This window comes from Pelobates fuscus, chromosome 13 (genome assembly GCF_036172605.1).
Source record: "Pelobates fuscus isolate aPelFus1 chromosome 13, aPelFus1.pri, whole genome shotgun sequence".
In the NCBI taxonomy this organism is placed as follows: domain Eukaryota; kingdom Metazoa; phylum Chordata; class Amphibia; order Anura; family Pelobatidae; genus Pelobates; species Pelobates fuscus.
Genome location: NC_086329.1, coordinates 74679074 through 74751162, shown reverse-complemented (window position 1 = coordinate 74751162; position 72089 = coordinate 74679074). Strand labels below are relative to the sequence as shown.

The window sequence follows — 72089 nt, the reverse complement described above, 5'->3', positions numbered from 1 at the left end:
TTTATACATTTAATAAGTGGTGACAGATGAGACCAGAACATCGTACTATATCATAAAACAAGCTAGATCTATGTCGACATTCATTCCTTTAGGTTCTAGAGAATCCAAATGGTAGATCCAATAGGTTTCTCTTTGAGATAATTTAAGGTCTATATCCCCTCCCCTCCAGTGTGGGGACACTTGTTCAATACCTACACCCCTAAAATCTCTCCAATTAAAAGAGGGACACGAATACAGAGTACAGAGTGCGTGGTCATACCTTTTCTAATATTATTTATGTGCTCCATAAGATGAATCTTAAGGGGTCTTTTCGGTTTTCCATGCACTGTTTGCCACACGGACATTGCAATACATATACAACATAGTCCGTGTGGCAGCCAATACCAGATCTAATAGGGAAACTAATTTAACTAATGAAACTAGTAAAATTCAGGGATTCACCTAAATTCATCCTGTAACATGCTTTACACATTGAGCATCCTTTAAATCCCTTGTGTTTGCAAAGGGTATCTTTTTTCCTATTGTCTTTCTTTGGATAACTGGGTGCTACAAGGTTTTTTAGGTTCTGACTTCTCTTGTAGATAATAGGGGGGCGGTTCAGTATGACACTACCTATAACAGGATCCTGCAATAATATGGGCCAAAATTTGTTTAAACATTCTCCAATGGTCAGTATTAAACTTTGTGATAAATGGGCGTTTAAATTTCTCTTTGTGTTGTACCCTCGGTCGATCTAAAAGGAGATAATTTCTACTGTGTGATATGTGTGATATGACTCTAATCTCTTTTTCAATAGCGTTTTTATCATATCCTTTGTTCATCAATTGTTTCTTTATATATCCTGCCTGGGTTTTAAAATCTCGTAAGTTGGAACAATTACGTCTTACCCTAGTGAATTGGCTTTTAGCAATGCCTCTCAGCCATGGTTTATGGTGGCAACTCTTTGTATGTACATAGCTGTTGCCATCTGTTTTTTTTTTTTTTAAACATTTTGATTGTACTCGATCTCCCTTATAACAAAGAAAAAAGGTCCAGGAAACTAATGTTCTGTTGATTCCATTCTGGCGTGAATTTCAAATTGAACGCATTGGTATTGAGATACCCTACAAAGGACATAAAGGATTCCTGTGTTCCTTTCCATACTATGATTACATCATCGATGTATCTCCACCATAGGACCAGGCTCGACCTCTAGTCATGTCCACACCAAACAAAAAGGTCTTCCCACCTTCTCATATAGATGTTGGCATAACTGGGGGCGAACCTGGTTGAATCTAAAAATGCCGATAGATTTGCTGGACATCCAGGGGGAAAAAAATCTTTTTTATTACGTTTTGGTAAAAAGTAAAAAATGTGAATAACGGGATGTGTATTAAATAAAAACTTAATTTTTTTTTCAGTAATTATTTGCTCATTCAATGCTTCGGAGAGCATAACCTTTAATTTTAGATTAAATGATCTTGTAGGGTCATTAGCTAATACAATGTAGGTGTCTGATTTTTTGTAGTTATCACTAGACAAGAAGAAGCTGAAAACCTAATCTGAAGACATTTCTAATGGGATTTAAACTTGGGAAAAAATTATTCTTGACTACAAAATGGCAATCAGATATCTAATTGCATAAAGCAACTGTTAGTCCATTCATTAAACATCATGGCCTTAATTTAATATGTTAGATGCACTTTTCAAATGTTTTAATATTTTTGGATAAACTTTTATTATTTAAAATTGTTTAATTTTTTAATATTTTTGATATATTTATTTTTTTTAATATATGATATAGTTTTCATATATAAAAAAATTCAAACGTTTATGCAAAAATATTGTAGTCAAGGCCTATATCCTTCAAAATTCTGTTTTTCAAAAAAATGGTTGAGAACTAGTTTTTTGTATAGTATTATATAACCTTCATATTATCTTAAAATGTGTTAAGAACCTTTATGGCCTACTGCCTAATTTATCCCAGCCCTTCTGTTCAGATATTCTTAATAGCAGTGACATTGAAGATAGTGTGTTGATTTGTAAACATATTTATTCAATGTAGTGTAAAGACACATAGCCTGGGCTAAGGAATATATTATCTGAATTCAAGGAAAGAATCTATAATACTGCCCAGGAGAACAGATTCACAGAATATTTGAATCGGGGCCAAGGATAGAGATCCAGGTGTGAACATGGTGATGGAAAATAAATTCAAAGTTATAAAGTATTACAGCAAGATATACAAACTGAAAAAGAATGTTTTAAGTGGGAACAAGATTATATTAGATCTAGAAAAGCTGAACAGTTACGCTTGATTGTTTAATTTTCACTGTACATAATACTATGTTTTATGATAACCCATGAGGATATTGCCAAGAAACTTGCTGCTTAATCCTGGATTCTGGCATGGCTACTCAGAGATTAGTTGATAGCTAGATACCCACGGAAAAAAAGTGAGAGGAAGAACTATCCTATTAGTGATCAGATACAGAGTTTTGCCATCTGCTAGGAAACATACTTATTGTTTAAGTTCATTATCCTGTTGCTGTTTAGAAATAGTTTCATATAAATCAGATATACCCCAATAAATCATATCTGCTTGCTGTCAATATGCCAGTCCTGGTTGCTGATATCTAAAACTAAGATCATGAACAATCAACGATGATCAAAAGTCCTTGTGGACCTTGCGACCCTTATATAATTGTCGTTCGGGGTGTGTGGATTCCTTGCTATACGGCCCCAGCCAAACCACACTGGTAACTCATTGCCCTTATGTGTTTTTTATATAGACAGTTTTTGACTAGGTTAGTGACCTTCCTGCTGTCAGTTATTCATGCACTGTAAATACCAACAGTGGCTAAACTGTTTTTAGTTAAACACACTGGCAGATTTTTATGGTTACCTGCATTTAACACTCCTTCAATTTGCCTTCATTGATACTGACCATTATTTAGAATTCACCAAATAGCAAGGTACATGCATATTAATAAAAAAGGCATATTTCCCAATAAATTGCCGTAGCAACACAACACAAAAAAAAAACATTTTCAGCGCATACTCCCTTCATCTGTGATTGTCTAAACAAGTTGCTCTTAGTTTTTCCATCCACTTGACTTTGTCTAAATTGTTAACTTGTCACCTACATACGGCAGGTGTCATTTAAGGTAGAAAGTGTAAGTTATATACCAGTCACGATGGGAACCTGGCATCTAAGGTATGTGTTAATCTCTATGGAAGACCTTAAAACTTTCACCAGTCTTTGATTCCCAGACCTTAAAATAACGACAATTCGTGCTGCAGCCAACAGCCCATTAGCGTCCACAATCATGAACTATTATGTACAATATTAAACAACCAATCATTTGTATTGGGATACTAATTAGTATAACAGTAATATGCTGTAACTAGGAGTGTTTTATAGGAATGAAGTACTCAGTAATGTGTAGCACACATCATAAAACTGTAACTTAACTTTATTTAAATTATTAAAGACATGGCAAGAGTGATGACTGAATGGGTGGAGTGGTGCAGGGACAATTTCTCACCTGGGTGCTATTTGTGACTAGCCATTAAAAAGAAATTATTTGTCAAGACAAGCCTAACCCTAACCCACAAACCTATAAACCTTGGAGATGCTAAATTAGAGGTTAAGGCAAGTAGCATAAACCAGTCCTTAGAATGGTACTAAACAGGCTGCAAGCAGAAAGAGAGTAAACAAGGCCAAAGTCAAGGAATATAGAAAAAACATAATATCTAGAGACAAGGTCAGAATTTCAAAGTTTAGATAAGGTAAAACAACAATGTGAAGAAATACTCCTTCACTTGGTTCGGCATATTTTGTTTATATTTATTTATTTTTTTCGTACCCACCTTGTTCCATTCCCGAACAAGGACCACCCCGGTATCTCATTAGAACACTGAAGTGTCAAGTACGAAAACCACAAAGGAAACAATTAATAGAATGCTCCACTAGGTGGCTGCCATTTCGTGAAACCAAACACACATGATCGACACAATAGATGGCGGTCATCTTGTCTCCTGAACGCAGGCAGCGGGACTTGGTCGTCGAGTGTCTGGAACTGATTACGGTTAGGCACTCCCGTGAACACCGGTGAAGATGGACCTGCTGCCCGTTCAAGTTCCCAACCACCTATAGGAGCAGCGTTCGGGAGATATGAACTACCGAATGAGGGGAGCATTCTACACTAATCAGATTTTGTATGAACTATGTGTTTTCGTACAAAACCCAGTTAATAGAGACCGGCTGTTACCACAAATTCCCCGGAACTATTTTGGGCTTCGACCTCGTGGCAGACTGGTCAAAACTTCTCCGCGATGGCAATTCAAAACTACCAAACCAATCTGAGTGATTTTTGGATACAATGGTCACTCAGATCAGGGCTATCCAGGCTTTTGTGGGGTTTCCGTGGATTTTGGGAGTACTTTTGGTGTGTTTGAAAATGTTTGTGTTTTTTCTGTCCCTGGAGATAATTGAGTTTGTACAGTTCCTGACTCAATTATCTCTCATGCACAGGGAAGGAGCTTTGTACATGTATACATTCTGTGACTGTGCTTCTATTAAACAATTCTACTCCCAGCATTAAGCCTCAGCTCATGTGTGGAGGGATATGTGATACTGGCAATATTTTACTTCAGGGTTATTGGAGCGGTTTTATTTAGGGGGAAAGGGAATCCGTGGCAGTGATATACTGGCAGTCCGCCACAAACAAATTAAGTAAAGACCAGTAAAAACAAACAGGATAATGAACACACTGTCAGGTATACAAAAACCATAACAGGACAAGGAATTGGTGTGAAGCAGACAGCTTTATACCTACTATAAAAAATTATTGGTCAGTTGTATGTATGCAACAGCAATGACACGACACCAAAACATGCATAGCCAATGAAACCAGACTGACACATCATTGTCTGGCTCCGTAATAGGACGCAGCCAATTCTGGGTACAAAGGGTGACTGTAATAGAGCATTTCAAATTCAAATGATTGTCCAGATGATGCATGACATAAATATGCAGAGTGGATCGGCGCAGAGAGGAAGTGTGTATCACAGGTACTGTGACATTCTGAGGAATAAAGTAAAACAAATTCACAATAGTCTTAAACTGATCATTTTGATCCAGGAGGTATTGCAAGGCAAACCATTTATGATATAATAAAAAAAAAAGGAAAACGGGCGTTAACTGTCCTAAAGGTAATGTCAGATGTTATATCATTTATTGGATATAAGTTAAAAATGGAGAAAGCACTATAAATCAACAAAAAACTAAACTAAAATACGGGAAAACAGAGACGCAAATATGCAGATGTGGGCGCATACACAGATGCTGCAGGATGCTGGGAGAAAGTGAACGGCTGTCACTTCCTCCCAGCCGGCCGACATTACAGAGGTCCGGTCGCGGTCTTAAAGGACCACGGCACTCGACCAGCCCCTGTTAAGCAGCAATGTTTCACCGGTGCTATAATTATAGCACCAGGGAAATATTCCACGGTACCTCTGTGTGCACGTTGTGGCGCCAGGAACCGCTGGTCTAGCGGGTTATTTTGATTGATTTATATTGGATTATTACCCTATATATAACGTATTGTCTCAGACACCCTCATATTAGATTTATTTTTTATTGTCCCAGTTATTATTATTTAGTGCATTCATTTTTGTGTTTACTCTGTTTTGCCGTATTGCAGTTTCATTTTTTTGTTGATTTATAGTGCTTTCTCCGTTTTTAACGTAAATCCAATAAATGATATGTTTTAACTCCCACCTGAAATTACCTTTAGGACAGTAACCACCCGTTTTTCTTTTTTCTATAACAATTACCTATAGGGTTATCCCCTAGTTTTCTGTCCTATGATTCTTATATTACACGTCTAGCTTCCACCTTGTTTCTTTTCCTATTTGTGATAGAATATCATATAAAGTTTTATACTTGGGTTGGAGGCTTTCCTATTTGACACAGCAGAAACATAAATTCTTCTTGCGGATGGCAGAGGTTGGTCTTTTGAAGTGGAATCATCGAGATCTGTGAACTATTAAAGCAGAATGCCTGGCTGTAAATTTTGTGAATTATTTTTAGACCAAAGTTATTCTGCCAAGTAAGGGGATTTTCAATGGTACACAAGGAATGCTAGTTATGGGCCACCATTTGTATTTAGTTTGGATTTATTGGCAAAAAAAATTTGTCCAAAATGGCAATAAAGCAAGAAGTTAAATGCAACAAAGTATGAATTTGATCAGGCAGCTAATTGTCCAATCATTTAATCAAGATTAGGTATTTATTTCTTTTGTAAATGCTTGCATGTAGTTTATGGCTGATTATAGGGAAAAAACATATCCATTACATTTCAAGATTCAAAACTCTAATTTCTTCAGGAGTTTCAAGTTCACTGCGGTTATCCTGATAGTTGGGATGATATTTGCAGGGAAATGTACTACAGGGAGAATAGCTTTGAATTTAAACTGAATTTAAAAATGTAGGCCAAAATTACAGAAATAGAATAATTCTCTAAGTAAATTTTAGTTTTCACTTAGCTATTATGGCATTAAATTTTAAATTCGCTTTGAATTTACTTTCAATTGCTGATAATTATTACTTTAGTGAATAACTCTATTAGTGATAATCAGATGTGTTAGACGTATTCATACTACAAAGGTAATAGGCCCATGCAGAGAGAGCTGTGAAAGTGATTTGTACATGGTCTGTCCTTAACAGGGCAGGGAGCGTGAGAAGCAGTCAGTTTTACATGAGTGCCCACCCAATTCTGGGTGGGACAGCCCCATTGGGTTATGCCAGTGAAGCAGGTTGCATCTCAATTAACATACCTCCCCATGTTGGTAGGTATGCTTACATATATACATGCTAGGTCTAGGTGTGTACTTGTACACACTTACAAATATACCCCTAATCAGCCGTAACTCTAAATATTTCACTAGCATCACTCACACATACTTCACAAACAACCAGAAACATTTACATACATGCAGAAATATGTAAGCAGAAAGCCACACTTACACAAAAAAATCCACACACAATTTGGTATATGCACATTGCTTCATATACACAGACATAGCAAAGCGGATAACAACAAAAAAATACACACTAGCGGGGTTATTCCCCGAACTGAGAATTCTAAGTGAAATTCACATCTAAGATCAAAATAGCCGAATGGGAAACATTCTCTAATTCAGCTATGCTTTCCGTTTGGCTAGTGTGGCCTCACATTTAAAATTAATCTTTAATTTGTACTTTAGTACATAATCCAGTTAGTCTGAAACCGAAAGATGAACGAGAAATAACGCCCTTCTCCACTGCTGATTTTTACCTATGATAGCTGATAGGAGTATCGCAGTAAGGAGAAGCATCCTGACTGAGGTTCCTATTGACTAGGGGGAAGCATAGAAGAAACCGTGCACTCATTCCTGTTCAGACTCCATATGTGATTAACATGGAGTAGATCCCCAGTATATCAGCCCACATCCCATTACCTGCTGTTTGTAACCTATCACCATACTCTCTCTCCGCAGGGACCAGATGCCAAGCAGTACAGTAACTGTCTCTCCTCTAGTACCTTACATTGCACTCCTCAAAACGGAGTGATGTTTAAAAGCACCCACCTGACAGAGGAAATAAAAAAAAACATGGCTTGACGCCCTTAACACTTTTATTTCCCATTTTAACCCCTTAAGGACACGTGTGACATGTCATGATTCCCTTTTATTCCAGAAGTTTGGTCCTTAAGGGGTTAAACTACAATTTTTCCTGATATACCCCGCTTTATGAATTCTTATTACATTGGACATGTCTAGATAAAACGGCTTCTGGATAAACAAAGAAAAATAAATCACCTTCATTAGTTTGTCCTGATCAAGAGATTTGCTTCTGCTAAAGTGCCTGAACTTAACTTAATAGTTTGAGAATGATGAGTGACTGCTTACAACCATTTTTTAACCTGCAGGTGGTGTTTGCTAAAGTAGAGATTCCTTTTAATGTACTGGGATATAATATCCCTAAAGTCTTTAGAAAAGGTATTTGCAGGTTAGCTTTGCTTTGAGACATTACCAAGTGCCAAGATGCTGCTTGTGACATTCATTATTTTAGACATCCTTAATGGAACAATTCAGATATATTATCTGCCAAATCTTAAAGATTTTAAAAGATCTTAAAAAATAATTTTCCCTCAAACTACAAAACATTCCTAAAGAAGGTGTCATAAAAATTAGATAACGAATAACTAACGACAGGCATTTTGGCAAATATTTTTAGTATCAATTTCACTAAATGTAATTTTTCATTTGTCAGAAGAGAGAAAGGGAACAAGTGAATATTATTAAATCAATAAAAATATTGTATTAATGTGTTATGCACATGGCTGCCATCAGAAATTTTAGGGCCCCTGACACAGCTCAAGATCTGGGCCTCCGGGGCCAGCCCCAGGTCCGCCCACAAGGATGAAGTGTGTGTGTGTGTATAGTGGATGTAGAATGTGTGTCATGGATGCAGTATGTATAGTGGATGCGGTATGTGTGTCATGGATACAGTGTGTATAGTGGATGCAGTATGTGTGTCATGGATGCAGTGTGTATAGTGGATGCGGTATGTGTGTCATGGATGCAGTGTGTATAGTGGATGCAGTATGTGTGTCATGGATGCAGTGTGTATAGTGGATGCAGATTGTACGTTTTGTGTAATGTATGTAATGTTTGTATGCATGCATTAGATGCAGAGTGTGTGTAGTGAATGTAGGTGTGTGTATAGTGAATGCAGCGTGTGTGTTTTTGTAGTGTATGTAGTGTGTTTGTAGTGAATGTAGTGTGTTTTTAGTGAGTGCAATGTGTGTTTAGTGAATGCAGTGTGTGTAGTGCAGTGCGTGTTTAGTGAATGTAGTTGGGTTGTGTAGTGCAAAGTGTGTTTAGTGAATGTAGTGTGTGTAGTGCAGAGTGTGTTTAGTGAATGTAGTGTTTGTAGTGAGTGCAGAGAGTGTATAGTGAATGTAGTGTATGTGTAGTGCAGAGTGTGTTTAGTGAATGTAGTGTGTGTGTAGTGCAAACTGTGTATAGTGAATGTAGTGTGTGTAGTGCAAAATGTGTATAGTGAATGTAGTGTGTGTGTGTGTGTGTAGTGCAGAGTGTGTTTGTGGTGAGTGCAGAGTGTGTTTAGTGAATGTAATGTATGTGTAGTGTAGTGCAGAGTGTTTTTAGTGAATGTAGTGCAGAGTGTGTTTAGTGAATGTAGTGAGTATGTGTGTAGTGCAAAGTGTGTTTAGTGAATGTAGTGTGTGTGTGTGCAGTGCAGAGTGTGCTTGTAAGGATTCAGTGTGTGTGTAAAATAAGGGGGAGGGGAGTATTTTTTTTTATTTGTGTATATTTCAATTTTATTCCCCCCTCCCTGGTTCTTACTGTGCCAGGGAGGAGGGAGATCGCATTTCCTGTTGATCCAGTGGCATGGTGGAGGGAGCCAGCCGCTGTACATTGAAGAGGGGGCCCAGCAGCACACATTGTCTTCCTTTCCAGCTCCTCTCTGACTAACTCTCACGAGACAGGCCTGCGTGCTGTGCGGGGCATTGCCATAGTAACCTGTGGCAACACTCTGGCGGCCGCAGGGTGCAGGAAAGTTAGACAGAGAGCAGCTGGAAAGGAGGACAGAGTGTGCTGCTGGGCCCCCTCTTCATTGTACAGGTAGCAGGGGGCCATCTGTGTATATATATATATGTGCACATAATGAATGTGGGGCTCGGGGCCCCCCAGGACCGCCGGGCCCATGACAACAGTTATGGATGTCATGCCCTGATGGCAGCCCTGCCTGCAGGTAATTATTGCAGTTTATAAAAACTGCAATAATTACACGTTCAGGGTTAAGGGTGATGGGAGTTGGCACCCAGACCACTCCAATGGGCAGAAGTGGTCTGGGTGCCTGGTGTGTCCCTTTAACATACAAACTACAGCTATTTCCTTTTGAAAACGTATTGGCAGTACATTTGATGCAACTTAACTTGAGTCTATACACTAATAGAAATAACGTGTCTTAGCAAACAAATATTGAGACTCTGTTCCATCTTATGGCCATATTATGTTAAGCCCACCACTATGTCACAGTACCCCTATATCAATGGTTACTACATTACATGGGTGATATACATTCTAACTGCAATATTTGCTGCTTAAATTGCTTCCAAACACTCTACTCAAATGTATGCTTTCCTGTTGTCACCTCCAAATGGGCACCTATAGTGGAGGGGTGGGGGGCTCAACCCAAAAAGAATCTGGCCTCTCCTCTCTACCACGCATAGCCTGCTAATAGAAGGGATGTACAGCAAAGCTCTGTTTCCAGCACTTCTCACCACTACCACCTGAGGGAGCACTACCCTCTTCCCCTAATTAGCCTGCCGAAGCACTATACTTCTGATATTTATATTCATAAATAAAGCTGCCTGATATAAAATTTGAAATTATTTAAAAAACACACTAATATAAATAGCCCCATATCAGGGGGTTCAGCCCTCAAACCTCCCTACCAATTGCTATGCTTGCTACAGTTTAAATAAACTACAACTCATTGCTACAACTCATATCAATTTGTGTGCTAAACTCACTTTCAACTTACAGAAGTACACATGTGATTTGTAGCAGTGTTCTAGATTTACCAGTAGGTGGTTAATTTATATAACATTGCCTCTGAATTAATGCAAACATCATAATTGTATTATTTTTTTCTTATTTTTTATTTAAAACAAATTATTGTCAAATTTGTAAGGGCATATTATCCTCCCACCATAGACAGCATTATGGGCCAGATTTATTGGTATTGATATTGATACTTTGGAGAGAGTTCAGAGAAGGGCTACTAAACTAGTTTAACCAGGAAAGGTTAAAGGATCTTAACATGTATAGCTTGGCGGAAAGACGATACAGGGGGGATATGATAGAAACATTTAAATACATAAAGGGAATTAACACAGTAGAAGAGGAGACTATATTTAAAAGAAGAAAAACTACCAGAACAAGAGGACAGTTTTAAATATCAGGAAGTATTACTTTACTGAGAGGGTAGTGGATGCATGGAATAGCCTTCCAGCTGAAGTGGTAGAGGTTAACACAGTAAAGGAGTTTAAGCATGCGTGGGATAGGCATACGGCTATCCTAACTATAAGATAATGCTAGGGACTAATGAAAGTATTTAGAAAATTGGGCAGACTAGAGGGGCTGATATCTGCCCTCACATTCTTTGTTTCTATTTATGGTTCTATTGGTATATAAGAAGCAGGCAACAGTCAAAACCAAACAAAATTACCTGCACACTGTTCCAACTCACTATGCACATTTAAATAACAACGTTTTTGTTACCACTCTAATGGCCATTAAAGTGGAAGCTCACCTTTCACTCTTAGTTTACAGGTAACAGTTACAGACAGTAATCCTAACTAGTATTCAATAAAACCAAACATAAACACATACTTTTATTTGTTATGCACTAAACGCACAAATAGAAAAATAAATGTGTATCTTTATCGCAGCTAAAGTAGAACAAAGGGTGACGTTGTTTGCTGGTGCGTTCATAAGAGGAGTACTGGGCAAAGCAGCTAATGCTGCTTTTACAATTGAACCACTTCTCAGGATAATGCACCATTGCATAAAACATGGACAATCGCTAATAACTTGTGTTCACCGTTTTTAATGTTATGCTTCATTTTCTTTTAAATTTATTGTAAAGATTTAGAAAATGATATCATTATCCAACTTGATCCAGGCACAGCAAGGCACACAATGCAAATGAGGAGGAGGTGCAAATTTCTACAATGAATTTAATTTTTTACACCGCGCAAAAGCATATTTGTTCAATTTAAGAGATAAGTTAACTTATTATTAAGAATCCTGGGGAGATGCAGATGCCCTTTGAAAATGGAAAGTAAAACAAATACAGTCTTCGATTTTTCTGTTACATTGTTGACCTCTGCGTGTAAATGACATTTTTAATGTATTAAATGTGTGATGCTGACGAATCTATAAAAGATTCCTCATTTATGTTTTCTTATGAAACTATTCTCTATGTTGCAACACTATGGCAAAAGAGAGCCAACATTATTTATCAGCCGATTAAATTGTCCTGTAGGCGTACAAAAATGAAATGTGGCAGTTTGATGGAGGTGTCAGTTACAAATGTATGTCTTCAAAGGGGGAACAGAAACAAAAGTTCATGACCGCTACAAGAAATACAGGAATCATCCAGGAAATAAATGCATTTTCAACAAACAGACTATTTACGTCAGAGAACTTACACAATCTGTGAATATACAGCATGAATGTGTGTATGGATCAATGGATGCCAAAATGGATGGATAAAATGAAACACACATATCAACACATATACACACTTAGTTATATATGAGATTCTTTACTAATGTGAGAATGCTTGAGAATTCAATTCATTTTAAATTTAAGGCCAAAATATCCAAATTGAAAACAATCTCCAAATTATGCTTCCAGTTTGGCTACTGTAGGCTTAGATTTGAAATGCAATATGAATTCCCAACAATTATCACTTTAGTTAACAAAACTCTACCTGTTAGTCCCACATCGTTTAAGACAGTCACACAGTCTCATTCATCGTACACACACACATACACAACACATATAGAGTCATAGAACCGCAAAGACAAACACTCAAATATCCATATAACCCCAATTATCTTGCATACACCCTCTCCAAATCCATCCTTCCCTTAACTCAGTTTCCCTGCTTCAGTTTGCTTGTTTATCTCGGAACTCGGGCAGAGCAAGGGAGCATCAAATCTGACCTCTACATGGCTGTCTCTCACAGTTCTTACCATGAAATACAAAGCAATGTCGCAACTGCTCTTACACTAAACAAGTTTCTCAGCATCTCATGTTTTCTGGGGAGAGTTTGAACAGCATGGCAAGGCTGGGGGGGTTTTAATAAAACAATGTACGTATGCTTCATTTGACAGACTGCACATTTCTGGATCAGCATTATTATCAAAATCAGACGTTTTTATTAAAGGATTGCTTTTCAAGCTAGGGCTATTCCATTAACATAGAGAGTGGATCGGAAGTCCAGGAAGCAGTTCCTATGAATAATGGTTGCGTCATATGTAGGTATCCCTTTTTCCGTGCATTAAAGTAAAATACGAATATGATGTATGCCATACATTTAGCCCAACCTTGCTTCCTTTTTAGTAACCTTGGAAACAATGTTGTAGAAAGTAAAGGCACACCTTAAGGTAATTAAATGTGTCAAACTAGAAGAACATTTGAAAGGCATACAATGTATACCGGAAATGGTGGGCCTTTATTGATCATATCAATGGCTTCTTTTCCAAGGTAACAATTACATTTTTTTCCCATGAAATAAATAATTTTACAGTTTACTCAAGGACAACATGTTCAAAGGACTGGAGGTGATAAAATAATTTAAATGCTCTCATAAACCAGCCGTTTGTGCTTACTCGGATCTGTAACACCTGCAGTGTTTGGATGAAAATTATATTTAAAAAAAGCAATGCTAGTATTGTGTATTGAACTGCATTGTGAACATTATAAATTAATTATTTGAATTCTTACAATATGTAAAAAAGTGTAAAAAAACTCAAGAGTATTCAGTTTTAACTTTTGACTTTAACCCCTTCAGGACGGAGTCAATAGTGCACCTTCTGATCAAAACAAAACGTAAACAAAAACTGGAATTTGCGCTATATGTCTGTTCACCCGCAGTTCCCCTCTTTCATATTATATGCACCCACACTTATTATATATCATTTTGTTCAGGAGAAACAGGGCTTTAATTTATCATTAACTATTCATATATGGAACATAATTAATTATGAATAAAATAAAATAAAAATGTGAGAAAATAAGATTTTTTTTTAAATTTGTATTTCCGTCTGACATTTTAGCTGTGAATGTCATAATACTGTTAGGTTTTACTGCACAAAAATGCACATATTTGTAATCAGCGATGTCTCACGAGTACAACAGTATCCCCCATTAACAGGTTTTATGGTGTTTTGGAAAGTTACAGGGTCAAATATAGAACGTTCCATTTTCAAATAGAAATTTGCCAGATTGGTAATGTTACCTTTGAGACGGTGTGGTAGCCCAGCAATGAGAATTACCCCCATAATGGCATACCATTTGAAAAAGTAGACAACCAAAGGTATTGAAAGTGGGGTATGTTTAGTCTTTTTTAGTAGCCACTTAGTCACAAACACTGGCCAAAGTTAGCGTTCATATTTGTTTTTGTGTTAAAAAAGCAAAAAACGAATATTTGGCCAGTGTTTGTGACTAAGTGGCTACTAAGAAAGACTGGACATACCCCACTTGCAATACCTTGGGTTGTCTACTTTTGCAAATGGTATGCCATCATGGGGGTAATTCTCATTCCTGGGCTACCATACGCTCTCAGAGGCAACATAACCAATCTGGCAAATTTCAATGTCAAAAAAATGAAATGCAAGCCTTATATGCGACTCTCTAACTTTCCAAAACACCATGAAATCTGTACATGGGGGGGTACTGTTATTCTCGGGAGACTTCACTAAACACAAATATTAGTGTTTTAAAACAGTAAAACATATTCCAACAATAATATAGTCCAAAAAAGTGCCGTTCGTTTGTAAAAAATGCAAAAAATGTAACTTTTACTTAAAATATCATCGTTGTAATACAATTTACCAATTTGAAACACTAATATTTGAGTTCAGCGAAGTCTCCCGAGTAAAACAGCACCCCCCATGTACAGGTTTTATGTTGTCTTGGAGAGTTACAGGGTCAAATATAGTGCTTGCGAATTAAATTCTCAGCACTTTCTCCCTGTGTTGTCAGGTATGTCAATCAAATTTTAATTAATCAAATCACCTAATTATGTTAAAAGATTACTTAAATATACACGTAGAATTTTAATATATATGCATTTATAGGTATTTAAATTCTGCATGTATACTAATGTAATCTTTTATGTAATTATATGTATTTATCTATATATATATATATATATATTTGCGGTTATTTGCATTTTATATATAGATAGATATATATAGAATGTAATTCTAAGTGTATTTTGTTACCAATATATATATATTAATAACAAAATACAGTTAGAATGAAATTACATATGTATATATAATTTATATTAAATTTTGTTTCAATATTTTATTTATTAATTTTATTATTTTATTTATTATTGTAATTATACGTATTTATATATATATAATATATGTGTATATATCTATTATATATATAATATATGTATATTATATATATGTAACGTCATTCTAAGTGTATTAGAATACTAATATATATACTTATATTAGTATTAAAATACACTTTGTATGACGATAAATATATATAATATACATATATTATATATATAATATATATACATATATTATATATATAAAAATGCATTTAATTTATTTTATAACCTGTCTAATATTTTTTTTTTACACCTCCTACCAGCAGGGGGACTGTCTAATATTTTAGACACTCCCCCTGCTGGCAGATCCACAGCCAGCTATAGGGGGCCATGTGATTGCTCTTTGAGAGCGATCACATGGCCCCCGGGGGCCTGATTTGCCGTGGGAGGGCTGCCTGGGCTGTGAGGCAGTCCTCCCGAAGCGGAGCGCCGGGAAGGTGAGTATACCGGGCGCTCCAGGGGCTTCAGCCGTTACGGCGTGCTATGCTGTCACAACGGCTTTAAAGCCCACTTAATCCGTAACGGCATAACACGTCGTAACGGCGGGAAGGGGTTAAAGGAACACTCCAAGCACCATAACTATTACAGCCCTGGCATTGTACCATAGTAAGTAGTCATATTGTTTTAGTGCAGTGTGACAATGTTCCTGGGTCCTGCTGGGCATCCGTAGCTACATTCCCTGCATCAATTCTTCTCAAGAAGTAGCTGACATGGTTAACAGAAGCAATAATCATTATAGATTAAAACAGATTGAAATCAGAATCAGATTAGTCCTCAGAGTCACAGCCTCAGTCCTGCTGGTTGAAGCTTCACAACTTTTCAACTAGCCACAGCATGAGTGTCTGATCTCAGCTGTAGAGTGACTGAGCACTTTAAAGAAGATGGTGGGTGTAACGGATCACCTGGCACCCCGACTGGGTACCTCCGTTAATGGATGCTCCTAGCGCTTCCTGAGGACTCCAAGCACTCTGGCAGACACCACAATCACCGAATCTGAGAAGCATATGAATCTTCTCAAGCCTCTGAATGCTGTAGACCGTTGAATAGGAACCATACAAATAGGCTTACACTCCTAGCAGTCAACTGGAACAGCATGCAATAAATCCTTCCCCCAATAATGAGACGACACTTCACTTTGAGGGTAAAACAGGAACTCTGGACTGGCACATCCAGCCTGGCTTTTATTACAATTGTACACTTACAGGCCACACCCAGGGGGAGGCATAAAATAACCAATGACATAGATGTTACCTCCCACACATCCCCTCCCCTTAGTGTGACACATAATCCCATTATTCATACAGTTTAAAATATACTTTTTACACGATATTTATAACTTCAAAACCATACATCACATTCACACAAAATTACATATCCACAATCAATCCATTCAGGGGAACAACATATTAAAAAATGGCATGGATCAGGCCAGGGGTTCAAAAGTTAGTAAAGTATCTTTTAAAACCCCTAGCTTTCCAGGTTTACAGGGCCTTCTCTGTGCTGGAGAAGTAATCCAATTATCTCCCAGCACAGAGACAGACTCCACTAAGCACATGGGGACACAAAGACAGTAAAACACTTTAAAATACATAAATTCACCTTTTACACATAACACAGACATTTCACCTATCCCCAGATAGCTGAGATCTGCGCGCACAAAACTACCGAATAGCGCGCAGATCCTACTCACACAGTACAATTGCCATGGAGCTAAAGTCTTTCCCATAGTCTTTCATTATATGAATAGGCTCCATGGTATAGCTATCTGGGGTATCACATTCCCATAAAGTCTGGTCCATAGTCCAAAAGGCAAGAGGCGGGGCAATCAGCCCCCTCCAAGGACACGTGGCGAGGTCGGTTTCGCCACAATCCCCAAAAGTCCCAATATGTCCATCGATGATTTTAAAAGGGCCAGTAGCAGCAATATAAAGTACAATATGCCCCAAATAACCCAGGGGCCATAGTCAGCAGGTAGGAGGCTAGCAAACAGGCTTCTCCAGGGCCCAGTGGCGAGGTTGGTTTCGCCACAGTGGGTATGTGCAGCTATTAGTGACCAGCAGCACAGTGCTCTGTAAAAATGAAAGACAGAGGCGACATTAATCATGTATGATTAAGACTCTGGGAGCCAAAACGTTGCCGGTTTTGTTGGGTGACTTACTCTGAAATAAATCCACAACATCATAGTGTAGCCTGTGTTTTTATTTCTTCTGTTGCTGTGACGGAACAGCAGTGTTATCAATTCATATGGAGCACCTCTGTGGTTACTTAGGCTTGCACTTTGAGTGCTGAGAATATTATTTTTAGCACAGTGCTCTGTGTCAGAAATCCTCCCCCCATCACCCTTGGGCTTCCCTGGCTGTATATAAATTATCTAAATATTGGAGTAAATTACCTTGCTTAATCGGCCTTCTGGGAGTTACAAGGGCATTTGGGGGAGAGAAAAAGATAAGATTATACACTTACGTTTGGCAAGGGCCAGGAGCTGCTGCTGCTTTCAAGATGGCGTCTTGCTTTTCTCTCCTGTGTGCATCGTAACCCCAAGCCCTGGTGCTATGAGCCAATGATGGCCCTCGGGTAGAGAGGCCAATAGCATTCATCCCCTCATGGGTAACTGGCTCTGCTGCCTGAATGAAAACTCAATGGAAATTCCTGCATTTGTTTCTTAAAGGAGACTGGGGATGTGCAAAAAATGCTGAAAATGGACAGATTTCAAACCTGGCCCATTTTCTTACATGGCTAAATACTCTCAAGAAAGCTTAGCAAACAGCTACCAAAAAGAGGGGAAGGACCCTTCAGAACGGAAACCTCTAACAGAATTAAAGAGGCACTAATTTTTTTCCAAAATTTTTGGCTTGTCACCCTCCCTTTCAGAAAAATAATCTTTGAATTTATACACCTATACAAATATACCAAAATGTTACTATAAACTCACATTGCAAATAATCCATGCATACTCTACTATTGTGTCTGAATGGACGGTAATGGAATCTGTAGCTGTTTCACATGAATTCTCAAACAAATGGTGCTGATTAATTTTACCGGTCCATTTTTACACTGATTGGCTGCTTGCCAATCCTTGTTATAAGCCTGCCATTTGCACCTGACAGTTTAGCATAGGGAGAGCAGAGAAAGAAGAAGAAGAAGCATGCGCAATGTTTTTTTTCCTGGTTTCCAAATGCAATGCATGCCTTGGCCTCAATTGAACTGGTTGTGTTAAATCTTAAAATACATTTAAAGGGTCACACCAGACCCTTAAACAACCATTTTGCAAAAAGTGCAGATTTCAATAGAAATTTACACATTTTTTTTTTTTAAATAAACCTGATTACACCCTCTTGGTGTTAAAGCAGACAACAGGTAATGTTACTTCCTGGTTTCATTAGCTCAATGCAGCTGATCTCAGAAGGGGAGAGCTTGCAAAGGCAGCAGACAAGAGATCTGCAGGTTTTGCAAGCTGATTTTAGATATAATCCCAATGGAAAAATACAATTAAATGCATGCAAGTTTTCATTTGGGGTATATCTAGTAAAAAGTAATTTGTATTTATTTTGTATTTGGGCAGTGGAGTGTTCCTTTAAAAGAAAATAGAGCATAACATGGGAAAAAGGTTAACACAAGTTCAAGTGATTTCCAAAGATTTATTCAGTTGGGTAAGTGTGACGGAGAAGTGACAGTTCACCTTTAACCCCTTAAGGACCAAACTTATGGAATAAAAGGGAATCATGACGTGTCACACATGTCATGTGTCCTTAAGGGGTTAAAAGAAGTGATGGTAATTCCCCTTTTAAAATTCGGAAGAGACATATATACGGTTCTTTGTTTTGAGCTGTCCATATACTAACTGTGATATCACTTCCAGTAAACCATTAAACGTATGCCTGAAGGAACAGCAATGCAGGTTAATCTTGCCTTGCAGACTAGAGGCAGACAATTAATAATTACCGCCATCAAACCAATGTAGCATGTTGCTTGAACAGGAATTGCATAGTGATAATTTCACCGTGGCTGTGAGCACCATAAGGTTATTACAATCTTCCATTGATGTTCTACGTCTACAGGAAGATAGTCCATGTGGAATGAGGATAATGAATACTTGTCTTTTCACTAAGCATTCCAAATTGGCAATTACAAGATCTTGTTTAATTCAGCATGCCCGAGGCAGAATGCCACACCACAGCAATCTGCCCATCCACTCAGCAGACAGAAATCACACTGACTAGTAGTTTAGGCTCCTGGAGGCAATCTATTTCTGTTTGTATGTGACCTTTTCTAAGGTGAGAATTGCAGTTAAGTACTTCAAATCGGCTTATGGGAAACTTAACATTGCTTGTCTGCATTTCAAGCAAATAGCTAGCCATATATGTCTAATCAAATTGCATAAATGTATTTATTGTAAATACAAATATTTAAGAATATATTAAATGATTAAAAAGGATAAACGGTTGTTGATCCAAGGAGAAATCTGATTTGCATTAAGGCATCAAAAAGGAATTGTTTCCCTTTTGGTGGCATCATCGGAAATGGCTACAATTGGGGGCAAAGGGGTTGCCTTCTTTTGGATTAACAACGTAAAAGAATGCATTTGAAAGTTGAACGTGTTGCACTTTTGTCTTGTAATCAACCTAGACTATTATGTAACTATAATATACAAAAACCTAAAATGAATAAATACAAAATACAGAAAGAAGTGGACAACGTTTACTAAAGTACTTGCAGGCTTACTCATTAAACCAGGATTTTCTTTTTTTTGGTACTGATTCATTGAATAAAGTTGCTTGCTTAACTGGCCTTGATTTTAGTAAGGAGAAGTAAAGGTGGACTTCAATTTAATTAATAATGTTATTAAAGACACGGAGGCTCCTATTATGTTTCTCTTTCTTTAATTTTCCCTCAGCAGCGAAGAGAGAAATGAGTAAAAGAGAAATAGCATATCATTAACATATATACATATTCAACATATTCAGCAGTGCTACATAAGGGAACCTCCCCCTTTCAGTATATAAGGTGTAGCACTCTCTTCCTCTTCCTCTTTCTTCGCTGCTCCCTCAGACCAGCTAAGTACCTTTCATTGCCTACTTGCCTATTATCTGTCATTGTATTACATTGGCTATCCCTGTACCTCCAGGGCTGGTTTATGTTTTGTTTCTACCTGATTTTTCTTTCCTATACTCTATTCACTCTCTGGGGTGGGTTTTGGGACCCTCTCTTTCCCCTTGGGCTGACTGACCCCTGCCCTTATTTGACCGGGTCCCTTGGGTCCTCCGGGTCCTCCCCGCGTTACCCCCACTCCCCCCCCGGCCGTTTTTTCGGCACCCATAGACCCCCTGCCGCATGCGCAGAACACGCGCAGCGGCCATTTTGTTGGTTTCTTGTCGCCGGTCGTGCCGGCGGCCATTTTAAATCGCCTACTCGACGTTTTTTGTTGCTCCGTGGAGGCTGCATGCTCCCTGCTCCCACCATCCACGCTTTAACAGGGTATTTCTCTCTCCTGCTCTGTTTCTGTGCTTGGGTTAAGCAATCCTGCACCTACCTTCTGCTCTGTTCTTCACATAGTTTTCTCTGCCATCATGCAGTCTGCCAGTGGTGATTTAGCCGACCACCAAATTCCCCCTAGGGGCACCACAGGCTCTGATTCTCAGGCTGACCCCAGCCTCATGGGCTCTGAGGAGTTCCAAAGCCTCCTGGACACCACTATGTCCAACTCCATTAGCAAGGCCATCTCATCTGCCATGGGAGCTATGTCCTCCACTATTTCTCACTCCATCTCCCAGGCCCTTAGGCAGGCCCTCCCTGCCCAATCTGGGCCAGGTCTGTCCCCCATTTCCCCTGAAGGTACTAGCGCAGGGCGTAAGGCGCTTGGTAAGCGCAAACACGCTATTGACCCCCCCCCCCCATGCCCAGGTAAAGCCTGGTTTGACTGACACGCCTCAGGCTGTCGATGATGGCGCGCAACAACCGCGCAATAGAGCTACTGGCCGGGCTACGGCGGCCAGAGATTGGAAACGGGCGCGGGCCCATGATTTATTGTCTGATTCAGACGAGGATGGGGAGGAAGGGTCTGATGACCAGTTCTCAGATCCCTACGGGAACGAGACCTCAGGAGACGAGGACCTCCCGGGAACACAATTCCCTTCCAGACCGGCCCAGACCAAAACTCTGTCAGGGGCCCATGAGACGGAGCCTACCCGCGGTGGGTGGGGGCCATAAAAATAATGAGGGGGGACCTACTGTCCAACCCCTGGCCCCCACCTCTGAGCGGTGGGTGGGGGCCCTAAAAAAAACAATAAGGGGGGACCTACTGCCCCCCCCCAGCCCCCACCCCTTAGTGGTGGGTGGGGGCCCTAAATAAAAATCCCCCCCACAATCAAAGGTGACTAGGGGTCCCCAAGCCCCTAGTCACCCACCTCCCCAACCCAAAAAAGTTACCCCCTACCTACCCCCCTCACCCTAAAAAATAGTGAAGTGGGAATAAAATAACTAACCTGTAAAGAAAAATTCAACTTACCATTTGACGTCTTCTTTTTTCTAAAATCTTCTTTTTTCAGCCCCAAAAAAGGCAAATAAAAAGCCATAAGAACCGTCGCAATAAAAAAAAAATTAAAAAAAACGAGTGCAAAAAAAAATAATCCATCTTCACCCATGGAGGGCTCCGCGCAGACTGAGCTCTGTAGGCGGGGGAAGGCTTATAAAGCCTTGCCGCGCCCTGCAATTAGGCTAAGAACACTCTGATTGGCTGGTTTAACCAAGGACCAAACTTCTGGAATAAAAGGGAATCATGACACGTCATGTGTCCTTAAGGGGTTAAGCCAATCAGAGTGCTCTTTGTCATTTTACACAGCGTGGGAAAATTCTTTGGAATTTTCCCACGCTGTGTAAAATGACACAGAACACTCTGATTGGTGGGCTTGGAATCTAACCAGAGTGCTCTGTGTCATTTTACACAGCGTGGGAAAATTCAAAAGAACTTTCCCACGCTGTGTAAAATGACACAGAGCACTCTGATTGGTTAGATTCCAAGCCCACCAATCAGAGTTCTCTTTGTCATTTTACACAGTGTGGGAAAATTCCAAAGAACTTTCCCACGCTGTGTAAAATGACACAGAGCACTGTGATTGGTGGGCTTGGAATCTAACCAATCAGAGTGCTCTGTGTCATTTTACACAGCGTGGGAAATTTCTTGGAATTTTCCCACGCTGTGTAAAATGACAAAGAGCACTCTGATTGGCTTAAACAAGCCAATCAGAGTGTTCTTAGCCTAATTGCAGGGCATGGCAAGGCTTTATAAGCCTCCCCCCGTCCCGCAGAGCTCAGTCTGCGCGGAGCCCTCCATGGGTGAAGATGGATTATTCTTTTTGCGCTCGTTTTTTTATTTTTATTTTTTTTAATTGCGTCGGTTCTTATGGCTTTTTATTTGGCCTTTTTGGGGGCTGAAAAAAGAAGATTTTAGAAAAAAGAAGACGTCAAATGGTAAGCTGAATTTTTCTTTACAGGTTAGTTATTTTATTCCCCCATCACTATTTTTTAGGGTGAGTGGGGTAGGTAGGGGGTAACTTTTTTGGGGTGGGGGGTGGGTGACTAGGGGCTTGGGGACCCCTAGTCACCTTTGATTGGGGGGGATTTTTATTTAGGGCCCCCACCCACCACTCAGGGGTGGGGGCTGGGGGGGGACAGTAGGTCCCCCCTTATTGTTTTTTTTAGGGCCCCCACCCACCGCTCAGGGGTGGGGGCCAGTGAGGGAGGACAGTAGGTCCCACCTCATTATTTTTATGGCCCCCACCCAACGTGCAGCGTTGGGGGCCAGGGGGGAGGACAGTAGGTTGCCCCCTCATTATTTTTATGGCCCCCACCCACCACGCAGGGGTGGGGACGGGGGGAGGACAGTAAGTCCTCCCCCATTGTGATTTATGGCCCTTACCCACCGCGCAGGGGTGGGGGCCGGGAGGAGGACAGTATGTCCTCCCTCATTATTTTTATGGCCCCCACCCACCACGCAGGGGTGGGGGCGGGGAGGACAGTAGGTCCCCCCTCATTATTTTTATGGCCCCCACCCACCGCGCAGGGGTAGGGTCCATAAAAATATTGTGATTTATGGCCTCCACCCACCGTGCAGGGGTGGGGCCCATGGGGGAGGACAGTAGGTCCCCCCCTCATTATTTTTATGACCCCACCCACCGCGCAGGGGTGGGGGCAGGGGGAGGACAGTAGGTCCTCCCCCATTGTGATTTATGGCCCCCACCCACCGCGCAGGGGTGGGGGCCGGGGGGAGGACAGTAGGTCCGCCACCTCATTATTTTTATGGCCCCCAACCCACCACGCAGGGGTGGGGTTGGGGGGAGGACAGTAGGTCCCCCTCCCAGTGTGTATCAGGGTCCCTGAGTACAGGTGTCAATCCATATCTGCCAAGTGACCCTATGTAGGGGGAACAGTCCATATTCTGCTCTGTGTCAGTGTGTATCAGGAATCCTTAGGATAGGTGTTAATCCATATCTGCCGAGTGACCTAGGTAGGGGGAACATTCCCTATTCTGCTCTGTGTCAGTGTGTATCAGGGATCCTTAGGATAGGTGTCAATCCATATCTGCCAAGTGACCCTATGTAGGGGGAACAGTCTCTATTCTGCTCTGTGTCAGTGTGTATCATGGTCTCTGAGGACAGGTGTCAATCCATATGTGCCAAGTGACCCTATGTAGGGGGAACAGTCTCTATTCTGCTCTGTGTCAGTGTGTATCAGGGATCCTTAGGATAGGTGTCAATCCATATCTGCCAAGTGACCCTATGTAGGAGGAACAGTCCCTATTCTGCTCTGTGTCAGTGTGTATCAGGGATCCTTAGGTTAGGTGTCAATCCATATCTGCCAAGTGACCCTATGTAGGGGGAACAGTCCCTATTCCGCTCTGTGTCAGTGTGTATCAGGGATCCTTAGGATAGGTGTCAATCCATATCTGCCAAGTGACCCTATGTAGGGGGAACAGTTCCTATTCTGCTCTGTGTCAGTGTGTATCAGGGTCTCTGAGGACAGGTGTCAATCCATAGGTCAAGGTGTCAATATGTCATATGTCAGGTGTCAATCCATATCCATTGTGATTGAGGAATGTTAGGTGATTTATGCCCTTTATGGATTAAAACCAGACTCTGCATCAACTATGTAATTTTCCATGGGAGTTTTGCCATGGATCCCCCTCCGGCATGCCACAGTCCAGGTGTTATTCCCCTTGAAACAACTTTTCCATCACTTTTGTGGCCAGAAAGAGTCCCTGTGGGTTTTAAAATTCGCCTGCCTATTTAAGTCAATGGTGATTCGCCCGGTTCGCGAAAGTTTGTGGAAGTTCCCGTTCGCCATTTGCGAACCAAAAATGTTGTGTTCGCGACATCACTACACTACAGTCTGCGGTAGTACCCTGGTCGGGGTCCATAGTAATAGGCCAAATTGTTTAGCAAGGGTTTGTCTGTTACCTGGGTCCTCACTGGGCTCCACTCCTCTGAGTGACACATCTTCAGAAGCCAAATGCCAATCCAGTCTCCATTCATTAACTTACATTGTCAGCTGACTGCTCTCAGACAATTAGTGCAATTCTGTGAGTGGACTAAAGTAGACTTATATTTTTCACACTTTGCCTTTATTTTTGTTAAATAAATCAAGACACGGTATAATATGTCAAGTTCATTTGTTCATTTACCTAATTTTAAGACCTGCTAAGGAACAGATGATTGCTATTATGTCCTGATATGCAAAACCATAGAATTCAAAGAGGGTATACTTTCTTTTTCCCATAACCATATCTTGCAATACTGTAAGCCAGCATATTTGGATTTAAGAGCAAGGATTACTTGAAACATTGACTAAGAAACACGTATTCTTTGAGTGAGCACTATCTAAATAAGCTGCTCCTCTATGATGACTGCCCAAACCTATTCATACTACAGGCAGATCAAACATTTCCTCATATAGTATAGGGGAAGCCTCTTGTTGTTAGCATTAGTAGATGTGACCCTTAAATGGAATGTGTCATTCTCATGCAAAGTAAACATTGTAAGTATTTTAAAAATGTATTGAGATTCATATTTTGGATATTTGTCATCCACAAATGAAAGATATAAAATAGGCTCTTAAATATTTTTGTCCCATAGGAAATGCATCCTCTGATGATATGATTATTTTTTCCATATTTAGAATACATTTGCTTCTTGAACGTTTCTTAATTTTTTCCACGACTGGTTTGCCTGAAAGTCACACATGTGGATAAAAAAAAAAAATATTCTTTTTATGAATCAGAGCTGCACATTAATACATCTTGCCTCTGCTATTGATTATAAAACGATAAAAACCTTATCAAATCAAAACCACCTTGTCTTTGCCTAAAAGCTCACAAATTTACAGAGACGGTTTATTAAAACCATTAGCCAATGCGTAAATCAAAAGAGCTGAATTTGATACAGTGACCCAGATTAGGACATCATTTCACAGAAACATCACACAAGACAATTGGCCAAGCTAAATATTCTACTTCAATCCAGAATCCAACAAATGTCCAAAGCCACCAAAATATTCCCCATCCCAAGCTGCTTTTAAACCACCAACATTTCATTTTTGTAAATATTTTATTTTGCTTTGCAACTTTCAACAGATTTCAACATTTGTTTTTTTAATTGTAATTAGTTCCTCCTTTTTTATTATGAGTCTAGAGTACTTTAGACGTTTTATAAAGAGGAGAAAGGAGATGTGAGTCAAATTTAGGGCAGTGTGACTAATGCAAACAAAGCCATAATTCTACACTGCCTGAAGAGGTGGTTTTATCAGAGTCCATACAGATGTTTAAACTGCAATTGGATAAATACTTGCAAAAACATAACATACAGGGACATCATTTCTAATTAGTGGGGTAATAGCTTCTTGATCCAAGGAGATATCCGACTGACATTTTGGGGTCAAGAAGGGATTTTTTCCTAGTTTGCTGCAAAATTGGAAGCGCTTCAGACTGGGTTTTTTGCCTTCTTTTGGATCAACAAAATAGAAGGAAAGTCAAGGCACTCCAAGGTACAAATCAGGAAATTTAATTGAACCCACTCCATCGCAACGTTTCGACCTACACGGTCTTTGTCAATGGAGTGGGTTCAATAAAATTGCCTGATTTGTACCTTGGAGTGCCTCGACTTTCCTTCTATTTTGTTATTCAGCATTTTGGTCTCTGGTACTGAGACTGTCTGAGTTGCACCCAGCTACATACTGCTTAAAGGGATAGAGTGCAGTTCCACACCCTACCATAACTACTTCTTTTGGATCAACAGCAAAAACATATGTGAGAAAGGCTGGGCTTGATGAACGCAAGTCTCTTTTCAGCTATGTAACTATGTAACTGTAATTTGTGTGTTTTCTTTTCTCTCCATTACAATTTAACACACAAATTCATTTTTAGTTATTACTGAAAGCATTTAAAAGTGTGTTTTCAAATGTTTCCGCGTATAAATGTTTTGATGTGACGTTCTATTAACTTTATAATCTTTTTAATTCACCCAAGTGGTATAAATTAACTTCCAAACATTTGTAGCACATTGGTAGATTGTAATTAGTTTGAGGAGACCAAGATATATAAATTTCTATTTGCGGCTAGGTTAACCAATCCTCCATAAATGTTGATAAGTGTCAAAATATCCCAATCATTGTGCCATTATGATTCATGAAAACCAGTGGTCTCATATCTTGCACAAACGCTGATCCCTGTATCATGTTCACTGCAAAAAAAAACAAAAGTCCTTCCACTCCAAAATTTAGAATGTATAACAGAAAAGCAGCGATATTCAGACCAGGTGAATGGAAATGTTGACTCTACATTTTTTTTCCCCCTAGGTATGGTTTTTAAAGCATTCAGCGGCATACAAAACAAGAGACTTGCAGTACACTTGTGACAGCAGTCAACTCGTTTCACACTGGGTGCTTTAACCAGACTATGTTAATTAATTGCTTTATTAATAAACCAGTGTAGACTTACAATAAAGCACACTAAAAAAATAAAATAAAACATAGCCTAGTAAGATAAGAAAATGGTTAATGTTATACAATACTCATAGGGATGCATAAGAATGACTCAAGAAGTGACTCAACTGTGTAGAAAGCTATACTCCTTTGCAGACCTCAGCTGCTCTGTGCTTAATGTTGGCTGAAGTTCCACTCACTTATACCTTAAATTCAACATTTTATAAATAATCTGAGCATTTCTGCCAAAGTATTACTGCACAGCCTAATAGTCATTCTGATTTATTCACAGAGCAAACTAGTGGGTTAATGACCGCGATCTGGTCCCTCCACATGCTAATCCTTGACCACCGGAGATTGTGTGTTTCTCCTGGTAACACAAACATAAATGGACAGTGTTGTGTATAAATAAAAGTGTTTAGTGACTTATTCACTAAAGTATGAATTATCAAAAATTCGAAGTGGATTTCAACATTTAGGCCACAATAGCTGAACTTTAACTATTCTCCAGGTCAGCCATGGTTAAAGTTCAGCTAAAAGTTTAAATTCACTTTGCATTCCCAACAATGTACACTTTAAAGAGACAAACATTAAAATGTGCATACTTCTGGCAACTCTCTCTTTTTAATTTGCCGCCTTAATATTTCTGTGTCTTCAATCAGAAAAATGAAAGAATTTGTTGATGCTCAGTAACACTGACTTACAAAATCTTAGGCTCATTCCAAACCAATTAGAACCGTGAGACAGAGGAATGTGAAAGTGAGCCTTGTCAAAATATGAGAGCAATGTCTCAGTGTTCTTGTACCTATCAGCAAAAAAAAAAAAAAAAAAGAAAAGCTTGGCAGTGGGTTTGCCTTTGTCCCTGTAGTCAAACAAGCTCCCTGTCCAAAGTCCATTCTTCCCTGCTGATGTCACAAGTACAATACATGAATGGAATGTCTGTCTATGGATTTTTACTAAAGAATCAATACGTCTTAACCTTAGAAAAAGAAAAACAAGCAAACAGCTCACTTATAAAATAAAATTGCACATGAGTTAAATTGAGAAGCTCTATTGATCCCATTGTTTTGTTTATAACAATGTAAGTATTTGGAACTAGATGTGAATAGCTAAAAGTAAATTTTGGTCTAGCTCACATGTTCCCCCTTGTGGCTATTTTAGTACATTGCTTGTCAATATCACACTACAAAAATGATCTTATGAAAGACCTGAAATATTTCTCTGTTAAGCTATGTGTTGACTGGGTGCAATATGTATAAGTGCAGTATTATTCTTTCTGCCATATATATATATATATATATATATATATATATATATATATATATATATAACATGTAGCTTGAAGAATTTGAGTTAACAAAGGATAAGCAATGTCTCTGACAGTGTTGTACAACACCCTTAGGTTTTAGAATAAAAAGCATATGAAAAATGTAATCAAACAGATTAATAGCCCGCCGTTAATGTCATTTAAACTATGTGTATGGCATTAATTATATACATTGATGTTAACCTGTTCATATCTAAATGATCTACCATTTGCAAACTGTAGTGCATAATTCATAAATATGCAAGCTACCATCAGTAATTAGGTTGTCAGTCAATTTTAATTGAATCTATGCATATGTCAGGGCAACAAAGAACACACATCATTGCGGAATCCAAATGTAATTACCGCCTCATTGTAAAATATTGAACTTGTTAATCCTACTACACTATATCTGTAATAATTGTGTTGTTAGTGGTCTAAATACTCAAACAATCAAAGCAATAAGGTTGTCTGACTAAGTAACTTTTTTTCCATGTGTGTAATTGTACTACATTGTATGTGAGATTATATATATATATATAGTCTGTCTAGTTATCTAATTCAGTCATTCTGTCATCTGTCTGTCAATCATCTGTCTGTCTGTCTGTCTCTGTCATCTGTATGTCTGTTATCTATCATCTGTTTGTCTATCTGTGATCTGTCTGAGGACAGACTCCAGGACAGACACACATTGTATTCTTCCTGGATTCAAAACATTTACACACATATTACCGTGTGTGTACTTCTAAGTATGATTCCTTATGTCTATGTTATAAAATACATGTTTATGGCTTTCAAGCCAAGTCTCCACTGGAACCTATAAAAACCAGCTTCACATAAACATGAACGGTGTGTCAGGAAATAGGAAAGGGCTACAGGGGGGTAGAAAATGAATTTGATGGCAGTCGGTGTATATGAAGTTATATATGGTAGTTTTCCTTTTCTGGATACCTCTATCATGATGCATTATAATAAAATAAAAAAATAAAAGGAGAGGGGAAAAAAAAAGTTGGAAATTTGTCATTAAGAAATTCCTCAGCATGCGTCACATTGTAATATTCAGTATGTGTGATAGCTGTGTCTCTCCCTCATGTTGTGAGGTAATAGAATAAACAGGAGCTCGTTTCCTGCAGCCTCGTCTCTGATTGGTTGGTTTCGCCCCCAGGAATGTGAGAGCTGGTTTATATGTGAAGCACAGAGAAGCCTTTCTTACAGAACTCATGGATAACACACACTGAGGAGTTTAGTGTCAATCCTACAGGTTCCCATTCATCCAGACACCCAGACACACAGAAGAGCCATCTCACCCTCTCCTGCTGCAGTCAGAGAGAAATCTGCTTTTCTAACCCTAGAAGAATGTAAGATGACATCCTTAGCTTATCTGTTGCCACTGTATTTTATTTGCATTGCTACTTTGTTGCTTTGGATTAACAGCAAATTGTGGTACTTCCATTCAGTGCAATTCTAACTGTGCTGCAATACTGATACAGCAAGTGCTATTGGAGATATTGACTGGCACTTCATCCAAATTATTAGAACTCTGTATTGCATGAGATTGACATGAGCTGATTTTGTTACTGTGATGTGATGCTTAATTATTTATGGATTTTATAAAGTGTTAGTTATAGTGTTATATTTTTAGGTTAGGTTAGGTTTAGTTTTTTGTTTTTTTTAATTATTTGAGTTATATATTTTTGGTGATTCCAAGTGTTGATTCTTCTTGGTAAAGTAATTCTTGCATTTGGAAATAGAATTCTGCCTGTTTGGTCTGCTGAAGCTAATTGCCTGTTGATTTATGGCATGCCAGTATTTTAACATTCACTGTACTATAGAGGATAAGACAGTTCAGTCAGCAGTTCCACAACTAGGCACAACTACATGCTTTGGAAAAAGTCATCCCATGTTCTGTCTGTTCAATCCAGCAATTGCTTTTTAAACATAGGTTCCAATGATACATATTACAGTCGTTTTACTGTCAGCATATACATTTTCTGTTTGCATATGGTGAAGTCATTTTCTTTTCTATATGTGTGAGTCACTTTTATTTATATGTTCTTTAATTTTGGTTTCATGTGATCCTTTACTCATTATTGGCTGAGTGAGAACTTGAATATAACTTGTCTTGTAAAGTTGCAATATATTCTCATTATACTGAAAATAATACTATGGAAAAAAATTTTTTTTTTTAAAGGATCCCCTTTTTTGCTCACAAATAGAAATTAGATATTCTATAATTTTCCCCTTTTTTATTTCTTTATTATTATTATTATTATTTTTTTTAACTAGTGCAGATTTGTAGACCAATATTGCCATATAATTGAGGTTTATTTATTAAATTTTGATTTGTGGAAAACTGGCAAAGTTATTGCAAATTTAAAAAAAAAAAAAAAAGTTTATTTTTCTAGTTCTGCTATATTGATCTAAAATGTGTCATCCTCTTGTCAGTTCTTCACAGTTTAGCGAATAATCCCCTTAGATTATTCGGTATAATTTGTGACTTGCTGCTGACACAAAGAAATTGCTTTCTTATGGTTACAAGCTGTTAAAATGCCTTGGCACGTGTAATGTCTGAGTGTTTAATGAGTAGAGCAAGTTTTAGTGTGTTAGACAGCTGGTTTTCGTGATAAGTGTGTTAATCTATCCAAATATGTGTTTTTCAGAGTTCTCCGCGTTTTTACTGTATAGAAATAATGAAGGGACTTTTTCTATTGTTGATGTTGGCTGTTTGTCAGACATACCAAGCAGCAGGTAAGCTGAAAAAATAACTGTTCCTTTGTAATTGTTGCTTATTTAACCTTTGTGTGGAATGGCATAGAATACCTGCCAGCCTAGTGACTTCATTAATTTTCAGTGATCCAAAAGATGAACGAGATATGGAATCTCTCTTATAGAGGTATCTAATACCCGCCAACAAAGGACTATAAAAAAAAAAAATAATAATAATTTAATAATACAAACAGTAATTTTGGGGATAGCATCTCTAATAGTGGTGCAATCTGTTTGCGGCATTCCACTGGTTTCTATAGCGATAGCTACTGTTTTGGAACTTTGTCCCAGAACTACTCTACGGAATGTTAGGATTCCCAAAAGTCAATTGGAATTTTTAGTGAATGTACGGGATGGGATGGTATTTATACCACAATAAAGTGTAATTTCTAACATGCTTGTGTTAAACGTGTTTATTTAAAAAAAAAAAAAAATGTATAGAACAGTAAAATATATACATTAAAATATACATTGAAGTTTCATAAGTTATTAGAGCAGGAGGCACATGCAGCACTGTGTTACTCAAGCATAAATTAAATTTGGCTAGGATATAAAGGTCACATTCTTAGCAAAGATAATATCAGGTGATCCCCTTCTATAGTTCACTACATGAGAAATCACTTTATTCTCCAATATGTGAAATTACGGTGTAGATTTTAACCCTGTAAGCACTAGAACATGTGTGTTGTTTTAACATATACAGGCATTGCCTTCAGAAAAAAATCCCATGTTATAATTACTATTCATTGAGGTTCTGTTACAGAGTTGTGTGGTTTATTCTTCTAGTCACTTGAAATACTTAGAGCAAATTAGCCGACTAGGCTGAACTTGGCATTTTTCCAACTTTATTATATTAGTCTAAGTTGTGAAAGTTTGTAATCTGTTCGAATCGACACATTGGTGAATAAAGTTATAAATATTTTTTTTACCAGTTTTTGAAGTTGACATGGTTCAAGAACACAACTTTATTCTTTACATATGTTTTGTTTTATACAGAGCCTGGCAATGATGATAATAGTGTATTCGATCTCTTTGAGTTAACGGGATTTACCCGTAAGGCTGGTTCCCGAAAACCTGCCGGAGTCCATTTAGTAAAAGGTCCTGATACATCAAGCCCAGCCTACAGAATTGAAAATGCTGATCTGATTCCCCCAGTTCCAGATCATAAATTTCAGGATCTGCTAGATGCAGTCCGTGCAGAACGTGGCTTCATTCTACTGGCTACTTTGCGCCAAGCGAAGAAGACTCGAGGAACACTTCTGTCTGTAGAAAGAAAGGATGGGTCTGGGCATGTTTTCAGTCTGGTATCCAATGGCCGTGCTGGTACTCTAGACTTGAGTCTAAGTGGTGAAGGCAAGCAACAGGTGGTTTCTGTTGAAGATGCTCTACTGGCTACTGGCCACTGGAAGAATATCACTCTGTTTGTACAGGAAGACCGTGCCCAGCTCTACGTAGGATGTGACAAGATGGAAAACGCTGAACTAGATGTCCCCATTCAGAATATTTTCAATGGAGATCTGGCAAGCACTGCTAGGCTCAGGGTAGCAAAAGGAGGAGTAAAAGATAACTTCGAGGTGAGTTACAGCAAGATTTGTAAAATAGATCATGGATGAGTACATAGGAATTTTTTAACATCTTTCGTGCTAGTTGGAATACCAATGCATTACATCTCAGTATGGGACTCCCCTATGGTGTTGGCACAACATCAAATCAAAACCTAAACCTGGAAAATCTGTTCAGATAAAGGCTTGGGATCCTGTAAAGTATTAGAGTAAATGAAAACATCGACACTGGGAGATAGATATATCGAATTGAATAGATTAAATGTGAATGATAAAGTAAACATTAACAGTAACTAAAATTATATTTGAAAACTTTTTTTTGTTATAGAATTGACATGCGTCAATTAATATGGTTTTATTTTTCTTACCAGGGAGTTCTTCAAAACCTACGTTTTGTGTTTGGAACCACTTTGGATGCTATTCTGAGAAACAAAGGATGTTCGAGCTGTAAGTGGACGCAACATTTTCAGTTGCTTGTAGCTAGAGCCAAAGCAATATGTTTCCCATGCGTCAATGTCAGGACAATGTAGCACATATCTTGGCAACTGAGATCTTTCAGGACCTGTTGTGCCAAAACTGTAAGCTGTATGACTTGGGGCTCATAACTAAGTACAGGAGCACATGGTGACATTGTTAAGTAACATAAATTAACCTGATTTGATGCAAGAAATAGCTCTTTGAATCTAGTAGTAATTCCCTTAAATCTACTATGAATAGTTATATGTATGTATTTAAAAAATATATATCTTTATATGTAATAACGCTATAATTATATCCGGATAATCACTTTATAGTTCGGTAGAATGCCAATTCCCCTATTCTCATATTCCTTAAAGAATGAGCAGAATTTGTAATTTGTGTTTTTGTCTTTATGCCATTTCAGTGACGAATTCCGTAATTACTTTGGACAATCCAGTCAATGGCTCAAGTCCAGCAATTAGAACAAATTACATTGGACACAAAACAAAAGACCTACATGCTGTGTGTGGCATTTCATGTGATGATCTGGCCAGTATGTTTCTGGAATTGAAAGGCCTACGGACAATTATCACAAATCTCCAGGACAATGTCCGCAAAGTGGTAAGTAATTCTACAAGTCCTAATGTGGACTTTTGGTTACATAAAAATTCCATAGCCCTCACTTTACAAATGATCTGTAGAATGTCCACTTCAAACACATGATAGAGTAATTTTAATGAAAAGACATACCTCTTTCCACAAAACTATATTAAATGTATCTGAAAATATATATTATTTGTCATTGTTTTTATTAGACTGAGGAAAATGAGCTTATTGCGCAAGTGGTAAAGATCACACCTGGTATGTGCCTTCACAATGGGGTCAAGCACAACAACCTTGACGAATGGACCATCGATGCTTGCACAGAATGCACTTGCCAGGTAATATACATAATACAAAAATGGTTTGTTTTCTGCAGGATGATAAAGTGTAACTCCCAACCTGTCTAGAGATATAGTTGTAGTTAATGGTAACTCTACAGAAGTTATTAAAACAATATAATGTCAGTTATCCTTCATATTGATGTAACGTGGGGCTTGAATTTCCATATAACTCCTCTGTAAACTCATTACCATACTTATGTGTGATTCTGGACATACAGCACTGAAGTTTGTATACTGTCAAATCAGATTTTATGATCTTGAAAATAAAAGCCATAATTATAACTGGCTTAACATGACTATAAGGAAAATAGTTGTGAAAGGCCTGCTGTAACTTGCACTCAGATGTATTTGAGCGTGAGGAGAGATAAAATAAACCCATAAAATATGCAATCAGCCATGTCCCATGCGATTCATGTACAGCACATTTGTTGCTGATGTTTTTTGTATCATTTCACGTTAAAATAATACACTTTTCATTTAACATTTTTTTTAATCCTACTTACACAGGACACACATTTTAGCCGAATTCCACATTTTAGCAGAAAATGTATGCTTACATCCCAATATTATTTATGAAGCACCAATGTATACCACAGTGTTGGACAACTGTAATTCTTTGTGTTTGCATGTTAAGCAATTTCACATTTAATAACGTAAATGCTGCGGTTTATGGTTTTATTTAGAATTCTGCAACCATTTGCCACAAGGTGTCCTGTCCACTTGTCCCTTGCACTAATGCCACCATTCCAGATGGAGAATGCTGCCCCAGATGTTGGCGTAAGTACTCATATACAGCTGTTGAAAATACTAATATCATAATAGCTATGCTAAGGACACACACCATCAGATTCAAATTTTTTTTACATGTCTAAATAATTAGCGTTGTAGCAGTTGGGTACCGTCGAGTCATAATATGTGATGATCTAGTTTTACTGTGACAGATCATATATTTATGTTTTTTATCTTAAAGTTAAAAATGATATACACACAATATATATATATGTGTGTGTATATCATTTTTAACTTTAAGATAAAGTTAAAATATATATTATATATATATATAATTTTAAACTTTAAAATAAAAACATAAATATATGATCTATTACAGTTGCAGAAGCATATTTATGTGCCTTTACTACATACCTGCATAAACATTTTTAAATGGAAAGGTGTATCTAAAGCCTCAGGCAAAACAGCTCATTTTTAAAAGATGAAATGAGAAATATGCAGATGGTAATCTTGTACGTACCGGACAAGTTGATTCAAGAAAAGATAAAATATGTCTCATGAGAGTGGGACATCTGCAAACCTGGAGACTGATATTGAGACCTGCTCAGTCCTGTGCGGTTCATTCTTCTGTTGGCTTGGCATGTTTCCGCTTTTATTTAAAAAAAAATTTAAATAAAATGTTTAATTGTTAACAAGCATGACTCATTAATAATAAAATCAATTCCATATAAAATATTTATGGCACTATGTCTTAGCATTAATTGTAATAAACTTATTTTGTAATGAGTCATTTGCATGTTATATTAAGAAACTGCAAATTTGATATGGTATGATCTTTGACGTTATTTTAATTTTGTCTTTCTAGCAAGTGATTCCGCTGATGATGGTTGGTCTCCATGGTCTGACTGGACAGCTTGTTCTGTGACTTGTGGACATGGTGTCCAACAGAGAGGTCGTTCCTGTGACAGTCTTAATAACCGCTGTGAAGGTTCCTCTGTTCAGACCAGGTCATGTCATATCCAAGAATGTGATAAGAGATGTGAGTATGACATAACTACCTAAACATTCCAAAGTAAAAATTTAAAAATGTACCAGACAATTGTAATGATATACAAATATATGTATTCATTTTCTAGTCAAGCAAGATGGTGGATGGAGTCACTGGTCTCCTTGGTCTTCTTGTTCCGTGACCTGTGGAAGTGGTCAGATCACCAGAATCCGTCTTTGTAACTCACCTGTTCCTCAACTGAATGGAAAACCATGTGAAGGAGAAGGAAGAGAAAACAAGCCATGCCAGAAAGACCCATGCCCCAGTATGTCTTTTCACTACTTTGTAATATTTTTGTGAACATTTCTGTAGCTTTGTATTATATAGTATATCTGCACTCTCTGTTCAATAGCCTGGATAAAAACTCAAATAAGAGTCTTAAGAGATTAATAAAAAAATATGTATTATGTCAACATTCCAGCTATTGCTGGACTTTTAGAACGAAGCCCTGCTAAAGGTCATTAGGTGGGCACCACAGTGCCCTCATAAATTCTTATTTGTTGATGACATGAATGACTCACTATTTAAAATAAATTTTGATTTTAAAATCTACTGGTAAATTAATTAATGTGGTTGTTGCTTCATTCAACTTTTGATTAATGGACATGTTTAATACTTGTTTTCAGTTAATGGTCAGTGGGGACCATATTCACCATGGGACACATGCAGTGTGACTTGTGGTGGAGGTGTTCAAAAACGTCAACGTCTTTGTAACAACCCTGAGCCTCAGTATGGTGGTAAAGAATGTCTTGGAGAACCTGATGATAGTCGGATATGCAACAAGCAGGACTGCCCAATAGGTAAGCTAGTGGTACCCTACTTATTTTAGATAGGTTTCCCTTGTCAATATCTGTTTTTGAGCCACCTCACACTAACCTGCTTTATTTCCTTAGATGGTTGTCTCTCCAATCCGTGCTTTGCTGGAGTTAAATGTACAAGCTTCCCTGACGGATCATGGAAGTGTGGTGCTTGTCCTGCAGGATACAGAGGAAATGGAGTTAATTGCAAAGATGTAGATGAGGTAAATATTATTTTTTAAAAATGGGACTTGTCATGGATTCTCGGTTTTCTGTTGCTGTAGACTTTAAAATTTATGGAACTAAATTAGGAGTGATTCACCTTGACCTTCCATCTGTTGCTGTAGAACAGTTGTATTATAACTACAATGATAATGCCATGTTCTAAACAAGATATCAGTACAATACTAAATGATCATTTTAGTCTGTCTCCACTTATTGCCAAAGTTTTTATTTATTTATTTTTTTAAATCACCGACTCCATTCCTTGATATTTTTTTCCTCATAAATAATCATTATTTCATGTTTTATCTTAGTGCAAAGAGGTACCTGATGCCTGCTTTACTCTTAATGGAGTACACAGATGTGAAAACACAGAGCCAGGTTACAACTGTTTACCATGCCCACCACGTTATGCAGGGACACAACCTTTTGGAAAAAGTGTTGAGGATGCTACAGCAAACAAACAGGTATGACCCATTATTCAGACAATACAGAGATAATATTGAATTGTTCTCATGATATTCTCTGTTGGTTGATTGCTCATTTTTGCCTGTTGTTACTGTATATTCCAAAATGTCTTTTAGTAACTAAACAATAAATGGAATTTAATGATGATAAGATAGATTTAACTCAGATATGGGAATCTTTGATTAACCATATGTTATAATGACACATCCTATGTTGTTTCCCCCCCCCCCCCCTGAATTTTGTAGGTTTGCAAACCACGTAACCCTTGCACTGATGGAACCCATAACTGCAACAAGAATGCAAGATGTATATACCTCGGTCATTATACTGATCCCATGTTCCGATGTGAATGCAAACCAGGATATGCTGGCAATGGCATCATCTGTGGAGAAGATACAGATTTGGATGGATGGCCAAATGAAAACCTTACATGTGTTGATAATGCTACTTATCATTGCAAGAAGGTAAGTGATTTAGTGAAGGTTTATACCAGTTTTACGTTATCATTAAACTAGTATCAAAATGCCCCACAGATTACTTTTAGTACCTGTTTAAATTGAATATTAACATTATACACTATACAATATATTACATGACGATATGACACAATATGACTCCATAACCCATTGTTAGTTTAAACATAACTATTTTTCCCAACCTAATTTTAGGTGGGAAGCCATAAATGATGTATCACACAGAAAATTTAGTAAATGGATTTTGATTTGTAGCATCCTATTTTATAGACCGGTTCAGTGACCATTAGTATAGCCTTAGTTTCCATTTACTTATGTCAGAAACAAAGACTAACTTTCCCCCCCCCCCCCCCTTTATAGGACAACTGCCCCAACCTTCCCAACTCAGGACAAGAAGATTATGATAAAGACGGAATTGGAGATGCTTGCGATAGTGATGATGATAACGATGGAATCCCGGACGATAGGGTAAGAATGCAAAATGCATATTAATTTATTGGTCAGGTTACTTTCCTTGCCTACCGCACAGTCAAACATCCCAGCTGGAAAGTAAACACTGCTTCTTCTTCCTCCTCCATAAAAATAACATGTCATTGTGAAATTTGTCTAGTAAATTGCGAAATTTCTTGGCTATGTTTTACTATGAAGTGTTTTGCTAAGACTGGACTTTGAAAGTGAAATTGACTGTTGGCTTCCTGAGCAAAGTTAGCTACCAGCAGAGTAACAGAAGTTGAAGCACACAGATGTTATGCTCCCTATCCTCAATTCGCAGATTCCAACATCTATGTGTCACTTTTCAGTTAGACCGACTAGCATTCAGAGGTCTCAGCTTGAGCTAAAAATATCACATTCTAGAATTTAACTGCCCATGGTTTCTTCATTATGGAGATTCATGCTGTTTTCAGTCAGTATAAAATAGCCTCAAGGGAAATAAGCAAATTCTAAGAATGTGATTATCTAGGGATAAAATCTATAACATTTTGATTGATAAATTAGCAAATTTACTTTTACTATTTCTACATCCTTTATGGGTAACCTATTTATACCACACATGAATGGTGCCCTCTCTAGGTATGGATTCTTTAATAGCAGATAAACAAGGCATAACTGTATCTGTACGTCATGTAATTGGTTGTACTATTGACAAGCAGGATAAAAATAGCAATTTTGGATAAGACTTGCAAAAGAGATTTAATGACAGAAAAGGTCCTGTGACCTGTGAACGCGATAACTAGCTAGACATCGGACTGCTTCAATTTATCAACATTTTTGTTATCTTTTTTTTTCCCAGGACAATTGCCCTTTCATTTACAACCCGGCTCAGTACGACTATGACCGCGATGATGTGGGAGATCGATGTGATAACTGCCCTTATAATCACAACCCAGATCAGGCTGACACAGACAATAACGGGGAAGGAGATGCCTGTGCAGTGGATATTGATGGAGATGGTTAGTGTTATTTTTTTAATTCGATAGTCTCTGATTAAATGCTACCTAAAGTTTAATGGCCTTCCAGCAGTCAAACATTGTCTACATCCAATGTACTTGTTTGTATTTATAACACTGAGAACATGTTTGTTTAGAGAGAATAAAAATTTACTAGAGTTTTTTTATAATTTATATTATGCCTAGTTATATATGGTAACAGCACATGTCAATGTTTAATGCATGTATTACAATATATCTTCTATCTCACCCCAGGTATCCTCAATGAAAGAGACAATTGCCCCTATGTATACAATGTAGATCAGAAGGACACAGATATGGATGGTGTCGGTGATCAATGTGACAACTGTCCATTGGAACACAATCCAGAACAGGTATATTTACTTAACTTGAACTTTATATTTAATGTGCCTTACAGCACAGCATTGTTCTTCAGATTTCTGATGATAGGGTTAAACTGGAATGATATACCAAGGTAGTGAAACTTCTCTGCCAGGCTTATTAAACCTTAGCGTGAAAGTTTCTAACAACAAATAAGTAACTTATTAGCAACCATTTTCTAGGAAAGAGAAAAAAAACTGGTCTCCCTCTAAGAAATTCAAAATGTTTATAAAGATCAGATCGCATTATACAGAATTTTAACACAAAAACGTTTAATGATTAAACATCTCTGCAGATAATAAAAAAAGTTAGAATAAAAATATATTAATAACCTGTATAGAAATAGCTCAAAACGGCTACACTTGCTTTAACCAGTTTGTTTGAGAGCACGCTGCCAGACAAATTTGTTAACGGTTCCAGAGTCTGTCCTGCTTTGCCAGGACTAAGAAAGGAACATGTTATTCTGGCAACCAATAGAATGATAATTTAGATTAACCAGTCTGTGCCATTCCACATGTCACGGATTAACTACTTTTGTAAAACTTATCACATTAATCTTACAGTATTGTTCTGTTTTAAGCTGAACACAAGCAGAAATTCCCTAGCATTTACACAAATTTTTGTCATGAGAAAAAAAATAAATTGGTTCTCACATAATTATCTTTAGGAAGTACTTTTTGTACCAGAATTATTAATGCCACATAATAGGAGACTTATATGAGGTTACTCCTTAGCACACTGGCCTTGATTACATTGAATATATTGCTTTGAACTTTGTATTTTCTCATAAAGTGTTAAGTGGAGCTTTGAGGATTAAAATATTTTTGAAAGATATACAAAGTTTTGATGTCCGTCCACTCCTGTTTTTTTATGTTCTCGATAATAACCTTCTGTAACAAAATGATATCTTCCAGAGTCAAGTTCAGCTTGATCGTTAAAACACTAATTACCTTTCCGATAAAAGCAGCAACTTCTGCCAGTTTGCTTACTGTTCTGAGATGTGTTTCTGTTAGAGTAGGAGTGTGAGTTCATAAGTGGAAGTAGCTGAAGTGTAGTAAACACATTGCATTAACATACACACTCTTATTAAAACGATGCAAAACAACTTCGGACCAACCTCATTTGGTCAGAACTTAACCACTCATTAAGTGGTCAAGATGTTACACGTCAGTTTCACAAAGCACTCATCGTATTGTTTTCTTAAAGCCTTGTTCTTGTGTACACATTTTCATCATGGCTTTCTTCCACTTCCAGACTGACTCAGATTCAGATCTTATTGGAGATAAATGTGACAGCAACCAGGACATTGATGAAGATGGACACCAGAATAACCTGGACAACTGCCCATACATCCCCAATGCTAACCAGGCAGACCACGACAAGGATGGCAAGGGTGATGCCTGTGATCATGATGATGACAATGATGGAATTCCTGATGATAAAGATAACTGCAGACTTGTCTACAACCCTGACCAGATCGATAGTAACGGTGAGAGTCCTTTCATAACACACAGCTTAATGATCTACATAATCAGTTTTCTGGCTTCATAAGAAAATAAAACCATTTGGGTTTCACTTTAAAGGAGATTGTGGAACAATTTGATAAAATTAGAACTTTATCATATTCATAAATAAAATATTCACAAAAAAGTCGTACTTTTCCTATTAGATACAATAATGAATCCATCCTTTCAATGTTTGAATTATTTGCATGTGTGATTGCTTTAAATTGTATGCAGATTAATAATAATTTATTTTCTTAATCAGGTGATGGACGTGGAGATGTTTGCCAGTTTGACTTTGATGATGATAAGATTCCTGACTCTGAAGATGTTTGCCCTGAAAATGTCGACATTAGCACAACAGATTTCCGTAAATTCCAGATGGTGCCTTTGGATCCTAAAGGGACTTCACAAATTGATCCCAACTGGGTGGTCAGACATCAAGGCAAAGAGCTGGTACAGACGGTCAACTGTGATCCTGGGCTTGCTGTTGGTAAGTAGTAGTAGTATTCAAATCCAAAACAAGAACTATTAAGTGCTTGATTAGCACATTCAATATTCCATGTTTCACTATGCTTTTATAATTATATTGTTTGACATACACAAACATTGAGATCTCCTTGGAGTATGCAAGGGGTTCTTCATTAAACTAGTCAAGGTTTTCACAAAAGTCTTTAAACTATATATTTTTTAACAAAGAAATAAATTCCTATGGATCACTAGCGTGTCATTGTATAACTTTTTTGTAACATCAAGGTACTGTGATTGATTTGGACTACATAATATTTTCTTTTTTGTGCTTTCTAGGTTTCGATGAATTTAGTGCCGTTGACTTCAGTGGAACATTTTTCATCAACACCGAGAGGGACGATGATTATGCTGGGTTTGTGTTTGGCTATCAGTCAAGCAGCCGCTTTTATGTGGTTATGTGGAAGCAGATAACCCAGACGTATTGGGATACAACACCTACTAAAGCTCAGGGATATTCAGGCCTCTCTATCAAGGTTGTGAATTCCACCACTGGACCAGGCGAACACCTTCGTAATGCTCTTTGGCACACTGGAAATACTGCAGGACAAGTAAGTCTCCATGAAAAAGGAAAACACATTAAAACTTCTTACTAGTTAATGGTTTATGAATAGAACTGGGGGAAGTACAAGTCAATATATATATATATATATATATATATATACACACACACAATAATAATAGCAATGCCTCTTTATATTTTGAGGTGACTTTTGGAAATGCACCGTTTTGTTACTGTACATACTGCTAGCACTTAAAGGGTTGAACGGACATGTAATACTGCAATTACTCTAGCTACTGTATCTAATACAAATATATTTATTAGGTCCGTACTTTGTGGCACGACCCTCGTCAAACAGGATGGAAAGACTTTACAGCTTACAGATGGCATTTGACCCACAGACCAAAGACTGGTTTTATTCGGTAAGACATAAAAACTTTTGTGATTACTGCTTTATATGAGCAGTAACAATGTACATTCTAGATAGCACAATATCTCACTCTCACGATAGCAGAAAACTATTCTTCAAACTGTGTGACCACTTTATTCATTGTATAACTAAATTCATTTTTAACCAAAAGAACATTTTAGAATGATGTATTGTGCGATTGATAGAAAAAAAAACAAAGTAAAATCTAGTTAGTACGTTTTTTTTTTTTTTTTTTTTAACAAAGTCTGTTTTTGTTCTATGAAGGTGTCAGTCAGAATCAGTAAGGTTTTGATTCATATGTTTGCTAGCAATTTCACAATTGGTTTTTGCCCACATAAAATGTGTGTTTAAACAAATTTGAAGTCAGGAATCTTATTGTTGAGATAGATATATATATATATATATATATATATATATATATATATTTATAAAGAATTTGATTTTAATGTCTGTATTTTTTTCAGGGTGGTGATGCACGAAGGCAAGAGAGTTATGGCCGACTCAGGTCCAATCTATGATAAAACATATGCCGGAGGAAGATTAGGCTTATTTGTCTTCTCCCAAGAGATGGTATTTTTCTCCGATCTAAAATATGAATGTAGAGGTGAGTCAAAAAGGAAAAAAAAGTACCTAGAAATATCAAAATAAACATGTATATAAATCATGAACCTGTACCATAAAAATTTATAGTCTGCCATCATGAGAACATTCCACACGAATAATGTTCCCTTTGATAATTTCAAGTTAGCCGTTACCATTTTATGTCATATAGCCCCAGACATGGTCCATAGATATGTAATGATGTAATCCCCATATAAATGATCAATGATGTTGGCACTACTTAAAAACGAAAGTGCTTTTAAATAAAATCCCTTGAAATATAGATAAAACATCCTCAATATGATGATAGATCGAATCGATGAATCTACAAGAAACAAGAATGTTTTTATTTTTCTAATAAAATCTTTTTTTTTTTTTTTTTCAGACTCCTAAATCTGGACGTTATTCATTCAATGAATGTTAAGAAAACTTCTCAGCACCTTCGGAAATGTTAGATATTTACTATCATTCAAACCATTTCTACAATCTTTTTTATTTTATTTTTTTTATGATAAAATATCTTGTTGTGGTTTTGGAAGATAACGATTGATCGACTTCTAAAACTTGCAATGCACATTAGAACAATGAACTAAATTGGACTTTTTTTCTTAATGAGTATTTTTGGGGTCGAATAGCTGTGCTGGCCAGATGCAGTACAGCCCAAAAGTCTTTCTCCACCTAGTGCCTGGCAGAGCTTTTATGTAAGAACTGCAGAAAGAAAGAAAAACATATATATATATAATAGATGAATGGGTATACAAAAGCAATACCTTTTTTTATAAAATAATTTTTTATAAAGACTTCTTTGGAACTTTTTCATAGGCTTATGTTCCATGTGAACATTAAATAATCCAACAATTCTTGTTCTCAAAGAATAGTCATGATGTTTATTTTTACTTTTATTTTTTTATGTTTTTGGAATGGCTGCTCTTTTGCTAAAGAGAAAAGATGCAATATTTTAGAAACAAAACTTGCTTTCACAGAAAAACCTTTTGCTGTTGGAAAAAAACCAACATGGAATCATCAGTGTAGGATATGTCGTCTGCATATGTAGCTAGAACGGTCTCGGAGCTGATGTATGTGAGAGTTGAACCCAGTTGTGTATAAATGTTCTACATATCACTGCCTAAATTAAAGTGTTTGGATGTAGCATATGTGTGTGTAAGTGTTCGTTTGCATGTGCGTACGTACGAGAGACTGTTTCGAATAAACTGTATATTTAATTGAGTTAGTAGTGATGCACTTGTTCCTGCTTTTGGCAAAAAAAATGTTTGCTCAACAGAACGGACCAGTAGGTTCAACACAGTTATTGGTACTTGTATGGACATTGAAATGGTTACAAAGGGACATAAATAGAGATGGCAGACAATATAGCAGAAAACTATGTTACAGGAAAACATCCAGAACATAATGTACATGCATTTATTTCTGACTGTACAAAACACAGAGTAAATCTTGATCATTCGTCTGTGTGGTTAGTAAAGTTGTATTTACAAGGGTCCATAATTCAGGCTCCGCTATAGATCTGTGTTTTCGGAAGGCGAGACAGCTATGTTGATCTTTGAAAAGAACCGGAGGGAGACCAAGGCAAGAGGGGTGGAGAGCCAAGAAATGGCAGTCTGCCTTTGCTAAACATTTAAATGTAAACCATATGTGCCTCTATAGTCATATAACGACCTAATTACATTTCAGCAGGTAAACAGTTCCTTTCTGCAAAGAGATTTACAAAAGAAAAAAGAAAAAGTTTAAACTTCACATACAAATATTACCTCATTGTGCGACTGAGCAATAGAAATGTCTATGTTTCAAGAGGAAAGAAAAAAATTGGATAAATATTTAACATGCATTTAAAAAATCTACTGTAGTGTTATTCAGTTTTGTAAATAGTTCTAATGACTGTTTATCCCCAGGAAAGTATTTTAAACGTGTTTTTTTTTTCTTTTTAAATAAAGGATATTGTAATATTGTTTTCTATATTTTAGTATTTTTGTTGCTTTTTTTGTATAAATGATTTTGTTTGTATTACAGTTTAGTGTATTGGATATTTTTGTAGATATGCTATTTAAATAATTTATCAAGGAAAGCTTTGTGCAGAGACTTTGCTCCTGTTTGTATAAACTGTTTTGCACTTGAAAGAGCTTTGCAATACCTGCCCCAGATTTTTTTTTATAACTGTGTATGACTTTTTGTTAAAGAAAGAGAAAAAACAATGTCTTTTATACACATTTTATGTGTTAGTGTTACCGGTCTTTTTTTAGTAATAATAAAAAAAACTTGTAAATTGTACAGCGAAAAGTTGTTTCATGTAAAATATGAAATAAACCATACAATGTTATTGTATCTTTTTTGTTTGTTTATCTGTTTGTTTCTTTTGGTAATAATGCTCACACAATTTAATGTGAGATGCTGCTTCTATTTAAAGGGGGGGGGGGGGGAGGGGAGGTTATTCACTGAATGGAAACTTGTAGTAATGGCAATATGTAAGCTGCAAATTAAGTAATAACAATCAAATTAGAAAATGTGCAACTGTTTTGGCCCCAACTTTTAATTAGCTTAACTCTATTAACTGTATATTGATTTAACCTCTAATGGTGTCATATGCCGTTCTGCAATGTCTAATTGATGCTAGAACACAAAGTGATTGATCTGCAGTGTATTTATTGTTTTCGACCTTTCGTTAACCCATTTAGGTCTGTAGATACAGTTCAATACACAAAATCTACTTCATTTTTAGAATGATGCAAAAAAAAAAAAAAACACACAAAAAAAACAACACTAGCCTTATGTCAGTTTTTATTATTTATCAACATCTGGAGATGTTGGAGGGGGTAGGAAGAAAATTGGAGTCATGCAATTCATGTAGTAAACCTGAAACAGTAGCGCAAATCTTATGAAACTATTATGCAATCTGATGAAAACACTAAAGTGTTTATTCTTTAACCCGTTAAGGACCAAACTTCTGGAATAAAAGGGAATCATGCCATGTCACACATGGCATGTGTCCTTAACGGGTTAAACAATGGGTTTACATCGATGTAGAAATTTAAGGCCAACAAAGTCGTGTTTTAAAAAATAAAAACAAATTAATTCGAAATGGGGATTTTATTTTATAACAGGGAAGGTTTGCTGTATATCTTGAAATTTGGTTGCTAGCTATCCTGAATTCATCATTTAATGAATCCTCCTTGTGGTCACCGACTGCAAGAATAATTACAATAATCAATGTACAAGGCTCTTTCATTGTAATGGATTTAGTTTCCGCAAATGAAGAAATAAGGTCATGGTCATGATGTTAGAATAAACTTGAAATCCACGCTGTTGCTGGAGAACTTGAAGACGGATTTTTGCGCTACTTATTAGTCTTGGTCAGGCTTCCTCAAACTTCGGCCCTCCAGATGTTGCTGAACTACAACTCCCATGATTCTATGACTTAAATAGATAGGCTGAAAATCATGGTAGTTGTAGTTCAGCAACATCTGGAGGGACGGAGTTTGGGGAAGCCTGGTCTAGGTCCTATCATGTTACTATGACAACAGTGTAATATATAGACATAATGATCCAAAAACGACCCCATTGGAGAGCTTGCAATTTAACATTTAAATGGTATTTTAAGGTTTATTATGCCCGTGAGCTCGCAATCTGGAGTTAATAGAGGGAGATAATGGGAGAATTTGAGACGAAAGGTACTTTGGGAATTTACAGACTGGAGCATTAGTGGAAATATATGGAAATTACAGAAAAAAGAATCAGAAATAAGGCAAGTACTGCCCCCGGAACCAGTTTGCCATCTGAGCTCAGCAGGGCCCCTCACTATCTGAAACCCTGCCACGTTTAAGGAAAACTGCATTAAACAGCCAAACTTGGGAAAAAGTAGAAGTAGAGTTAATATGGACTCAGTTTGGGTCAGTTCTACGGGCAGGTCAAGTCCAACCAAAGACCATTCAAAAAGAAATTACTTTTAAATATCTAATTCAATAACAAAAATTAGAACCATAAGGAAAAAGACTCTCAAGAGAGTTGTTTCAGCTACCGCAGAAGTTCATACAGGGCAAAACTGTCAGTGTTTGCTTCTTATTGGATGGATTATAGATTCATGTTATATAATAGTTTATAGAATACCACACGTGTCTCCACATTTATCAGGGGAATAAAAAGGATCTTAGCAGGAGGTATTGTTGATGAATCAGGAGCAAGCGAAAGAAAGATTCATGGAATGTAGAGGAATATCGCTATATACAGGGCCGGATTAAGAGCACAGTGGGCCTGGTGCTGACAATTAAGATGGGCCTAATTACGGAATCTTATCAACCAAAAACACTAAAACAGTCATACCTCCCAAGCGTCATGTATCTGATGGAGATGGTGCTGGAGGGAAACTCGTAGGATGCCGCTATAAGAAAACACATACTCTATGCTTATTTCTCTCTAATTTATGCTTTCATCTTTCAAGTAAATCCATAACCCCTAACAGCAGTGTCCAGTGAAGCAGGAAGTCAATGGGCGGGGTAAAAGGGGGCATGTTTGTCCAAAGAATTTAAAGGATAGCCTGGCATGAATGCATGTCAGGCTGCCTGCCAATCCTGCAGGCTGTCCAACTAAGGACATACCATGCAGGCAGCACCTTGAGCTTGGCATAAATGCGTCTAATGATGCGCTCACTCCATGCTTTCTAAGGACTGTCCCCTAGCACTCGCTGGTCCACTTGTCTCCTTACCTTCTTACTAGCAGGCAGAAGTTCCTGGTATATAGTCTGAGACAGAGAAAAGTGTATGTAGTGAGTATAGAAGAAAGGGGACATGCCACAGTGTTAGAGAGACCAACGTCTGCATTACCTAAACTAATTTTAATGTCAGCCAGTCCACACAAGTTTTGTTCCCATACATCCCTCTTAAGCTTCCAAACTTAAAGGGACACTATAGTCACCAGAACAACTACAGCTTATTGTATTTGTTCTGGTAAGTAGAATCATTCCATGCAGGCTTTTTGCAGTAAACACTGTCTTTTCAGAGAAACTAACTCCACTGGCCGCTGCTTAGATGGCTGCTAGAGGTGCTTCCTGGGGCAGTACTGCCTAGTGTGCAGCACTGCCATTCAGTGTCTCCACCCTCTGCATGCAGACACTGAACTTTACTCATAGAGATGCATTGATTCAGTTTATCTTTATGAGGAGATGCTGATTGGCCAGGGCTATGTTGGACTTGTGTCTAGTTGACAGTCTCAGCCAATCCTACGGGGAAGTATTGCAATTTGCTCAGACCACCATTTCTGAGCCAGCAGCTGCAGAATTGAATACAAGTAATATTTTACTATATTTAGGGAGGCAAGAAGGGGCCAGGGTGGTGGTTTTAACATGATAGGGTCAGAAATACATGATTGTGTTCCTGACCCTATAGTGCTCCTTTAAGTAAGAGTATGTGAAGAGTAGTTAAGGTTGCCAACTTTCTTGGAAAAAAAAAATACCAGCCTTAATCAGTTATGTGTGACATCACATGATGTAAATCACAAGGAGTGACATCAGAGAAAATTCTGTAATATCACCAACAAACTACTCACAGTTTGATTCTGCTGTATAGATGGATTGCTCCTAGTGTCTCCCTGTCTCCCAGTGTCTCAGTCTCGCAAGTCACACAGTGTCTCAGTGTCCCTATGTATCACAGTGTCAGTGTCCCCATGTCGCCCAGTCCCCTAGTCTCCCAGTGTCTGTGTCCCCATTTCTCCCAGTGTCCCAATGTCTCAGTGTGTCCCCATGTCACTAGGCTATTGGGGACACTGAGAGACATGGAGACACTGACAGACCCGGGGACACAGAGACCTGGGGACACAGACATGGGGACACTGGGAGACATGGGGACACTGGGAGACATGGGGACACTGGGAGACATGGGGACACTGGGAGACATGGGGACACTGAGACATTTAGGGAAACTGGGAGAAATGGGGACACTGAGACACTAGGGACACAGACACTGGGAGGCATGGGGACACTTAAACATTTGGGGACACTAAGACACAAGGGACACAGAGACATGGGAACGCAGACACTGGGAGACTAGGGGACACTGGGAGACTAGGGGACACTGGGAGACTAGGGGACACTGGGAGACAGACACTTGGGGACAGTTGTGGACATAGACATGTGGACACTGGGGCATATAGGGACACTGGGAGACATGGGGACACCAGGCACACTGAGACACTAGGGACACAGACACTGGGAGACATGGAGACACTGAAACATTTGGGGACACTAAGACACTAGGGACACAGACACTGGGAGACTAGGGGACACTGGGAGACTAGGGGACACTGGGAGACTAGGGGACACTGGCTGGGAGACAGACACTTGGGGAGACATGGGGAGACATGGGGACACATGGGGACACTAGGCACACTGAGAGACATGGGACACAGACACTGGGAGACTTGGGGACACTGAGACACTAGGGACACTGGCTGGGGGACATGGGAACATAGTGTCTCCGTGTCCCAATGTCTCAGTGTCTCCCAATGTCTCTGTCTCACAGCGTCCCCATGTGTTTCAGCATCCCCATGTGTCTCAGTGTCCCCAAGTGTCACAGTGTCCCCAGATCTCCCAGTGACTGTGTCCTAGTGTCTGTGTCCTCATGTGTCCTAGTGTCTCAGTGTCCCCTAGTGTCTGTGTCCCCTAGTGTCTGTGTCCCCTAGTGTCTCAGTGTCCCCATATGTCCCCAAGTGTCTCAGTGTCCCCATGTTTTCCAGTGTCCCCAAGTGTCTCAGTGTTCCCAGGTCTCCCAGTGTCTGTGTCCTAGTGTCTCAGTGTCCCCTAGTGTCTCAGTGTCCCCATGTGTCCCCTAGTGCCTCAGTGTCCCCATGTGTCCCTGCTGCCTTTCCCCCCATCCCTCACTTACCTGAGCTGTAGATCTGCTGTCTGGACTCTCTGTGCTGTGTAGCTGCTCCCCCATGGATCAGTGAGTAGTAGAGAGAGGCAGGGATATTCTGTAACTTCCTATCCCTGCCTCTCTCCACACGCAGTGACCCCTACTAGCTGGTGCTGGTATTGCAGAGTAATTTCCATTTATTCTGAGAAAATTACCTGCGTATTGCTGGTATTACTGCAATACCAGCACGGCCAGGCAGCCTCAAATACCGGCTGTGCCAGTAAAATACCAGTCAGGTGGCAAACCTAAGAGTAGTGTGTAAAAAAAAAAAAAAAAAAAAAAAATTCCAAATTTTTTTTTCAATTTTTTTTTTTTTTAAATGGGCCTATTCCATGGGCCTGGGCCTGGAGCTGCAGCTCCATCAGCCCCTATGTTAATCCGGCCCTGGCTATATAAATGATCAAAATTTCAAGGAAAAAAAAAACCAAAGGGTCTTATTTTTTTATCACAATTGTGTGTAGATAAATAATAATGTATGCTTTGTGCTGTCTTTTCTTGGATTTCATATATCTGGTTTAAGGTATGTATAACGTAATATAAAACTGCTTTCATGTTAAACATTCCAAAATAAAAAATGACTAAACATATGCACTGTGCCCCCTTTGTACTCAATTGAATCAACCTACCGTATATACTCGAGTATAAGCCGAGTTTTTCAGCACATTTTTGGTGCTGAAAAACCCCAACTCGGCTTATACTCGAGTCAATAGTCTGTATTATGGCAATTTGCATTGCCATAATACAGACTGGGGCTGTCAGAGCTGTACTTACCTTTCCTGCAGCTCCTGTCAGCTCCCTTCTCCTCTGCGCCGTCCGTTCAGCACCTCGGTCAGCTCCCAGTGTAAATCTCGCGAGAGCCGCGGCTCTCGCGAGATTTACACTGGGAGCTCACAGAAGAGCTGCACGGACGGCGCAGAGGAGGAGAAGAGAGCTGACAGGAGCTGCAGGAAAGGTAAGTACAGCTCTGACAGCCCCCTTCTCCCCCCACTGAACTGCCAATGCTGGACCACCAGGGAAGGAGCCCCCCTCCCTGCCATGAATCAAGCAGGGAGGGGGGACGAAAAAAAAATAAATGAATAATAAATAATAAAAATAATAATAATAAAATAAAAAAGTTAATTAAATTAAATAATAAGAAATAATGAATAAAAAAAAAATATATATATTGCCCACCCCCCACCAAGGCTCTTCAACACACACACACACACACACACACACACTGCACTCATACACACACTGCACTCATACACACACTGCACTCATACACACACTGCACTCATACACACACTGCACTCATACACACACTGCACTCATACACACTGCACTCATACACACTGCATTCATACACACACTGCATTCATACACACACTGCATTCATACACACACTGCATTCATACACACACTGCATTCATACACACACTGCATTCATACACACTCTGCACTCATACACACACTGCATTCATACTGCACTACTACACATGCTGCACTCATACACACACTGCATTCATACACACACTGCATTACTACACACACTGCACTACTACACACACACTGCACTCATACGCACACGCTGCACTCATACACACACTGCATTCATTATACACACACTGTAAATAAATATTCAATTCATATATTTTTTTAGGATCTAATTTTATTTAGAAATTTACCAGTAGCTGCTGCATTTCCCACCCTAGTCTTATATTCGAGTCAATAAGATTTCCCAGTTTTTTGGGGTAAAATTAGGGGCCTCGGCTTATATTCGGGTCGGCTTATACTCGAGTATATACGGTATATTGCTTTTTCTTGACTGTCATGCATCTTTTTACATATGCCTTATACTCATACACCAAAATGTGCATTATAAATGTCAACAAGTATAAAAATCATCCTTCCAATGTCGCTCACACATAGGGCTATAGATGTGCATTTTTTACGTTCATGTCTAACATTACCCACTGCAGCTGCCTTCTAATTATTGAAATGCATATTTACTCGTTAAGCATCAAAATGGTTTCAGAGCTGTACAATTTAAGCTGGTTACATTGTTCAATATAGATTGAGATGTTTTGATACAAAGGGGTTTATCCACTAAAAACTTAATAGCAGCGAACTGAAAGACAAATTGCAAAATGGTGGCAACAATGGCTGATATGATAGCGGATTTGGGGATATAATTAATTAGTGTATGCATACTTTTACAGGGTCATCATCAGGAATTCCAAATGTATTTTACATTTTTGGCCCAGCATCCAGCTCAAAACAAAGCTGAGCTGGAGATTACTTTTTATTAATTAAATTATTTTTAATTTAGCTATTGAGGCCTAAAATTTGAAATTCACTTTGAATGCCTAACAACGGACACGTAAATGAATAAGTCTTTGGAAGGCTTCTATTGGTTGTATGCATGCAATTTACAGTAGGGTAAAGGAAGGTCATTGGGATTGTGGTGGGAGTGACTGAAGATGACATAAAATAAAGGATATAAAAAAGTTCTGTGTTTGGCTAAAATGTTAGTGAGATAATCAGACAGTAATTAGAGATAATTGCAGGCAAATCCCTTTCTATAAAATAAACTGGCTGTGGGTCTGGTTAGTATTTGGCAGGAAGGCACACAGAATTCATGAATCTGTTACTGGGAGATGAATTTGTATAAAGTATAAAAATATATTTAAACACATTAGAATTTTCTCACTCCAAACCATCTAAGCTTGTCTTAATCAGTATAATGTTATGCCATAGTTTGCTAATCTTTTCTAAATTAACGTTTAAAACAGGCATATATGTATAAAACTAATACTTTTTTTTATTATAGAAGTCTAATACTTTCCTAAATCCAATGTAACAATATAATACCATACAACCATTTTTGTAGCAGATATTGTGGAAGTCCCTACCCTGGCACCCTCACAGGGTAAGTCCTCAAACCATTTGAGAATGGTGTATATGTACACTCATGGGAAAAAAGAAAGTAAACCCTCTCTGAATGTAATGATTTTACATATCAGGACATAATAATCTGTTCCTTAGCAGGTTTTGAAATGAGCTAAATACAACCTTAGATGAACAACAACACATGACATATGGCACGAGTCATGATTTGTTTAACAAAAATAAAACAAAAATTAAAAACTGCCTCTATAGAAATTAGGAAACTAATACCCTTGATTATTTTTTATTATTAATTATTATTATTATATTTATATAGAGCCAACAAATTCTGCAGTGCTTTACAGTGGGTGGACTAATGAACATGTAATTGTAACCAGACAGAGGGGTTGAGGTCCCTGCTCAATGAGCTTACATGCTAGAGAGAGTGGGATAAAGGGACACAAAAGGTAAGGGAAGTAGATTAATTGATCATGAGCAAGTGTAACAACCTTTATAAAAATCGAGTTTTTTTCAGTTTGATAGTCTAGAGCAACACAATGACAAGGAGGAAAGAAATAATTGTCAATCCTATATAAGCAATTGTTGCTGCCCATCAAACTGGGAAGGGTTAAAAGGCCAATTCCAAACAAAAACTAAACTTTGCCTAAAATTGGGTCATGCAACAGGACAAGGATCCCAAACACAAAAGGAAATCTACAACAGAATGGCTGAAGAAGAAAAAAAGGCAAGGTGTTGCAATGGTCCAGTCAAAGTTGAGACCTCAACCTGATTGAAATGCTGTGACAGGACCTTAAGAGAGATGTGCATAAACAAATGTGATGCTAACCTCAATGAACTGAAGCAACATTGTAAAGAAAAGTAGTTTGTTTCTGTTTATGCAGCCCTAACTACACCTCCCCTGGCTGTGACTAACACAGACTGCATGAAAACAAAATGGTTTAACCCCTTAAGGACAGCGGGCGTGCTATGCTGTCCTTGAGGACCCGGCTCTAAACGCCGGGGGGGCATAGCACGTCCCCGCCGTCCTATGTACTTACCGGTTGCCGGCGATCGCGGTGTGGGGACTCACCTGGCAGCCCAAGGAGTCCCCCTCCATCCGTTTCAGCCCCCCTGGGCCATGTGATCCGAGGTCCTTGCGAGGACCTCACAATCGCATGGACAGCATAGCCGTCCATTGCAATGCCAGCAGCGGGAGTGCCTGTAATGACAGGTACTCCCCCTGCTGCCTGAAAATAAATTAAAACCATTTAAAACAGTGTAAAATTAAATAATATATACTTATATATATATATATATATTTATTATATATATGATCTAAGTATATATACACATATACATACATACACATAAATACACACACTGTCGAAGTGTATTTTAATATTAATAATTATATATATATATTAATATCAAAATACACGTAGAATGATATTGAATATATATATATAAATATATATAAATATATGTATATATATATATATATAATAAATAAATATGTAAATACATTAAAAAATAAAATAAAAAAATAAAAAATATATGTGTGTAAATTAGTTCTAACTGTATTTTAAAATTAATATATATATATATTGATATCAAAATACATGACGAATGAAATAATATATATATATATATATATATCTATATACATACGTATATACGTTTATATCGCACACACACACACACATATATATATATATATATATATATATATATATATATATATATTCATTAAAAATTCGATCAACGTTTCAGTCCCCACTGGGACTTTCATCAGGATCAGGCATGAATAACACAGTAAAACAATTCATTTATATAGGAGAGGAAATTAGAGTTTAAAGACTTACCCCTGGTGATGGGAGTGGTGGGAGTGGTGTCTCCAGCGTCTCCCAATCACAGATGAAGTGCATTAAACAACTGGCTGAAGATATACGTATTATGCAGGAGACCTAAGGCGACAATTACAAGATCAGGATGTCTACCAAACCCTTCCAGGGGACCCTACCAATCAAATTATGACAGAGATAGAGAACACCTTACTAATGGGACTTGAAGCAGGTTACATAGACCTACAGCTATATAATTTTCTATTGAAAAGAAACCCCAGGACCCCGATCATATACAGTATACCAAAAATACACAAAGATTCCATCAGGCCACCAGGAAGGCCCATAGTATCTGCGATTGGAGGGATATTAGAACCAATTGCCAAATGGCTTGATCATCTTTTTAAAGCGCCTAAATACAAACCTGCATCAAGGATACACCGACACTCATCGCTAAAATGAACCTACTAGATCTTGGTAGAGACCCTATAGTCCTGATAACGATGGATGTGAGGAATCTCTATACAGTAATTCCACATGAGGAAGGAATTGACGCCATGAGACAAACTCTTTACAGTGGACCACCAGTTGAATATGTGCTGGAGTTGTTTTCATTAACGTTGAAGAATAACTACTTCTGATTTGACGATTTGTTGATTTTTTGAAAAAAGGCACTGAATTGGAAGCGATGGAAATGGTTCAGCAGTTGAATGATCTTGATACGCCGATCAGATTTACATCTAATATTAGAATTTCTTCAATACAATATTTAGATTTGGAAATATCGATCCAAGAACACAAAATTACACACTGCTTATATAAAAAAAGACACAGACCGCAATACATTGTTACACAATAACAGTGCACACCCAAGAATGTTGAAGAAATCATTGCCCAAAGCACAATTCCTTAGGGTAGCACGTAACAACTCGGACAGACTTAAGATGGAAGAACAAATCGAAGAGATGATGGAAAAATTCCTTGAAAGGGGCTACATATGCCAGGATCTGTTGAAAGTGCAACAAGAAGCAAAAAATGCCTGCGCCAACATGGTGGCCAGAAAAGCACCATTAATAGTATTTACGATGGTCTATAATGACACCTCTCCAAAAATTGCAAAGATAATCAAACAAAATTGGAAAATGTTGGCAAGTGACCAGGGACGTATAAGCCGCGAGGCAAACAAGGCATTTGCCTTGGGCGTCATTTTCCAGGGGGCGGCAAAAAAAGCCGCCCCCAAATGCCCAGGGCAAATTTCTTGTTAGCCTCACGGCTGACTAAAAATCCGGGCGGGCAGGCGGGCGGCGCTGGCAAGGGAGCACTTTCCCCTGAGCTCTCTGCTCAGCTCCCTCGCGCGCCGCAGAGTGATGCCGGGAGCATGACGTCATATTCCGGCTCCCGGCATCACTCTGCGGCGCACGAGGAAGCTGAGCAGAGAGCTTACTAATCAGTGCTCCCTCAACAGCGCTGCCTGCCCAGCAGCCACTGGACCCCAGGGAAAGGTGGAAAGCATTCCCAAAGGTAAGGAGCCTGGGGGGGTTGAATTAAAAAAAAAAAAAAAGTGAGTGTGTTAATGTGTGTGTCTGTTAGTGTGTGTGTGTGTGTGTGTTACTATGTGTGTGTCTGCTAGTGACTGTATATGTCAGGAAGTGTGTCTGTTAGTGAGTGTGTTACTATGTGTGTGTCTGCTAGTTACTGTGTCTGTTAGTGAGTGTGTATGTCTGTTAGCTAGTGTATGCGTGTCTGTCAGTAAATGTGTGTGTGTATTTAGAAGGTGGGGCAGGGGGAAAGGGTGGGGTGGCGCGGGGGGGGGGGAGCGTCTGAGTTTTGTCATGCCTAGGGCAGCACAAAACCAGGATACACCATTGCAAGTGATGACACCTCGCCTAAGGTGTTTAAAGAAAAGCCATTAATTTGTTTTAAAAGGAATAAAACATTGAAAGATATTCTGGTCCATACTGATCCGGTTGATAGCTACATAAAAAATCCAGCAATTCAATATCGTGGCAGTGTCCGTTGCTTAGGATGTGTTATGTGTAGCCACATGACTCCATCACGAACCTTTCAACATCCCCATAAAAGCAAAATGTACAGAATTCAACACACTATTACGTGCAAAACCCCATTTGTAGTATACAAACTCACATGCCCATGTGGACTATCATATATCAGTAAAACCGAAACCCCCCTATGTGAGAGGATACATGGTCATAGATCAGCTATACAGGTGGCGTATCGTGATGGACATTCAGAATAACCTGTGGCACAGCACATTTTAAATGTGAAACATCCACTCTCTACTCTCAAATTTATTGCCATTGCTCATATCCCTCACCCCAGGTGAGGTGGAGTTCAAGGCAAATTCCTTCTTAACAGAGAGACTTTTTGGATTTTCCAGTTGAATACAATCAAAGAGGGTGTACTTTCTTATTTCCCATGACTGTATGTGTGGTGTTGTGTGTGAGGTGGTAAGGTGGTTTCAATGTCTGTGAGGGCTGCCTATGGTTGTGCATGGAGTTGTCTGGCAGTGATTGTGTGTGGACTTGACAGTGAAAGTGTGATTGACTTTCAAGTTGTCTGAGTGATTGATGGCGGAGTTCACAGAGTATGATTCAGGGTGACATTGGCTGAGTGTGATTGGGTGAGCGTGATTATCATTGTGTGGGGGTTGCTTGAGTGTGATTGTGTGAGGAGTTTTCCGATTGTGATTGTATGTTGCGTTGGCTGAGAGTGATTATGGGGAGTTAGCTGAGTAGGCTGTGTTTGGGGTTGTCCGAGTGTCTTTTGGTGGTTAGCGGAGTGTAATTGTGTGTGGAGTCGTGTAATAATGGCAGCATATTAAATTGTGATTTTGCAAATGGGGGTTCCTGACCTGCCTGCCCCCTCCTCCCCTTACTTGACAGGCGGAACTCCAGAGCCCAATTATAATAGGGACTCTTGTGATCCTGGTAGTTCCACCAGAGTGTAAGAGAAAGAGCTGCTATACTAAACTCTGCTAATTCTTACATCTTTATTCACAAGTCTGTAAACCATCCTTGATATTCAGACTGCAAAATCCAGACATTCTTATGAAATTGTACCAATATCAGGATTGTCCAAATTATCTCTAAATTAGAAAGAATATAGCCTGGTATTCAGCCTGTCTGGGTTCAACTAAATGGCTGGACTGTGGAAACAAATAAGGGGCATAGGTACATGGGAGAAACAATAGGAGGATAGACACAAGGGGGTTATGAGGTGAAGGACACAAGGAGGGAGATGTCGATAATGGAAAACAAGTGAGGGGAAGAAGATTATGGGGAATGCAACACAAGTGGGTGGAGGGGGATAGGGGAAGTAGAGAATGATGTGAGAAAGTTATAGCAAGGTGGAAGCTGGATATGAAATAGGGCAGATGGAATTTTCGTTTTGTGTTGTAGGGAATTTGGCAAGTGCATTGTATGGTGTCCACAGATTATTGGGTTTTTGTGGTTAAGCACAATGTCTTGGACTTAATTTTAATAATATATTATTTTAACAATTTGCCCACTGTCTGCTGGTAATGCAAATGGTCAAATATTACAGATTATAGTAGGTCTGCTTTCAAAATCAGGTGATTTCAGTTGAGAATTTATTCTACCGCGTTTGTTCAGAATATATGTTGTGTTTGATAAAAATGAGAATACTTTGTTTCACAGAGAGATTACATATGGTAATTACAGATTTCAAAGCAGACACAAGGATGGTACAAAATAAGATGTTTTTTTTTGTTTTTAAATAACCAAACTTCTACTAGTTTGGCCTATAGTAAATATTAGAATTGCAAATTCTGTTAAAATGCAATTATTTGAAACAAAATTTGCAAGTCTAGTAAATAATCCTGTTTGTGATACTTGAATAAACTTGCCCTTTCTACAAACCTTAAATGTATCTAATTTACCATTAACTGAGAAAGGAGATCTTCTGTTATTTTGAAGAGGAGCTCTCTTTGACTTGATTCCGGAGCTTGATTTGGAGGGATACTTGCCAAAACTGTGTTGGCAGGAACTTTTCCTTGTGTTGAGCAACTTTGGATGTTTTCAAAGCCAGGATTCAGGTTCTATGTAATCTGGAGATCAGTTTATCCCCAGGAGTTGAGAGTTAAGTTATTCAGTAACTTCAGTGCATTTTGCATTGCATTTGGCCAGGTCCAAGCTGAAGACACATTCTGGTTAAATTTAGCATCCATGGTTGCCCAGAATTGTTTATTGTAGAAATATCTAACTTTCAGTTGATCTTGGGTTGGTATCATTTAAAAAAAAAAAAAAAAAAGTTACATTTATATGGTGGGTATTAAAATGAATATACAGTGGTGCTCAAAAGTTTGCATACCCTTGGAGAATTGGTGATATATGTACCTTTTTTAAAGAAAATATGAGTGAGCAGGCAAAACACATTTCTTTTATTTCTTATGGGATTCATGCAAAATGAAAAAAACGAATTTAAATGTCAATTTTGGCCAGTGTTTGTGATTAAGTATCTACTAAAAAAAAAGACTGGAAATACCCCATTTGCAATACTTCGGGTTGTCTACTTGCAAATGGTATGCCATCATGGGGGTAGTTAGTTTATCATGAAGAAAGCCCTGGATGAGGGCTAAAACAATGTTTCTATGGAATAACTCAGACTAAAGAAAACCTTATTTAAGCGTTATAAGACCTTGAGTGCAAGCCTTTTTTCATTATTTTATTTTTGTTGTCTATGGCTTAGAGTGCACTCGGCATTTAAGTAGTTGGGTTGGTCTGAGTGCGAGGACTTGGGTACTGTTTTATAATTATATATATACATAGTCCCCTGTTGGGCACTCCAGGGACAACCACATCTGGCTGTCTGTGCAAAGTTGCTGGATATTGGCAGGACCTGAAACACCCTGTCGTATATGCCGATCCAGAGCATCCCAAACATGCTTAATGGGTGACATGTCCGGTGAGTTGTTACACGTGGTCAGCGGTTGTGAGGCCGGTTGGATGTACTGCCAAATTCTCGGAAACACCTTTGGATACTGCTTATGGTAGAGAAATGAACATCCAATTCACGGGCAACAGCTCTGGTGGACATTCCTGCAGTGTGGAGGTGGATGGATTATCTCGACAAAGGTGCTCACTAACACAGATTTAGAATGATTTGTGAACAATATTTGAGAGAAATAGTGTTGCATTTATAATTTTGTTCAGTGTATATATTAATATTAATATACACTTAGAATTAAGTTAATTTGATATATATATATATATATATATATATATATATAAGGTTTGGCCTGTAATTGTGGGAGGCACTTAAGTTCCCTATTTAAACCGAGTGAGCCCCTGCTTACCTGTCTTTGACGTTCTTGGAAGTGCTTCAGTGTACTTCCGGTTCACAGATCCGTGACGTCAGTTTCCCGCCCGCCGGCAGCCCGGTTCAAACGCTCTGCGGCTGTATTCGTGAGTATTACGGCTTTGCTTTACACGGACGGCAACAAAACGTAAGTTTAGCCCTGACTCTCACGGGCTCGGGTTTTCTCCGCTCCGTGCAAACTCTCGGTCGGTGTAACACGTTCAGTTACACTTTCACCTCGTAGTCTCGTTTCGCATGTTTCAGCCGGACTGGGTTGCCGTACGTGTCATTCAAATTGGTGCAGTACGTTCATACTGTTACATTTTCGTGGGTGGTGAGCACATTTTAGCAATAGATTAAATAGTTGCGTTTGTTAGTTTGGTTAAGATGGTTTCTCTGTTGTCCGGTCTAGTATTTCTAAACTTCTGTCTTAAAGTTATTTTAAATGTTCCCCTTAAAGGTATATAAAAAAAAAAAAAAAAATAATAGGGGGAATATTATTTACATTTGATTAAATGGCTGTTCATGTCCTATTTTCTGTTGTAGTCCTTACTAGTTCTGACACTTCTCGCAAGTGGCCCTTCGCGGGTATATGTGTTCGCAGCGTTGTTAAAGAGGTAGGCCTCTATTTCACCCAGTTCATTTGTGTGTGTCTTTAAAGTAAATAGTACGTTTCATAAATAGGTCACGTTTCTTTCCCTTTAGTTCCGTGGGTTCCCTTCAGGACAAGTAGTCCTATATTAGGTCAAGTAAAGTTTATTCCTTCCTCGGCAGGTATGTTAATTGTGTGTCCTGGGGGGGCTTTTAGGTCTAGTTGTAGTTCTCCCGCCAATTTAGGTATGTTCCCATAGGCCTCTTTGCCTATAAGTTTAGTGGTCCCGCAAGGCATATAGTCAGCCCTTACGTTCGGAGGTTCAGGCCAATCGTCCCAACGCTTAGCTATAGCCTTGCTTCAATTTATAGTTAGGGCCTCACCCGTCACGGCCAAACGTTTTGTACATTCTTTTACGTGTCACCGAGAGGCCAACACCCCGCCACCCACCTCAGTGGCACCAAGGCCCCACGAGCCAAATCATAGGTAGTGCCTCTCATAGCCACTTGGCAAGTAGTTAGGGCCTCATCTGCCACCTACTTAAGCTAGTTAATACAATTTCGCCTATGGGCACTAATCTAGTAAGCGGGGTCCCTCCGGTTATTCACATTTCGGTACTAACTCATCCTCTCTGCCCCCCTTAGAATGTCCAACGCTTCTGTACTAGAAGACAATCTGTCGGTTACCAGCACCCCTCTCAGGTCAGGCACGCAGAGAAGGCAACCCATCCCTCCAAGTCCAGCTTCCAGCTATCGCTCCTGGACTATCCCTAAAATCACCGCAGAACTCAAAAAGAGGAATATCCCTTATCCGGCTACAGCCAGGAAAAATGAACTTTTTCGTTTGTTGAACTCTACTGAGGATAACAAAAGGCCTGGCCCTAGTTCAGAGGTTAACGTACTTAATAGCCTGGCTGAATTACACGCCATGATGGCCTCCCTAGTGTCCTCAGTAGCTACTATAAATAATAGATTGGATAACCTGGAAGCTAATAATGTTCCTACAGTCCCCGAGGTTCCCGGGCCGGTTGCTCAGCCCGCGCCCGCCATAAGAGGTAACGATAACCCTCTACCGGCTAAAAAAGTTACTAACGTTATCAATCCTATTCACCTCATACCGCAGACTCTGAGACGTGACATCATAGAAGGCAAGGACGTTAACTTGGCCTCACTACTGATAGCGGCTCAAGACGTGGTAGAGAACAGGGCGTACACGTTTGAGGATCTATCAGTAGTGATGAGGGCCAGAGATCCTAGGCTGAATAGGAAACTTAACATTCCCGAGTTTGTCTTGGCATTTGGTCTGTACAGAGACGTAATCTGTACAGCTTTTCCCCTCCGCAGAGAGGAGCTAGACTTATATCTACACAAAGTGATAGAGCTAGCTTATAAGTATGGGGGCGTTGCCTTTTACGACTATCACAAGTCATTTTCCTCCAGGTCAGCCGCATCACTGTCTCAGTATAATACAGTCACAGACTGGGGACAGCTAGACACTGAATTATTTCTCATGCATTTCGCAGGTCTCAAAACCCCTTCCTGTGCCATATGCTCGTCTGCAGCTCACTCGATTAATTTCTGTCCCGAAAATGTAGCTATCCCTTCTACCAGTAGCGCCAACTCCGATTTTCAGTCCACCTCTACCCAGAAGGAAATAAGAGACAAATTAGGCAGGCCAATTGTGTTCTTGGGTAAAGCTCAGGTCTGCAATAATTTCAATGCTGGGGGTTGTAGTTATAGTGCTTGTAGGCTGCTACATGTGTGCTCGCTTTGTTTCAGGGCACATGCCAAGACGATGTGCCCTAACAGATTGTACCCTAAAAAGGCGTCCACTCCAATAAACGTACCCAATTTGCAACGTCACCTGTCTAATCATCCTTCTTTACATCTGGTGGAATTTCTCACGTCAGGGTTCACTCACGGGTTTCACACAGGCTTTGTCTCTCTCCCCACAGGCGTCTTGGAATGCCCCAACCTTCAGTCAGCTCTCACAGACCCCGACACCTTACAAGAACTCTTACAGAAAGAAATCACTAACGGGTTCATGATAGGCCCTTTCACTACACCACCTTTCTCCTCCTGGAGAACTAACCCTCTAGGTATCGCCACTGGGAAGTTTAACAATAAAAAGAGACTAATTATTGACTTTTCTGCACCACACGCGTCTCCCACACCTAGCCTGAATGCACTGATCCCATCAGAAGATTTTTCTCTTCAGTACGCCAGAATTGATGATGCCATTCAGGCTATCATTAACTCCGGGAAGGCGGCCTGGTTAAGTAAATCAGATATTACTAACGCCTTCAAGTTACTTCCCATTCATCAATCACTCTGGCATCTGCATGGAGTTAAGTGGCAAGACAACTACTATTTTGCTACCAGGCTTACTTTCGGCTCCAAAAGTAGCCCCAAGTTATTTGACCTTTTCGCCGAAACGTTAACATGGCTTCTCCTGAACTTCTGCAGATGTCCAGTTGTCATTCATTATTTAGACGACTTCCTCACCATCGAACCACACCACTGCACTCCACACAGCCTTGATCACATGCTCACTCTCTTCAAAGATTTAGGTGTCCCCGTAGCCCAGGACAAAACTGAAGGTCCCAACACGGAGATTACTTTTCTGGGGATTACACTCAATTCTGTCTCCATGCACGCCAGCCTGCCCCAGGAGAAAGTAGACCGAATCCTGTCTTACATTAACACCTGCACGTCACAAGGCACTTGCACCAGGAAACAGCTACAGTCACTACTAGGTTCACTTAATTTCGCTATGAGAATAATTCCACAGGGCAGGTCTTTTATTTCCAGAATCCTTTCACTTTTGCACGGTCTCCCTGACGATGACTCCACTACACCCATAGACGAGTCAGCTACAGCTGATCTAAAAATGTGGCAGCTGTTCCTTTCCTCTTGGAATGGCAGGTCGCTGTTTGTTCCCCCCATTTCCGACGATTCCCCAGTACTCTGGACTGACGCTTCAGGTGCCATAGGTTATGCGGCCATATTTGGCGACGAATGGCTATACGACTCTTGGCCGATCGAAACCGCATCACTCGAGAGTTTCAGTACCACCTCCGCACTTTTCAAGATTTACCCTATCGTAGCAGCAGCACACACGTGGGGGGTAGAGTGGAGGGGGCAGTCAGTCAGGTGTTTTTGTGATAACTTAGCTACCTGTAACATCATTAACAAGGGCCGCTCTCAGTCCCTCACGGTCATGAACCTGGTCAGGAGACTCACTTGGCTAGCAGCTAATCTCCAGTTCTGCATAACCTGTGTTCACGTCCCAGGTATACAAAATACTGCCGCTGATGCTCTGTCACGCTTCAATTTGCAGGAATTCTTCAGACTGCATCCAACAGCTACCCAGCAACCCAGGGTACCTCCAAAATTCGAAGACCTAATAATGCGTTCAGCTCTCTCTTACAACTTAGCGGGACGCTCGCTCAGGCGGGTTTATCCCTTAACACAAGGAAAGCTTATTACAGAGCATATGAACTGTTTAAGTGTTTTGTTCGTGATTACTGTATAATAAATGTTTTTTCTGTTGAAACCATGGTTGCTTTCACAACTTTTTGCCACTTTTCTCTTAATCTAGCCTACAACACAATCAAACTCTACTTAACGGGAATCCAACACTACATGTTAACCTGCTTTCCCAACAAATCTCCTTTCCTAGCTTCCTACCCTCTTAAAAGTGTCCTCAAAGGCATTCAGAAATTGTCAGTACACATACCCACTAAACGCCTTCCCATAGATAGTAAGCTATTTAAGAATATCTCCGATGTACTCGACACGTCCCCTTTCGAACATATCACAAACCTAGTTATCAAGTCCGCGGCTTATTTAGCCTTTTATGGTTTCTTGAGACCCAGAGAATTTACTGTAGAGAGAGCTTCCGACTCCAACTCATGCCTCCAAAAGAAACACTTAGTTAAAAAACTAGACCACTACACATTGTCCGTTACTCATACCAAAACGAGCCAAACAGGCCCACCAGTGGAAATTAACTTTTATCCCACATCGACCAAATGGTGTCTCGTCCGTGTATTGGATAAGCTAGTAGAATCCCAAGCTAATTCCATTCCTGATTGCCCACTTCTAGCTATACTAGGGAAACCCCTAACCACTAAAAACTTCATGCTTTACATACGCACCCTATTACTCCGGTTGGGACAAAATCCACATTCATTTTCGGGCCATTCTTTTTGCATTGGAGCAGCCACAGCTGCCTCAGGTAATCATGTACCAACACACATAATTAAAAATATGGGGAGGTGGAAATCGTCTGCATACAACAGATACATCCCCAATCCAGAGAAAGAGATAAGGATGGCTTTCTGTGATATGACTAAATGATGTATCGCTTAATAAACGCATTTGACTTAATCGTTTCTTATTTTTGCCCTCTTTTACAGGCCTAACCTTACGTCAGTTTCGGCACACCTCAACTGACTTGCTATTAAGGAACTACTTATTTTAAACCCTGCTTTCCTTACGTCCTCGGAATGTGCCGTACACAAATAGAAGGCTTGGCCTGTAATTGTGGGAGGCACTTAAGTTCCCTATTTAAACCGAGTGAGCCCCTGCTTACCTGTCTTCGACGTTCTCGGAAGTGCCCCTCCCACCGCACCCTCAATTTTATCATTTTACCTAGGTGGGCCCTCTTTTACAGGCCTAACCTTACGTCAGTTTCGGCACACCTCAACTGACTTGCTATTAAGGAACTACTTATTTTAAACCCTGCTTTCCTTACGTCCTCGGAATGTGCCGTACACAAATATATATATATACACACACACATATATATGTATATATAAAATAATAAATACAAAATAAATAAATATATATCGGTTTAAATTTGTTCTAACTGTATTTTGATATTAAAATACATATATATTTAAATCAAAATACATTTAGAATGATGTTATAAATACATATGCCATTAACGAACACGGACGAACTAGGAACGTCCGACATAAAACGGTCGTTAAGTATCGCGGACGTACCTAGTACGTCTGAGGCAAATAGTAGCCTTGGACTTACCAGTACCATCGATCCGATGCGATTACGGTTGGGGGAATACTGCCGGAGACACCAGCTGTCCCCCTGAGCAGCTACGGCCAACCCAGCCCTCCAGGGCCATGTGATCACCATGATCACATCGCCGCAATTGCAGTCTATGGAGCTGCCAGCAGGGGGACTGTCTGATCTGTCAGGCAGTCGCCCAGGCTGCTGAAAAGTAAAACAAAAGTAATAATAAAATAAATAAATTATATATGTATAATATATTATAATATAATTAAAGCATTTTATAAAATATTATACATACATAATGCATATATATGATTTCATTATAAGTGTACTTTGAGATATATACACATATATCTCAAAATACACTTATAATGTAATGATATATATGCATTATATATGTATAATATATTATAAAATGCTTTAATTATGAAATATTAAACATACATAGAAAATAAAAGTATGTGTTGTATATATATATATATATATATATATATATATATATACATACATACACACATCTGTATATATATATATATATATATATATAATATAAATAAAAATAAAAAAAAAAACATTTATAAAAATAAAATAAAAAAAACACTAATTTTGGCCAGCGTTTGTGACTAAGTGGCTACTACAAAAGACTGGACATACCCCATTTTGAATACCCTGGGTCTACTTTGTTAAATGGTATGTCATGGTGGGGTTAATTTTCATCTGTAATCTACGCTAGTAAACCCAAGCTACCGCAGCTTGAGGCAGTGCTCCAAAACTAATTCACAGAGGTAGAAAAGTGGATAGTGGTTAACAAACTCTTCCTAAACCCTGACAAACCCTGACAAAACTGTTACAATGATCTTTGGAACTGTACCTAAATTACGTAAATAAAAATCAACAATTGTATCAGAATAAATTCAAATAGCACACTGACAGTCTCTTTTAAATATCTAGGTATGTTGCTAGACCCCAATCTGTCCTTTGGCCTTCACATTGAAAAAATGTCTTCAAAACTTTACCCAAAACTAGGTGCCCTGTACAGAAACAAATCCTGCCTAAGCCCTACAGTAAAGAAACAGATAGGGCAACAAATGCTAATGCCGGTCATTGATTACGGGGATGTAGTGTATGCACACACACTGCAAACCCACCTTAAAAAACTTAATACGTTATATAATTCAGAAAAGTAGAACCAAATACTCGTACCCCAAATTGAAAGAGGAGGGGTGTCCTATAGGATAGACCACTCTCTCTTCTCTATACGGAGCGAGTATATATTCAGCAACCCATTCACAGTATACGTTAATTATCTAAAATATAACCTTTAATAAATCATTAAAATCAGTTATCAAGAAAAATGTAGATAGAGTAGAAAAAATATATATACACACAATGATCTAAAAAAGGCTGTAATCAACAAGCCTTTATTACTGTAAGGGCTAAATAGCCTCAGTCTGATTGCAGCCGCGGTGGTTGCAGGTAGAGGAAAAAATAATGGTTATTAAAGTTGTCCCCTGGACGAGCCAAGTATTGGCGAAACGCGCGTCGGGACGCCTGATTAATTTATGCCTTATACTAGCTAAAGATGGAGCTTGAAAACTAGGGACAGACAGAAGTTTTCTTTTAAATATTCTCCAGTTGATTCTCTAGCAAAGGGACACCTGTTTATTAATTATCGTAATCTTTATGGAGTTTGAAAGTAGGGACCGACAGTATGTTCCCTTTACTCTCCAGAGCACTTTTGAATAATTGAATTGAAGCAGTTAGCTGTTTCTTTTTCACCGGCGGCAGGGACACTAAGCTAACTATACTTATTGCTAATAACTAGGGATTTGGAAGTTTTGATCAGGGTTTTTTCTGGTCACTACCTAGCCCTTTGTGTTACGCTAATTACAGACTACTATTTTAGTGTCCTAGCTGCTGTGACATTTTTTGCAGCAAACAAGAGGGGGTTAAAATCTGGATTTGTTTGGTTTTTTCACCTCCAGGGTGGCGAGTTTGTGGCATGAGGATGGTGTTTAAGTTTAAGCTTTGATTATTTCACAACTTTAATAACCATTATTTTTTCCTCTACCTGCAACCACCGCGGCTGCAATCAGACTGAGGCTATTTAGCCCTTACAGTAATAAAGGCCTGTTGATTACAGCCTTTTTTAGATCATTGTGTGTATATATATTTTTTCTACTCTATCTACATTTTTCTTGATAACTGATTTTAATGATTTATTAAAGGTTATATTTTAGATAATTAACGTATACTGTGAATGGGTTGCTGAATATATACTCGCTCCGTATAGAGAAGAGAGAGTGGTCTATCCTATAGGACACCCCTCCTCTTTCAATTTGGGGTACGAGTATTTGGTTCTACTTTTCTAATTTACTTCTCATAGGGGTTACCCCCCAATTATCACTAGCAACCTGATACTGTCTCTCTACCTGAGTCTCTTTTTTATTTCACGTTATATAATTCGTTCTGCCGCTTTGTACTAGAATGTAATTACTTTACCCAACACGGTCACGTGTTAAAAGAGCTAAACTGGCTGTCGCTGGAATCCCGACGCACTCTTCATCTTTCCAGCCATGTGCGTAAGAGCACCTCTGGGAGGTTCCCACCCTACCTGAGTAGAATGCTCTCCCCGGCTGTTCCCACCTCCTTTAACCTCCGATCCAGTACTAGCACGATATTTAGCATACCACAATACAAAATTAAAGTGGCTCGATCCTCCTTTTCCTACAGAGTACCGCAATTATGGAATAACCTGAGAGACACAGTCAAATCTTCATTCAATCTAAAATATTTTAAGCAATATACCTCAGCACATTATTAATTTATCCTGCACATTTTTATTGCATGTTGAGTGCACCACCTACTGTGTTTCTGTGTTTTTAATCTTTTTTGGGGGGGAATTTGGGTGATTAATTCTTACTTGGATTTTTGGCAGCACCTTTTTAGCGCCAGTTTTATGGCGCATTCTTTGTTAATTTTTTTGATAATAAATGGCTTCATATGATCACTATCCTTCAATAAAATACATTTTTTGAGCACAACTGTAAATACGTTTATAGGTTAGATAGTTTGAAGAAATTCTATAGGTATTTTCTAATTTTTTTTTCTAATTTTTAGGTTACCATCCCCATCCCCTCCTCCCCCTTTTACAAATGAAAATACATTTTTACTCACGTTTTAGCCCTTGCCACGCCAATGATCTCAGCCAATCCAAACCTTCCCCATAGGGGAGCATTCGGAAGCGGACTTAAATACAATTTATTTTCTGGCTATTGTACTAGAATTTCAAATTCCTATAGAATTAGCTCTGCATATTGGAAAATTTAAACTACACTGTATAACACTTCCTTAAATAAATGGTAGGGTATAAATGAACTAGCCCTCTCTGAGACAAATTGTCAATAGCTTTACCTAGAGAACAAGAATACAATCCTCAGGAATGACTGAACTTCAGAGAACGGTCATTTTTCTTTGCGTACAAAGAATGAACTGTAGAATGAAATGGATTCTGTAGAATTCAGATGGGGGAAAAAAACCACAGTGGAAAATATTCCATCATTTTACTAAGGAAAGAATGTGTATATCATATCAATTAGGGGAGTACTAAACGCACGATTGAAACAATGCTCCTTTTAAAAGGACCACAATGAATTCATTACAGTGTATTCATCTTCAATTATGCAACCTGGTCATGGCTTCGTTAATGGCACATTGAACCTTTAATACTTGCATAGTTTAACCCCTTAAGGACCAAACTTCTGGAATAAAAGGGAATCATGACATGTCACACATGTCACGAGTCCTTGAGGGGTTAAGAAGGTCTCTCAATCAGTGGTTCAGTGAATTAAATTCGTTTTTTTTTTTATTTAGTTTTTTTACTTTTTGCACATTCTACAAAACGTGATTGTAATATTTTAGTTGATATATATATATATATATATATTTATATGATGTGTTTGTAGCTTAAAAGAAACCACATAGATTAAAATAATGAGGTCTATTCACTAAACGGTGAGTTGAGATGCAGTTTGCAAAGAGAATTAACCCTAGTTAGTGATGTACCGAACTGTCCGCCGGCGAACAGTTCCCGGCGAAATTAGCGTGTTCGCGTTCGCCGCGGCGGGCGGACACATGCGCAGTTCGATCCGCCCCCTATTCGTCATCATTGGGCAAACTTTGACCCTGTGCCTCTCAGTCAGCAGACACATTACAGCCAATCAGCAGCACTCCATCCCTTCCACACCCTCCAACCTCCCTCCCAGCATCCATTTTCGATTCATTCGGAAGATGCATGCTTAGTGAGAGGAGGGAAAGTTTAGCTGCTGCTGATTACATAGGGAAATTGATAGCTAGGCTAGGGTATTCAGTGTCCACTACAATCCTGAAGGACTCATCTGATCTCTGCTGTAAGGACAGCACCCCAAAAAGCCCTTTTTAGGGCTATAACATCAGGCTGCTTTTTTTTTTTTTTTCCTGTGTAATGTAATTGCAGGTGCCTGCCTGCCAGCTTCTGTGTGAGGTTCACATTGGATACTGTGCCTATTTGCCCAGTGCCACCACTCATATCTGTTTTAACAATAGGTTAAGCTTTACATTTAAAATAAATATTTTTTTTCACTGTAATAGAAGAGCAGTTGCCTGCCTGCCAGCTTCTGTGTGAGGTTCACATTGGATACTGTGCCTATTTGCCCAGTGCCACCACTCATATCTGTTTTAACAATAGGTTAAGCTTTACATTTAAAATAAATATTTTTTTTTCACTGTAATAGAAGAGCAGTTAGTTGTCTGCAAGCGTCTGTGTTTCAGGCCTACTTCAGCGTGTGCTCTGCAGACCTGTGCCAGCGTGCTTTGACAGTTGCCAATCATATCTGGTGTCTCTATAGCGTGCTTTTACAACCAAAATTTTGTTTCCACTGTAATAGAAGAGCAGTTGCCTGCCTGCCAGCTTCTGTGTGAGGTGCACATTGGATACTGTGCCTATTTGCCAAGTGCCACCACTCATATCTGTTTTAACAATTGGTTAAGCTTTAGATTTAAAAGAAATAATTTTTTTTCACTGTAATAGAAGAGCAGTTAGTTGTCTGCAAGCGTCTGGGTGTCAGGCCTACTTCAGCGTGTGCTCTGTAGACCTGTGCCAGCGTGCTTTGACAGTTGCCACTCATATCTTGTGTCTCTATAGCGTGCTTTTACAACCAAAATTTGTTTTTCACTGTTATAGATTGAATAGCAGTTACTTGTCTTCAAGCGGGTGTCTCAGGCCTACAGTGTGTGCTCTGCAGAACTGTTCCAGTGCACATTGCCAATCATATCTGGTGTCTCTATAGCGTGCTTTTAAAACCAAAATTTGTTTTTCACTGTTATAGATTGAATAGCAGTTACTTGTCTTCAAGCGGCTCTGTCAGTCCTTCCTTCAGCGTGTGCTCTGCAGAACTGTTCCAGTGCACATTGCCAATCATATCTGGTCTCACAGTAGCTTGCACGCATAGTACCACAAATCCCCCAAAAAATTACAGGCAGAGGCAGGCCACCCCGCAGGGGCCGTCGTGGTGCTGTGATTCCCTTTTGCCCTAGAATAATGCCCAGTTTTCAGAAGCCACGTACCCTGAACTTGAAAAGTTCTGAGGACTTAGTTGACTGGCTAACACAGGACACCCAATCTTGTACAGCCTCCGCTCGGAACCTTGACGCACCATCCTCCTCCAGCTTAGCTTCAGGCACCTCTCAAGATAGCACTCACCCGCCTGCCGCCACCACCAAAACTAGCACCACAGCCGCTTTACTTGGTATGTCAGAGGAGTTATTCACACACCCGTTTGAAGAAATGAGTGATGCGCAACCATTATTGCTAGAGGATGTAGATAACAGGGATATGTCTCAGGCAGGCAGCATTAAACACATGGAGGTACGGTGTGATGATGATGATGTTGTACCCGCTGCTGCTTCCTTTTCTGAGTTGTCAGATACAAGCGAAGCGGTTGATGATGACGATGCGTCCATGGATGTCACGTGGGTGCCCGCTAGAAGAGAAGAAGAACAGGGCGAAAGTTCAGATGGGGAGACAGAGAGGAGGAGGAGGAGACCAGTTGGAAGCAGGGGGGGGTCGTCGCAAGGAGCTAGTGGCACAGTCAGACAGCATGCATCGGCACCCGGGGTCA

General features: G+C 38.9%; 1 protein-coding gene across 1 annotated transcript; it reads left to right on the top strand.

The window, feature by feature from the left end:
* Positions 1-29704: 29704 nt before the first annotated feature.
* On the top strand, positions 29705-45680 carry THBS1 (thrombospondin 1). Its single transcript, XM_063439710.1, has 22 exons — positions 29705-29839; positions 31142-31229; positions 32244-32821; positions 33181-33256; positions 33693-33889; positions 34084-34209; positions 34896-34989; positions 35807-35980; positions 36078-36254; positions 36616-36789; positions 36883-37010; positions 37323-37475; positions 37722-37940; positions 38310-38417; positions 39241-39400; positions 39653-39771; positions 41033-41267; positions 41546-41773; positions 42088-42359; positions 42635-42732; positions 43205-43344; positions 43726-45680. The coding sequence occupies exons 2-22, from the start codon at positions 31172-31174 to the stop codon at positions 43731-43733; spliced, it is 3522 nt and encodes a 1173-aa protein (XP_063295780.1). The 5' UTR covers positions 29705-29839; positions 31142-31171; the 3' UTR covers positions 43734-45680.
* Positions 45681-72089: the final 26409 nt, after the last annotated feature.

Bases quoted from the DNA above. Each gene is read 5' to 3' on its own strand.
- THBS1 (XM_063439710.1), top strand. From the start codon at position 31,172: ATGAAGGGACTTTTTCTATTGTTGATGTTGGCTGTTTGTCAGACATAC. The intron at 41,268-41,545 runs GTGAGAGTCCTT...TTTCTTAATCAG, and splicing joins TGACCAGATCGATAGTAACG to GTGATGGACGTGGAGATGTT. The intron at 42,733-43,204 runs GTAAGACATAAA...TATTTTTTTCAG, and splicing joins CCAAAGACTGGTTTTATTCG to GGTGGTGATGCACGAAGGCA.